General features: G+C 36.5%; 4 protein-coding genes across 4 annotated transcripts in view; 1 reads left to right on the top strand and 3 right to left on the bottom strand.

Moving 5' to 3' along the window:
- Positions 1-359, top strand: part of LOC137819637 (BAG family molecular chaperone regulator 6-like) — a 5,080-nt gene extending 4,721 nt beyond the window's left edge. The window contains exon 3 of the mRNA XM_068623539.1: positions 1-359. This exon is cut by the window's left edge and continues 1,249 nt beyond it. Coding sequence (XP_068479640.1) covers positions 1-218 — 218 coding nt within the window. The 3' untranslated portion in view covers positions 219-359.
- Positions 360-36,331: 35,972 nt separating this feature from the next.
- LOC137818023 (uncharacterized) lies at positions 36,332-39,490 on the bottom strand. The gene is made up of 9 exons (XM_068621245.1): positions 39,478-39,490; positions 38,893-39,390; positions 38,564-38,805; positions 38,257-38,469; positions 38,085-38,177; positions 37,883-37,984; positions 37,655-37,750; positions 36,504-36,863; positions 36,332-36,406 (listed from the first exon to the last, which is right to left on the bottom strand). The coding sequence occupies exons 1-9, from the start codon at positions 39,488-39,490 to the stop codon at positions 36,332-36,334; spliced, it is 1,692 nt and encodes a 563-aa protein (XP_068477346.1).
- Positions 39,491-39,521: 31 nt separating this feature from the next.
- Positions 39,522-41,288, bottom strand: LOC137818021 (uncharacterized). Its single transcript, XM_068621244.1, has 4 exons — positions 40,882-41,288; positions 40,491-40,799; positions 40,293-40,398; positions 39,522-40,214 (listed from the first exon to the last, which is right to left on the bottom strand). Exons 1-4 carry the CDS (start codon positions 41,286-41,288, stop codon positions 39,522-39,524), a joined length of 1,515 nt encoding a protein of 504 aa, XP_068477345.1.
- An 18-nt stretch (positions 41,289-41,306) lies between these two features.
- LOC137818020 (uncharacterized) lies at positions 41,307-43,574 on the bottom strand. The gene has a single exon (XM_068621243.1). The coding sequence runs from the start codon at positions 43,572-43,574 to the stop codon at positions 41,307-41,309; it is 2,268 nt and encodes a 755-aa protein (XP_068477344.1).
- Between the last annotated feature and the right edge of the window lie 28,515 nt (positions 43,575-72,089).

Raw genomic sequence — 72,089 nt, 5'->3', positions numbered from 1 at the left:
AGTCGAAGTTAGTGGAGGAAAATGAGAAGCTAAGGAAGAGGATGAAGAAGTTGGTTGAGGCTGGGAATGAACAGTTAAGTGTAATATCAGATTTAACTGGCAGAGTGAAGGAGTTGGAGAAGAGATTAGCCCGGAGCAGAAGCAAGAGAGTGAAGACAAAACGGTGTAAACCAGCAACTTCCAAAATGTCTAGCATGAAACCACTGAACACGATGTAATGTCCCCTTTGTAATTTGCAGGAGTATATGCATAGGTTGCCGTTGAGGGTGTTCATTTGTCATGTTTTATTGTAAAAACTCCAACAACTCTACTTGTGTGCTATAAAGATGAAGGGAATAATATAAAGATGTTGAGAATAATCACTTATAGTGGAAGTATATGTACAAGTAAGAACATGTTCGGCATATTAAGTAAAAAGTATTATTATTTAATATATAATTATTTTAGTAAAGATGGTAAGCCCTCTTAGATGTAGATTATTTTTGCAAAGATCAACCTGTAAATCCTTTTATCACGCATAATTATCAATTTCTTTATTATTATTATTATTATTATTATAGATTTATCGAGTTATAGAAAAAAATATTCAAATTAATTCTTGATACACTTAAAGCAACTCTTCATTTTGTAATAGTTTTGTATTTTTTTCTTCATATTACCCAATTTGAAATTATGAAATTGTGGCATGATGCATCGTAGTTGGTTCGTTGAATTTCGGAATGATAGTATCTAAATATACTGATTCTATATGCGATGTGGAAAGACGTTAAAGTAGTTACAATTCTATGTAATGTATTGATTTTCTTCTCTTTTATGCCGTTATCATACAATTTTTTTTATCAGACGCATTTTAATTTTCGCTTTTCAATTAACTGTCACCAGTTTTTTTAATATTTTCATTGCAATCTGATTGTTTCACATGACTTTTTTTTTTTCAGATGACTCGCTTTATTATTCATATTTAGTTATTCGTACAATTTTATATTTAATTTCTTTTATATCTCTTTACAAAGAGAATTCAGTTATTATAAAATCTCACCTTTTGTTTTTTATTTACCTTTTGTTTTTTATTTTTGTATGGGTCGGTATTGATGAACAATCACTCAATATTGGTGATCGATTGACCAAATTAATATACATTAAAGACGTCCAATAAATAACAACAATGATAAATATGAAAACTTCCTGTAATCATGTCTCACTAAATTTGGGGTTGAAAAATCAGTAAATACTGTTTTAGAGTAAGATATTGTTTATTAAAAATATTTTTCAGTACCAATATACCTTTCTATAAATCAGGGATCACGATAGAAATCAATTAATAGTGATATTTAATAGATTTGGTCCATTACAAGAAAGTTCCATGACTAAACACTATAAATAAGTCCTTTGCAAAGATATAAGGTACGTTTTTACCAGTTTTCACTGTAAACTTTTACCACAAAGTACTTACTTGACACAAAGTACTTACTTGATTGTTAGATTGATTGTTAGAGTATCTTTCTCAGGTCAACCCCGATCGAGAGGAGTAAGGAAGCGACCGACACATAACCAATTGTACAACCAGTTCCAGATATTATCTAGGTTCACTTGGTCTATACAAGTACATTGGTGCCCATCATGGGGTCGAGATAAATTTCAGCAAACAAAGGTTTCAACAAGGAATACAACAAACAAAGATCGAATCACTAAGGAGCAGATTGCCATGTTTCAAACACTCCAAAAGCAAATGGAGGAGATGCGTCAAAAAGACATCGAGAATCAGCGAAGAATAAAGAAGAAGTGCGCATTCTCAAGAAAATAAGGAGTTGAAACAAAAACTTGAGAAACCAATGAGGAGAGAAATCTCGTTTAGACAATCACACCCACAACCAGGAGTAGTCTGCAACTGTTCGGAGACACACTCAACAAGCTTTCTAACAAACCGAACAAACTACACAACCATTAGGATCATCAAGCAACTGTAGAGGAAAATATTTTATTCTATTACATTAATCAAATCTACTATAAATTTTTATATAACTTTTCTTACTCTTTCTTTTCATCCAAACAATTTTTTTATCTATTTTTTTAATTCAAACAATTTGACGATAATAAAATTAAATATATATATATATATACATATATATATATACATATATATATACATATATATATATATGATTTTATAAAAATGATATTAAAATAAAACATGTAATACTTATTTTAATAGGAAATTATTTAGTTATTTTAGATAATAGAGAAGCTGTTGAATACTTATTTTATTAAATCAAAAGTTATATTTTGTTGATTAAAGAATAAAAGTATATACTTAAAAAAACATCAAAAGAAATTAAAAAAAATATGGCGTGTATATGCGTATATAATGTGAATATTTTCTTACTTATAAACTTTATACAATTATATATAAAAATATTGGAGAAACTTTCATGATCATAAAAATCTTTGAAAAGTATGATTTTCTATTACCGAATTCGATAAATAAGTTATTGCTTTTGATGAAGTAAATTGATTATTTTTTCCTCTTTAACACGAGTAAATGGAAAATATTATAAAATTTTGTATAAAACAAATATTCTAATTTTTATCCCCATTTCCACTCTCCTCATGAATTACGTTACAAACACTCCTCAGATAACTTACCAATAATTTTAAATTTTTATTAATGATATTAAAAGACAAATATGCTCTTTTGCCACATTACTAATCCCTGCTACGTCAGGGTTGTATGGGGCGCATTCCTTTTACCGGTTATCCGCAAAAGATTCTTCGCAGAGAATTATTAGGGAAGAAGTCATGTATGTGAGTTTATCTGACCATGAAACTTAGTAATAATTATTATTATCTTGAAACTTAGGAATAATTTGAGAGCATGATTAATACTCTAAATATATATTTGCTCAAGAAAATTATGTTTTATAATTTTAGCTTTTACATGATAATTTCTCTTGACAATAACAATGTGATATTTATGAAGTTCGAACACTTCTCTTAAATGATGTGTATGTGCCAAACACATTTATCAGACACTGACACTCTAGAATATTTGTTAAATTTATGACAATTCTAGCACAAGTCTAACCTAATTAAAAAAAAAGAACAAATTATTTTGAAACAGCATAAAATCATCTTTCTACTAAAAAAAACTGAAACATAATTGGTGTATATAAATCTTAATTATTAATTTATATAATTAATAATTATATAATATATAGATTTTTGTCTCCGTGCTCTATTATTTTAAAAATTATACATATCTCGTATAAATATTCATATTAATGTTTTTGCTACATAGAATATTCGTATCAGTCTGTGCTACAGTGGTGATATATACTCGTTCACCACATGTTAAAATCATTGGAACAATAACATATTAACAGTTTTTGGTTTAATTCCTGAACAAAATTTAGAGAGAGCTAAAGTAAAAGAATATACAAACTACAAGGCAATTAAGTCAAATTATTACATCATTTATTATTTTAGGTAAGGGTGGTTTGAATTTTGAGAAATCCAAATTCAAATATTTGAAATGGATTTTTTTATAAAACTAATTTGGATTTTTACATAATCCAAATTTAAATATTTGGATTGGATTTTAAATTCAAATCCATATTTTTCTATAAATCAATTTGGATTTTTATAAATCTAAATCCAATTCAAATCAAATCTAAATCCATATTTTTATAAAAACAATTAACTGAATTTTAAATTTATATTTAAAAAAAAATTACAATATTAATATAAAATTATGCAAAAAAATTAATATTATATAAATATAAAAAAATATCATAAAATTATAATTTAATAATATAAAAAATTATAACTATTGTTTTAGTAATTCTTCCTTCTCCTCAAAACATGAATAAATGTTTGAATATAAAATTGTCAAACTTTAATAATATCTTTCCTTCTCCTCACTTCTCCTCAGAACATGAATAGATGTTTGAATATAAAATTCTCAAACTTTAAAAAGCTTACAAATACAAAAACTGCACTCATGGATTGGATTTTGTAAAATCTAATTCATATCCAATCCAAATCCAAATATTTGATTTTAAATCTAAATCCATATTTTTATAAAAAAATAAATTAAATTGGATTTTTAAATTAAATCTATATTTTGTAAAAACTTACTATAATATTAATATAATAATATGTAAATAAATTAATATCATATAAATATTAAGAAAATATAATAAAATTATAATTTAATAATACTAAAAATTAACATTACAGTTGCAGTAATACAGAAAAAGTAATTGTATACAATTACAAACTAGACATAAAATTGGTGATTTTTTTTTAATTTTATTGTTAAAGTAATGAGTATAAAAATCAACCATTGAATTTCTATTTTACTGTATAGAATATCCTTTAAATGTAAATATATTTTTTGATAAATTTTTTTGGTATATTACTGTTTGTATATAATCCCTCTCAAGTGTATATGCATGGAGACAACTGAAAATCAATGCAATATTTAAGTGAAGAAAATAAAATAAAATAAATTTCTGTGAAAAAAAAAGAGTAAAAAATCCAAACAATTTTTTTTTAAAATTTTAATATATGATTTTGTGATCTTTAAGTTTTTTTTATAGAAAGAACTTTAGTTTTAACAAAAGAAAATAACAATAATAGAAATAAATTATTCTAAAAATTAAAAAAAGAAGATAATAAAGTATAAATAAAAAAGGAAGAAGAATGAAGAAGTATATGCACATGAAAGAGTTACTGAAGGTCATACGGTGCAGAGGAATAAAATACAGATTGAAAATCTGGATTTTCTAAATTCTAAAATCCATTTAACTAAAATGGATATCTAATCCAGAAAATTGATAAAATGTGGATCAATATAAAAATTAAGTTTAAACAAATGGATATTAAATAGATTAAATCAATGTAAAAATAGAACAGTTTTATTATATTTAGATTTTTTGTCCATCCTAATTTTAGGACAATAATTAAAAAGTACTTTTTAAAGTTAAAAAATGTAGCTTTAAATTTAGGTCATAGTTGGTCTTGACTTGCAACAGTGGAGTATGCCTTCGTAACCATTACTTAAATGCAACAGTTTTTTTTTATTTTTTTATTATTACTATAAAAAAATATTAAATTTTAACTAAATTTAAAAATAAAAATAATTAATTATTATATTAATTAAATTATATATTATTTTAAAAGTAAAAAACTTTTCAATATCTAAAATAATTTTTATTATTAATAAAAATTTATAAAATAGTTTCTAAATTGGTATTTAGATTATCTATCAGACTTTATTATTAATATTTTTTAATTTATATTAGTTCAATTAGTCTTTTAGAAATTAATTAAAAAATTTAAAATATCAGTAACTATTGGTAATTAATGTTTAAATACTAATTTAAAAATTATTTTATAATTTTTTATAAATAAAAAAATATTTTAAATACCAATAATTTTTTTAGTTTATTTCTAATTTAATTCAATATAGTGTATATTCTTTTTCAATAAAAAATAATGTGTCACATTTTTCTTTTAATGTTTGGGTTATATTTTTTTAATAACTTTAAGCAACGTATTTTAGTTAATACTTCTTAATTTTAAAGTTATTAAAATTCTCGATAGACGGTCTAGAAGGACAATTTGCTTAATTTGTTTAATCATCTATATTGTTGTTTTTAGTTCATTAGTCTCTCAATAGTTATAGTAGACAGTTGGATGAATAGGCTATACTTTGTTGAACCTTAACCAATTCATTCTTTTAAGTTTATTTATTATTTCTTTGTTGTAAGATCCATACCTAAAGAAATGAAAGTGTTTCTATATTTTTACTATTCACAATCTTCTTGTCATTGCATCCCTTATGTTTGAATATAGAAGTATCGTCCAAAACATAAAACATTTTACCAGAGATAAAAACTTAAAATATTCCCTCTAGCAACAAAAACTTAATTACGCCTTATATAATTGATATATATTGACAGTGTAAATTTGGATGACAAACTTATAGAAGTGAGGGATAATTCTCCTTCTGTCTTGTGCTTTGATAGTAAAATTTGATGTAAATTAATATCCCTATGCCAGACACATAAAAAAGGAGTAACAGCACACTCTTCCAACACTCAAACAAAGCAAGACCCAGTGATGAAGCAGTTAATTAAAATCCATTGAAGTGATTGGTAACCGTGGACGCACCACCCTCCTCATATTTCGACGTTGCACCCTTGTTTCCATGAAGTGGGTTTTGATAAAGGAGAGCACATGAGTGATGAACCATAAAATGTAAATAAGGAAACCGAAGCGTTCCCAAGTTTCGGGTAGCAACAGCACCAGCATGCAAAGCAATGAGAGTGAAGCGAAGACACGCTTGAGGGTTTGAAAGTGATTAACTCTGATACCAAAGTTGAGGTTACCAGAGAAGGTGAAGAAGCAATAAAGAAGAAAGCTAAGAATGGAAAGCCAAATGGTGTTTGGATGAAGGTGAAATGGGGTGGAATTTTCTGGATATCTGAGTTGGAGGAAAGCGAGAAGTACAAAGAAGATGAAGGCAACAAGGCCATCAACAGGGTTAGTTTCTATTGCCATGTTACATATTTGGATATTGCCTATGTTAAAAATCAGTTCATTACCTCTCATTCCAAAAGCACCATCAGCCATGAAGAAGTTGAAACCTGATTTTGACGACAGCTAAAAGAAGGAGAGATTAAAGAGTGAGACAAGGGTATGCATGAGGATCAAGTTAGGACCTTTTTATAAACAGCCTTGGGTCATTTAATATCACTGCGTCAGGTGGGTCTTTGTGATTTTACTTTTTCTCGTGTTAAAGAAATCTTTTCCTATTCAAAGTTGAGCTATGCTGAGACATCCACGAAAGTTCCCTTACCTTAACATTTCTCACATAATGTGTTTTGATGGGAAAGGAAAAAGATGTGTTTCGGTAGAAAATGGAATGTATTTTTCTAACATTTGTGATAGTGAATGTTTGAGAATTTAAGAATATGAAGAAAGACTGTTTAGATTTTGCTGGTTAGAAGGGATTTAACGTGATAGAATGTTTTGAGAGAATTTTTTATTTTTTTAAAAGTGCGAAATATAAATACAAATTTATTTTTATTTCTAAAAATATTGAATAATAAAATATGAGGAATTTTTATGTATATTTAAGGTAATTAAAATTTTATAAATAATTATATTTATTTTCATTATATTATTTTTATTTATTTTATTAATAATATAATAAAATATTTGCCTTAGAACATGAGCCATGAAAAAACGTTTAGGTGGTGTTGAATACAGTTGAAAGAAGCCAAAAAGTTGAGACAGAGAAGAGATAGAGGAAAAGAACCTCAACACGACCCTACCCACGTGAAAAAGGTCGGCAGTCTGCTAAAGTAAAGGAAATGTTTGGGGTGGGGAAGGCAGACTCAAATGAAAGTGCACCACTGTTTGGATGTGGAAGATGCAGGCTTCTTCTATCAAGTGTAGAGAAATAAGTGAAACAAGAGGAAAAGCCACTATCTGCAATTACGTCATGTGCTTTCATAAAATATCTGCAATTACGTCATGTGCTTTCATAAAATCTGTTATGAATTAATCACATGTAATTTTGTATCTATTTTTTTAATTATCCCATACACATATAATAAAATAACTAAAATTATAAAAAAAAGTTTATATATTAATAAAAAAATTAACTATATTATAAATTTTAACTTTTTAATCTGTATAAGCGTTTTCAATTGATCCTGCCGGTTGACTTGAGTGCAAGAGTCTTGCCACGTCAAAGATCTTCCTCTGGATCAGCTTCGCACCACGTTAGCTTTTGCTCTTCACGTCTTAATTCCTCGCAAGAACCTGAAGAAAACAAAGTGGCGCCACTGCGGCCGATCGCGCTCCGACGCCCAAGTCAGTGGAAGAATCACCAAAAACTCAGAGAGAATATCTCAACTCAAGGAACCGGGCGTTGTGAATCTCAGTGTACTGAAAAGTGTTCTGAAAGCGTACCTCAAAAGTCTGTTAAGTTGTTAAGTGTTCCTTATATACCTAAGTTTTTTCTCTCTCCTGACGGTTACACCTCTAGACACGTGGCTCATATCCAGCTGTACACGTGTCACTATTTGGAGCTTCCACAACTTGAGCGTCACTTCTACTCTTTTCGCCATTTGACTAAGTTATCCATACAGGGAGTAACTTGGTGCACGGCTCTCCTTGGAGCGCGACCCCTTAAGTGGCGAGTACCGGGTGCCATCACATGCACCATCTTTGTGGTCTCGCCTGTTGTCATCACGATCTGCTTCACTTGCACACCGTGCATGCTCTAGGAAACTGTTCCCTCGACCCGACCTCTGCTAGGGTGTGATCATCTGATAACCTCATCCTCCGCTGCTACGTGACAAGCATATCACTCGTCTTCCATACTTGTACCTCTTGGAAACCTTAAATAAGCTTCCCTGATCGTTTGGTGATGTGCCCCTTCGGCGGTGTGTAAACCACCTGATCTCCTAGCATTCCCCGGCGATCTCTAACCACCTGATCTCCTAGTACTCACATACGGCGACTGTGATGCAACCCTGGTGACCGCCGGTTACGCACATTAGAGATCGGAGAACGCCACTTCAGCGATCGGCGACTATACTGACTTCCCGATTTACTTCCCTTCTGTCGGCCAGGTGTCCCGTTCAACACGCCTATATTGTCGCTTGCTGTCATGTCATCACACCCGATGACCTGATCGGTACATAAGCCCCCCAGTCTTAAGCTGAGACTTGACCAGCGAAAAGACTAAGAAGTCAAATCATCGTCGATCTACGTGGCCCTTGTACGGACTTCCGTACGTTCGTACTCTTTTGCCTTTCTGACGCTTCACCAACCCCTTTTTAATCAAACGACACGTGGCTTCATCAACGGTTGTTTTTAATTGTCGTTTGCGTTTCCTACAACGTTCAAAACCCTTAAACCCTTCGCGCTATTCACTGTTTCATTATCTTTCTTCATCTTCAAGCATTCTAAACGTTCTCTTTGCGAACTACGAAACCTTTCGTCTCCCACAATCTTCGACTTCCTTCAACATTTACCCGATCATCAAAAGGTAACTCCTTTACTCCTTCTACTGATATTTGTTGCATTTTAATCGGTTTGCATCATCCATTAACTGTCTGGAGCATACGTTGTGGGTTGTTTCTCTTTTTCTCGTAACTTAAGATTTCATTCCTGATAACGTCTACCCCAGTGAACTCTCACTCGTTCGTTCTATCTTCTTCGTCCTCAATCGAGTCATTCTCTCGCTATCCTCATTTCCTCCCTTTTCTTTCCTTTGCAGTTCCTACGATGGCTCAGACAAAGTCCACCACTAATCCTCCTTCCTCATCGCGAAACCCTCCTCCCAAAACTCGTAGGGTTATCACTGGGACAAACCCTCCACCAACACGCAACCCCCCACGAGCCTCTGGTGCTCCTTCCACACAGGCCGAGAGGCCTGCCTCTTCTTGTGCCAACCTTACCCAAGCAACTCCACCGCAAGCCGGGGGAGTCTCCCTTCCTCCGCGGGATTACAAAGAGCTCTACCCTTGGGCCACCCCAACTCTACTGAAGGAAACCTCGTCGATAAATACTGAGGTGGGGGTGCGTCGTCTGAAGAAAGGGGATCGACCCGACCTTTCATTTCACAAGGAGCACGACGACAATGTGACGGTGCTACCTTGCCTCCTCGGAGAACCAATTTGTGCGGACGATAAGGGGAGCAACGACGAGTTGTTTTGCTTCGTCTACGCCACGCTGTTCAAGAAAGTGAAACTTAGGTTTCCTTTCACTCGTTTCGAGAGGGAGCTATTGACCGAGCTCAACATCGCCCCTGCCCAGCTCCATCCCAACAGCTGGGCATTTGTGAGGGCGTTTCAAATCCTTTGCGCGCACTTGGGGCTGCCGGTTTCAGTTGATGTCTTCCTTTTTTTATTCGAGGCAAAGAATCCTGGAGATCGCCTCTGGGTCAGCTTGAATGGAATTGCTGGGAGGTTAATCCTCTCCATCTTCCAGCAATCCTATAAAGACTGGAAGGGGAAATTCGTCAAGGTGTGCCCGAACGATCAAGACCCTTCGTTGCTTGATGGCTTCCCTTTGTATTGGGTAAACAAGGGGACCAAGGATTCCAGGGACAACTTCAGGAGAACAAGAAGTCCTGACAACATGGGGGATTTGGACAAAGACCTTTGTCTCTTCTGGAAAAGTGTGGCTTCTGCCAACATCACCTTCCCCACTGCTCCAATAATCTCCTTCGAATTCCTCGAGGGCCAACTTGAAATGTACATAGGTTAGCCCTTACCCCAACACCAAGACTCTCATTTTGTGTTGAAACTGTCTTAGCATTTCTACCATTCTGTTTGTTCTGTACTGGTCTTGATCATTCATCCATGTGCTATTTACCTATGTTATTTCTGTATGTACATACTTGCATGTTCTGCTTCTGCTTTGGGGCATACTCATCTATTTTTTACCTTGTGCAGACGCAATGTTGGGAAAAGGAAAGCTGGCAGAATTGAGGGCGATCGCCCGATCCCACAAACTTGCGGCGGGCTCCCAAACTGTGCCCAACTCGGTTGTGGAGATCGCCATTTCCCAAGGAAAAACTCCTCCCCAAGGTCCAACTCCTTTTGGGGCCCTACCCGCCCCATAAAGGAAAAAACTGGTGTTGAAGAGACCAAAGAGGAAGACTCCTCAGGTGGTGTCGGAAGAAGAAGACGACGATGAAGACACCGAGGATGGTCTCATCACCAAGAGAAAAAGGGTAACCACCTCCACACCACCTGCACTTCCAACACCAACACCGCCATCACCTCCAGCTCCGTTAGAACCAATCCAAGCAACACCACTGGCCGTCGCGCCCATAGTGATCGAAAGTAGCAGCCCTAATTATGCAGAGAACCCTCCGAGCGCCTTTACACCATTTGTATCTGTTGGAGAGGGTCCTCCTTCCACCACATCCATTGCTGGGGCCACACTAGGAGAAGATGAAGGTGCTCAGGCTTCTCCAATGCCTATAACAGAAGTTCCAGCCTCACCACCACGCCTGGAAGCCCCAATTGCTGTACAAGCTCAAGAGGGTGGTGGTGAAAGTCAACATCAAACTCCACCAGCACCTCCAGCATCAGCCTCAAGTCTCCCAGATCCCTTTAAAGAGACCTTGGGACCCTTCGCAGTGCAACTGAAGACCATGGCGGAAGATCTCCCTTTGCTTGTAACAAGAGCTGTGAAGGATTCACTCAAGAAGCTCCAAGAGGAAAACCTCGCGCTCAAGGAGCAAATCTCATAATAAGGGCTGAAGCTGAAAAGCTCACCTGCAATCTGCTGATGACGGAGATGGAACATTCAAGGCTGGAGGATGTGCTGGAAGCGGAACTAAGGAACACACGCAAGGAAGCCTCTGATCTGCGCCAAAAGCTACACACTCAACTCCAAGAAAAGATTAACTTGGAGAGCAAACTGGTCCCATTTAGGGTCAAAGTGGCAGATTTGGAGGCTGCACAAAAAGCTGAAGCTTCCAGGGTGGAGAAGATTGAAAAAAGATCAGCAGAGAGGGAGGTCTTCTTGGGGAAGGTCGAAGCTGAGAGGGACAAGGCTGACACTGAGCTCACCGAAGCTCGTAAGGAAACTGAAAGAATTGCTGCAGAGCTAGTCCAAGCTCGGGACGAGAGTAAGAAAGTTACTGAAGAACTTGCTCGAGTTCATGAGGAGAAGGAAGAACTGAAGAACCAAATATATGAGCTCGAGTAGAGTGCTGCTCAAATCCTCACCTCTGGGTTCGAAGCTGCTCTGGAGCAAATGTCATGCCAATATCTTGAGCTCGATCTTTCCATGCTGTCGATTTGTAACGAGGTGGTGGATGGCAAGATCGTTCCTTCTGAAGATTAGCCGCCTCCATCCATCGCCTCCTTTTTTAGAACCTTCTGTTTGTAATGACTGATCTGTGTATAGACTTCAATTGGCACTGCTTATATAACTTCTATTGTTTGAACATTGTCTTTCTATTTCACGTTATACGCCTTTGCCTCTATTTGCTGTGTGGTTGACCAACACAACTGGTGAAACTTACTCAACTGAATTAACTCAGCATTACTTGAACTTTAAACCTTCACACACTGCTTTAACTCGAGCAAACTGTTAACCTCATAACAAACTTAACAAGCTGTTAATTCAAAGTAAACTCGAGCCACCATCAATTATCGGCGATGACTTATACTTATACTTAAGGTAACAAACCTTATCGCAAAATCACTTGCTAGGCAGCAGGTTTTAACTCAATCTAATATTCTAAACACAGCTTACCTGATCTGCCAAGTGAAGTTCACGTTTCTCCTGTCATCGCTGTAAATTCCTCTGATTTGGTACTCGCCATACAATACCCTCACTATCTCAACCTTCATGCCATAGGGTTCTGGCGATGCTACCCTCTTTTGCATAACTTGATCATTGTTCCCTCATCTGGGGTAGAGGCGCCTTTCGGATCCTTTTCTACCTCCCTGAGTTTTAGAACAATGATCTGGATAGTGAGGTGTTCTCTACGAACCTATCTCAGCTATCCTTTGACTTCTTCCACCCTTCACGCCATACCTGAACTCGCTCAAGACGAGAAGGATTTTATCTATCTTCACACCACCCGCAAGCGTGGAAGCTTTATCTGGTCTTACTGGGTCAACATTGATGTTTCACTTAAAGGGGAAAAGGCGTTTTCCATCAACCTTCCCTTCCCGCCGTTTAAGGTCACGAACACCCCTGACTTTTCAGTTTCATCTTGCCTGAACTCACTCTAAGGTGAGAAGGACTTTCTCTGATGCCTCAACTTGCCCAGGGTGTACATCTCCTCCCCCTTGGATGCACTGAGGACTTTTAATCTTGCCTCAATCTGCTTATGCAAAGAGGTCTTTCAATCTGTTCTTGTCTGCACTCGTTCAAAGGCGAGGAGGACTTCTCCTCTTTTTCGCCTGCACTCGCTCAAAGGCGAGGAAGACTTCTCCTCTCGCCTCAAGTCGCACGAGAGCGTTGAGGGCTTTAAACATTACTGGTGCCTCCGATCGCCGAAAGACGATGAGGTCTTTAAAACTTTTAACTATTGCCGCCGATCGCCGAAAAACGATGGGGACTTAAAACTTTACTAGAAAGCATGCAATATAACTTTACTATTGTCTTAGATCACGTACAAATGATAAGGTCTTTTTTCTAAAAACTTTCAAAACAATAAGCATGCAATCTTAGAAACTTTAAACTTGAAAACTCTTCTTTATTGGGTGGCCTCATTAAAAACCCTCCTTAGGGAAAAAAGAGTGCCCCCTTGAAACTGTTTTAACAGAAACTATTTAAATCTCTTCATGTTCGTCTTTACTTACAAGGCTTTAATTGTAATACAATTTGACATGTGTGACGTTCCAAGTGCAAGGAATCGCCCCTCCTTCTCACGTCTCTAAGCGGTAGGCGCCGTTCCCGAGCACTTCGGTTATTCTGAACGGTCCCGTCCACTTAGGCGACAACTTGTTCTCCATCTCGTACTGATGGGCCTTCCTCATCACCAGGTCGCCACTTCTAAACTGCCTTGGCATTACCTTAGAGTTATACCTTCGCTCAATCCTTCTCTTTATTGCTTCGGCCTTCACTCTCGCCTCCTCCCTGACCTCATCCAGCAAATCCAGATTCATTCTTCTTTCTTCGTTCGAGTCCTCCGCCACAAAGTTCTAGAATCTCGGAGAACTTTCCTGGATTTCGACTGGAATCATCGCATCACATCCATAAACCAGGCTAAACGGAGTCTCGTGGGTTCCTGACTGCTCAGTGGTATGGTACGCCCAAACTATGCGGGGTACCTCTTCAGCCCACGATCCCTTAGCTTTCTCTAGTCTTCTCTTTAAACCTCTCAGCAACACCCGATTGGCAGACTCCACTTGGCCATTCGTCTGTGGGTGCTCAACGGATGCAAACACCTGTTGTATTCCCACCTCTTCACACAGCTTTTTCAACAGGTGACTTGCAAACTGAGTCCCATTGTCTGACACCAGGCGTTTAGGCACACCAAACCGGCACACGATGTTCTTCCATACAAAGCTCTCGATCTTGTGTGCGGTGATCTGGGCCACTGGCTCCACTTCGATCCACTTGGTGAAGTATTCAATCGCCACTACCAAGTACTTCATCTGCCTGACCGCCAATGGGAAGGGCCCCAGAATGTCAATTCCCCAAGTATGAAACGGCCAGGGGCTATAAATTGACTTAAGCTCTTCTGGGGGTGCCTTGTGCCAATCGGTGTGCTGCTGGCATTGCTTGCAACATTGAGCATATTTCTTGCAATCTTCCCTCATCGTTGGCCAGTAATAACCTGCACGGAGAGCTCTTGCAGCCAGAGCTCGACCCCCGATGTGACTTCCACATATACTCTCAAGGAGCTCAACCATAATTCTTGTGCATTTCTCTCCGTGCACACATACTAGGAGTGGGTGTGTAAACCCAAACCTGAACAGCTCGCCATCGATCAGAGTGAACTTGCTAGAGTTCTTCTTTATTTTCCTAGGCTCCGTTGGCCACCAACACCTTAACTCCCATCTCCTTAGCCAACAAGATACCTGCAATCAACGCCTCATATTCTGCTTGATTGTTGCTGGCTTTGAAGGCAAATCTCAGGGACTGTTCTATCAGTACGCCGTTGGGCCCTTCCAGAATGACTCCAGCACCGCTGCCCTGCTGGTTAGACGATCCATCTACCGAAAGCACCCAACGAAAATCGTCCCCCTCAACTTGTGCTGCCTCTGAAGAAAGCTCGACCACAAAATCAGCGAAAATCTGCCCCTTGATCGGTCCTCGGGGTTCATACTTGATGTCGAACTCCGACAGCTCCACTGCCCACTTTACCATCCTCCCAGCTACATCAGGCTTCTTTAAAACTTTCTGGATAGGCAAGTCGGTCATCACCAGCACCGTAAAGCTTTGAAAATAGTGGCGCAACCTCCTCGCCGAGAATACAACTGCCAGCGCGGCTTTCTCCAAGGCCTGATACCTTACTTCTGGGCCTTGTAACACCTTGCTAACAAAATAAATAAGTTTCTAGATCTGATCTTGATCTTGGGCGAGCACCGCACTCACCGCCCTCTCAGTTACAACAAAATACAACCTGAGAGGCGTTCCCACCAAAGGCTTGCACAGAACCGGCGGACTCGCCAGATACTCCTTAAGCTTCACGAAAGCTTTTGCACACTCCTTCGTCCAGACAAACCTATTGTTTCGCTTTAAGCACTGGAAATACGGATGGCCTTTATCTCCACTAGCTGACACGAAACGAGATAGGGCGGCCATCCGACCTGTAAGCTGCTGCACCTCCTTCACGGTAGTCGGGCTTCTCATCGCCAAGATGACAGTACACTTATCAGGATTTGCTTCAATTCTCCTCTCAGTCAAGAGGAAACCCAGGAATTTCCCCGCCTCCACGCCAAAAATGCACTTCTCGGGATTTAACTTCAATTTATACTTGGCAATCGTGGTAAACAACTCCTCAAGATCTGAGATGTGCTTGCTCTTTTCTAGCGAAGTCACGACCATATCATCAACGTACGCTTGTACATTCCTCCCCAACATCGGCGCAAGTACCTTATCAATCAGCCTTTGGTACGTGGCCCCCGCATTCTTCAGCCCGAAGGACATCACCTTGTAGCAGTAGCACGATCTCTCAGTCATGAAGGCGGTCTTCTCTTCATCCATAGGATGCATCTTAATCTGGTTGTACCGCGAGAAGGCGTCCAGAAAGCTCAACAACTTACACCCGACTGCACTGTCGACCAGGGCATCTATACTCGGCAAGGGGTACGAGTCCTTCGGACAAGCCTTGTTTAGATCTGTGAAGTCGACGCACATGCGCCACTTCCCGTTGATCTTCTTTACCAGAACGACATTAGCTAACCACTCAGAGTACTGGACCTCCCTGATGTGGCCTGCGGCGAGGAGCTTCTGCGTTTCGTCCCTAATTGCCTGTCTTCTCTCCTCATTGAACTTCCTTCTTCTCTGTCCCACTGGTCTGACCTGAGGGTCCATCGCTAGGCGATGACACAAGAAATCAGGGTCGATTCCAGGCATGTCTGAAGCAAACCATGCAAAAGCGTCCAGATGCCTTTCTATCACCTTGGCGATCTGGTCTTGTGTCTCACCTTTCAATGATTTCCCTAACTTGAAGACCTTACCCCCGATCTCCCTCTCAAGCCACTCCTCGACTGGTTTGGGCCTTGTTTCACTGGCGATCACCACCTTGGCAATTCCCGATTCCCTGGCCTCCTCTGGACGATTTCTCGCTTCTTCCTCCCGACCGGCATTCTCTCCCCCTGCCTCGGCGTCCATCATGACCTCGTCACTTTCGGTGATCACCTCCATCGCCATGCCAACAACCCGCCCCTCTGCTGGCCTGGGCTCCACATCGGGAGGCGGCGTTGTGGTGATGTAGCTCACCGACCTCTTAGTCTTGAGGCTATTTTCGTAACACTTCTTTACCTCCTTCTGGTCAGACCTTATGGTGATTACCACTCCCTCCATTGACGACAACTTAACTTTCATGTGCCTTGTTGAGGGCACAGCTCCTATCTTGTTGAGGGTCGGCCTTCCCAACAGAATGTTATACGCCGAGGGGGCATTCACGACGAGGTACTTGATCTTCTCCGTTCTCGAGGCCGCCTCGTCCGTGAATGTAGTTCTCAACTCAATGTACCCCCTGACCTCCACCTGGTCGCCAGCAAACCCATACAAGCATCCCCCATAGGGCCTTAGCTGGTCAAGGGGTAGTTGCAGCTTGTTGAAAGTCGGTCAGAACATGACATCTGTCGAGCTTCCTTGATCCACCAGCACCCGGTGGACCTTCCTTCCCGCCTTGACTAGCGAGATAACTATGGGATCGTTGTCATGAGGCACAACGTCCCTGAGGTCCTCCTTGGTGAACGTAATGTCCACATCCGGCGATTGATCCACGAACGTTTCTACTGTCATCACAAACCTTGCATATTTCTTCCTCTGTGATGCAGTACATCCACCCCCCGAGAAACCTCCAGCTATGGTGTGGATCTCGCTGTGAATGGGCGCCTCATACTGTTGGCCCTCACTGCTCGCCGACTGGGAGCTCGACGCTTGCCTCGTCCTGTTGTCCAGCAGGTAATCCTTCAAAAAACCGCACTTGACCAATTTGTCGAGTTTGTAACCCAGGGCCAAGCACGAATCAAGGGAGTGACCAAAACTTTTGTGGAATTCGCACCATGTATCCGGTTTTGGTCCAAACACCTTGTCTGAAACTTTCTCAGGCACTTTAAGCCTGGCAGCTATGTTGGGGATGGCGATCAGGTCTGCCAATCCCATGACGAACTCGTACCTCGGGGGACAATTGAACTCTCTAGGGCGCCCTGACCCTCTCCCGTTGTTTTTCTTTGGATCGTAAGGATGGCGAGTCCTTTGATCCTTCTTGGCCCCCGCCGTCTCCAACACCCTCTGCGGCTGAATTCTCGTTTGGGCCTGTGGCTTAGTAGAAGCCACGTTCCCTCTCTTTTCTGCAACCTCGCTCTCAGCGGCGATGTGAGCCACAGCACGTCGCCGAATTTCAGCAAACGTGGCGGGGTGGCCCCTAATCAGCGACTCGCTGAAAGGTCCAGACAACACGCCCTTTTTGAAGGCGTGCACAAACATCTCCTCGTCCTTGCCAGGCAAGCAGACTATCTGTGCTCCAAACCTATTCAGATAGTCCCTGAGGGACTTTCCCTGATGCTGCCTTACGTCGAACAAGTCACCATAGGTGGCGCCTTGTTCACGATGTACTGGTCGACAAAAAGCTTAGAGAACTGTTGGAAACTGGTTATGTGACCTGTAGGCAGGCTGACGAACCATTCCAGCGCTGTTCCATGGAGTGTGCTCATAAACATCTTACAATAAACTACGTCTGAGCCCCCTGACAACATGATCTGCGTATGAAACGCGGTGAGATGTGCTTCAGGATCCTCCACGCCGGTGAAAGAGGCTTTCACAACCACTATGCTCGCAGGGATCACCGTATCCATGATCGCCTGAGCAAACGGCATTGGAAAAACGCGCAATGGTGACGACGGTGCAACTTCTTCAACGGTTGTGCGTCCTCTCTGCTAGTGAAGAGCTTGACGCAGCTCCTCATTAACCTTGCTGAGCTCTTCGTTTCTGGCCTGAGATGCGACCAGGTCTTCGTGCATCTTCACTTGCTCAGAGCGCGACGCCTCCACATTCTCTTGCAACGTGCGCATCATCTCCATCATTTGCGCCATGGTTACGACGCTCTCTTCAACAGGTGGCACAACGGGACTTGGACGCGTACTTCTCATCTCTCTCATGAAATATCAACAGATCAAACTCCAACGACAAAGACCTTCACCACCGGAACGACTTATGCAACAATCAATCGGTTAGAACTCCTCTAATCTCGAAAAACTTCCAAGAAAACCACCGCGACAGAAAACGATCGATTCGGATATTCAAACTTCCACAGAAACTCGCGATCTCAACACGAACTTCCTACTTCTCCACTAAAACCCCTGGTTCATCGATTGAAAACTCAAACGAACAGTGAAAACCTTGATTCACCGATTGAATGCGCAAACGAACGGTGAAAGACTTCAGAAAATGGTTGCACCAGCAAACAACCACACAAGAACTGCAGAAACTTCAAGAAACTCACGCTGTGGACGGGAAACACGTTTTACACGGTCCCACGGTGGACGCCTGATGATCCTGCCGGTTGACTTGAGTGCAAGAGTCTTGCCACGTCAAAGATCTTCCTCTGGATCAGCTTTGCACCACGTTAGCTTTTGCTCTTCACGTCTTAATTCCTCGCAAGAACCTGAAGAAAACAAAGTGGCGCCACTGCGGCCGATCGCGCTCCGACGCCCAAGTCAGTGGAAGAATCACCAAAAACTCAGAGAGAATATCTCAACTCAAGGAACCGTGCGTTGTGAATCTCAGTGTACTGAAAAGTGTTCTGAAAGCGTACCTCAAAAGTCTGTTAAGTGTTCCTTATATACCTGAGCTTTTTCTCTCTCCTGACGGTTACACCTCTAGACACGTGGCTCATATCCAGCTGTACACGTGTCACTATTTGGAGCTTCCACAACTTGAGCGTCACTTCTACTCTTTTCGCCATTTGACTAAGTTATCCATACAGGGAGTAACTTGGTGCACGGCTCTCCTTGGAGCGCGACCCCTTAAGTGGCGAGTACCGGGTGCCATCACATGCACCATCTCTGTGGTCTCGCCTGCCGCCATCACGATCTGCGTCACTTGCACACCGTGCATGCTCTGGGAAACTGTTCCCTCGACCCGACCTCTGGCTAGGGTGTGATCATCTGATAACCTCATCCTCCGCTGCTATGTGACAAGCATATCACTCGTCTTCCATACTTGTACCTCTTGGAAACCTTTTATAAGCTTCCCTGATCGTTTGGCGATGTGCCCCTTTCGGCGGTGTGTAAACCACCTGATCTCCTAGCATTCCCCGGCGATCTCTAACCACCTGATCTCCTAGTACTCACATACGACGACTGTGATGCAACCCTGGTGACCGTCGGTTACGCACATTAGAGATCGGAGAACGCCACTTCAACGATCGGCGACTATACTGACTTCCCGATTTACTTCCCTTCTGTCGGCCAGGTGTCCCGTTCAACACGCCTATATTGTCGCTTGCTGCCATGTCATCACACCCGATGACCTGATCGGTACACCAATAAATAATTATAATCAAAATATTGCTAGTTAGAATCATGATAATATTCTTCACTCAAATTAATTTTAAAAGATGAATTATGTTCTATCATTTACTATGTAGATGAAATTCAGTAAAGGTTAGAAGAATATCTATTTTTTTCAATGAAGAGATTTAAATATATATATATATTTTATTTTTTTTTCCACCCTAATTTAAGTATTTAGGTGATGAATAAATTTAATATATTTTAGGTTTTAAAGTTTAAAGTTGGCACGTGTTTGTTTCTTTATGAAGCTCAGTTCTAATTCATGAGTGCATATTAAATGATGTTTCAAGCTGCTGCTTTTTTTTTTTGGTACGTAATAGGATCTGGTGCAGTTTTTATCTTGCATTTTTTGCTGGTTACATGCATGATTCATAGTGAATTTAGAGACAGAAATTGATGTTACTGTTCACGTTTGGTTTATTATATATAAAGATTGATTTTTATATTGAATTCTGATTTTCATGGATTCTGGTTTTCATAATCCACACTACTGTGCAGCAACCTTCTTATGAGTGTGATTAGCCTTTTATGACAAATGGCAGTTCTATATATGAAAAGGGAGAAAGTAAGAAAAAAGAAGAGAGGAAAAAGAATTGTATTATCTTATTTCATATAAAAAAAGGAATACAGTATATATATAAAACTGTTAAATAGAAACAAAGTAACAGAAATAACAAGAAAATGAAAACTTGATATTTTATTCTAATTTAAATAATTTATAATCTCAAAGATATTTCAATAAGTAGTATTTTGGGACACTTTAAGTACCCCTTTTAATTTTATTTTATTCTTTAAAAAAATATTTTACATCTCTCTTCATCAATCATGTCTATGTAGTTACTTTTGACTTAAATATACTCGTTTTCTCTAAAATTCAAAAGTTAACTCTCCACTATTCTTCTCTTTTATTTCTCTTTCCACTTCCATCCTCATTGGACGCACCACCCTCCTCATATCTACTAAATTTTAGATGAAATTTAGTAAAGGTTAGAAGAATATATTTTTTTCTTCAATGAAGAACTTTTTGAAAAAATATTTTTTTCACCCTAATTTAAGTATTTAGATAATGAATAAATTTAATATATTTTAGGTTTTCAGCTACTGCTTTTCAGCTTAGTTGCAATTAGTTGCGAGAGTCTATAACAAGACGGTGCAAAGACACTGCTGCAGTCCCCGTTGTGGTTCCAGAGCGTGGGTTTCATATTTTCATTTTAACCACATTTTCAATCTTTCATCGGCGTTGTATTTGTTGCTTTTGAGTTGCAGTTGCCACCATAGATAACAAGCGGTGACAAAAAAATTAGCAACTTTTAAAGGAAATTGATATTTTATTGAAACATAACTACGGCCGTTATAAAGCCGTTATAAAGCCTTTACAAAACAGAAATCACAGAAATATCTCCTACAAAATAGCTACTTTAACAAATAGAAAACTAATCCCTATTAATCAGCTATAACGTTACTCCAACAAATTCTTCCCAGTAAACTGAAGTATGTTGAAACAGCATCAGTTTACTCAAGTCGTCGAACTCTAAGCATGCTTCTGAATTCACAAATTGATCCAGCTTAATTGGTTTAGTCATTATGTCTGCTACTTGATCTTCAGTTCCACAAAACACTAACCTCACAGTCCCATTAGTTGACAGATTACGCAAGTAATGGTACCTGACATCAATATGTAATGATTCTTGGACAATTTTATTGCTGAACTACTGTCACACATGATATCGATGCACTCGCTGCTTAGAACACCTAGCTCCTTCAGAATTCCCGTAAGCCAAACTCCATGACATGCACTTGCAGTGGCAGCCACATATTCAGCTTCTGTAGATGATAATGTTACAATTCCCTGCTTCCTTGAACTCCAACATATTGCTGCTCTATTTAGAAAGAAAACATAGCCTGAAGTGCTCTTCCTGTCTGTGTATCCCAGCAGATTTACATCCTTACTCCATTTGTAATAAACTCCAACATCTAATGTACCTTTTAAATATCTCAGTACCCTTTTAGCAATCAACATATGTTCTTCTCTGGGATCAGCCATATAACGTGAAATCAAACAAACAACAAACATTAAATCGGGACGAGTTACCGTGAGGTACATTAAACATCCTACTAGTTGTTTGTACAACGTTGCATCGACACTTTTACCGCCTGATTTTGACAAGAAGGTGTCAGGGACTATCGGATTCTTTACTGCATTACAATCCGACATATTGAACCTTTCCAAAACTTCCTTAGCATACTTCTTTTGGCACAAATGAATTCCTCCTTCGTTTTGATAAACCTCAACTCCAAGAAAGAACTTCATTTTTCCTAAGTCTGTCATCTCAAACTCCTGTTGCATTGATAACTTGAAACATTTGCACATATTCTCATCATCTCCTGTGTAAATCAAATCATCAACGTAGAGGCAGACCAACAATAATTTTCTTCCAATTCTCTTCAAGAACAAGGTGTGGTCATAATTACTTTTCTCAAATCCTTCCTTCTTGAAATAGCTCTCGATTTTGCTGAACCAAGCCCTCGGTGCTTGTTTCAGGCCGTAGAGAGCTTTCCTCAGTCGATAAACCTTGTTCTCTTCTCCTGTTTTGACAAAACCTTCAGGCTAATCAACATATACCTCCTCATTTAATTCGTCGTATAGAAAAGCACTTTTGACATCAAGTTGATAGATGCACCATCCACGTTGTGCTGCTACTGCCACCAGAATTCTGAGAATTCTGATTGTATCCCATCGAGCTATTGGTGCATAAACTTCATTGTAATCTACTCCAGCCTTCTGCGAGTATCCCTTAGCAACGAGTCTCGCTTTACATTTGTCTACTTTGCCTTCTTCATTTAGTTTCGTCTTAAAAACCCATTTGACACCGATTTTCTTTGCTTGATGCGGCAATGTCACAAGCTCCCATGTCTGATTTCTTTCAATAGCCTGTATTTCAAGCTCCATTACCTCCTGCCACTTTTTTTTCTTTTACTGCTTCTTCAAAGTTCACAGGATCATCATTGGAGATGTGAAAAGCAAACTCCTCATCGACTTCTTCTACAGATTCACCTGTTTCATAATCACGCATCCAAACTGATGAGAATCAAATAAAGGAGACTTTTATTATTGAAGGAAGAGGTCATTCACCTACACATTTGAAGTTCTTCCTTCTAGTCTTCTCAAAATTAAAAGAAGACATAAAATAAAGAGAGGATCAAGCCTAAAGGCAAAGAAGTCTACAAGCTTTCAAGAATAGGCTTCATTTAAATATCTCTCTTTATAGTTTCTTTTGTATAAAATTGTAAATAATATAGAATAGTGTTTAGGAAGGTGCTTAGAGGAAAACCATAGATACCTCTTTTGTAAAGCATCTTTAGGCTTTAGTTTAGAATTTTCTAGAAGGTGACTCTTCATAAGTCACTATAGGCGTTAGCTTAGGAGACTTTTGGGTAGCTTGTGGTACAAGCTTTGTAAGCTTCATGACCAGCCCTTGCTCCTATAAAAGGAGGGCTTAGGTCCTTCATAATGCAGATTTGGAATTCGTAGTATCAAAACTCTCCCAAATTGGTGATTGAGTGTAGTGAGAACTTGTCTTCTCCTCTTCCTAGTCTCATCTTGAATGTCTTGGTTCTCTCAAGTGGCGACATTGCACACTTATCTTGGAGCATTCACACTTCAAGTGGCGTGTTCATCAACCAAGAACTACAACCACATAAGTCCTCTTTCTTCTCCAACTTCTCATTCCATTTTCGTGCCTATTTGAATTCCTAAACATGTCTTAGGTTCCTTTCTTGCTTTCTATTCGGTGTTCTTGTTTATTTTCATGTTTCAATCGGTTCATCTTCTTTCTCCTTGGATTTGTTCGGTGCATTTCAATTTTGAAGCATTTTAATCGGTTCATTTCATTTGTTATGCAATTTAATCGATTCATTTGCATTTTTACATCTTTTAATCGGTTCAATTGGCAAGAAATGGGTCTTCCATGTGAGTTTGGTGTTTGGTGCAAGTTTTGGTGAGTTCTTGAAACATAGAACATTGATCCAATTCTATTAAAAGTGCCTAAGCTATCTCCAACTCAAGTTGATTCCATAGAATGTCAAAGAATCATCTCTTCTTTGCTAGTGGATTCATATCACAAACTGGCTTTCTCCTTTGTCTTGTTTGTTGTGGCAATGTTGGAGAAGATTCATTCATTTCTTGGATTTCTTCAAACCTGTCATATGCTTCTTCATGTGAATCTTCTTCTCCATCAGTCTCTCCTCCTTCCGACTCTTCTGCACCAATATTATCATCATCTCCCCAAGTCAACACATCCTGTTCTACATTGTTTGTACTTGAATTCCAGTCCCATTTTGCACCTTCTTCAAATATCACATCTCTGCTCACAATTACCTTGTTTGTTGCTGGATCATACAGGCGATAGGCCTTAGATTCATCACTAACTCCAAGTAAGACACTATTTAGACTTCGATCATCAAGTTTGGTTCTTTTTTGTTCAGGAATATGTGATAAGTGTCTAATTTCAGTAATATTTCATATTAAAATATAGGCACTTATGAGGATTTATTGCTAATTTACATATAAAATAATCCCTAATTTATGAATTTATACCTTTTTACATTTTTTATGATCTTTATTTGAATAAGAGTATTTTATTCCCAAATTTGGTGTTAATTGCAGATTTCTAAGGAAGATTGGAGATTTGGATTAAAGATGAATGATTTGAGCTAAAAAGATAAAGATAGAAGGTCCCAGAATGGAAAAAGATGCAAAGGAAGATTGGGCCTTTTTTTATGTTTTATCATTTAGCCCATTAGCGCGACACAATAAACAACCTAACCCTAGAAAACTAGGATAAATAGAGGGCTAGAGGCTCAACCTTAGTGTGCCAGATTGAGAGGAAAACACCATAGAGTGAGTTGTAACCCAATTGGGAGAATGGAAGGTGATAGAAGTATGCGTGGCTAATTCTACCCTTTGGGATTGAGAGTAATCTGCTCAAACTCTTATGTATTGAGGTGATATTTTATATATTAATATTCAGTTCTTGATTGATTATTGGTATTGTTGTTTTACTTTTAATTTTCCGTGACAAATTGAGAATCTTAAATCTGACCGGGAGGTATTTTTAGGGTTCGGACCTAAACAACAATACTTAACATATTTGAGTGCTAGGAATAGACTTGAAATGTTAATTGCTATTAAACGTCTGAGCTTCGTTCTAAGTTGTTCTTATAATTATGCGAGGGATCGATAGTTAGAGGACATTCTTAAGGATTTTATATGCGAGGAATCGATATAAATGATTTTTATACGGGCATCAATTTCAATCAAAGAATTTAATATTGACATGCTAATCAAAATACTTGAGAGTGAGAGAGATGAAACTAATCCTTATTTTTCCAATTGAAACAACTAATTCTTTGTTTTTTTTTCTTATTGATCATTGCCAACACAATTAATTCAAAACTCTTTTAATTGTTCTGTTTTTATATTTAGCGATTATTGTACTCGATAATTCACTGTTCCTTGTGGGATCAATATCCGTCCTTAGGGACAATTATTACTTTTGACAAACGCGGTGCACTTGCCGTAAAAAGTCATCAATATGAACATGTGCAATTGAGCCAAATTCTGGCCACAACTTCTTTGACATTTCTTTCTCAGATAAGAGACACCGTACCATGTTCATGACGGTTCGGTTCCTTCTTTCTGCAACTCCGTTTTGCTGGGGGGAGTGTAAGCAGCTGTTAGTTGTCGCTTGATCCCGTTATCTTTGCAGAAATTGTTGAATCGTTATCTTTGCAGAAATTGTTGAATTCATTTGACGTAAATTCTCCTCCTCGATCAGTTCTGAGTCCATGTATGGCTGTTTTTGCTTCATTTTCAACAAGATTTTTGAAGTTTTTGAATGTTTCAAAGGCTTCTGATTTATATGCAAGAAAATATATCCAAGTTTTGCGAGACAAATCATCTACAAGCACCAGCAAGTACCTCTTACCACTATGAGAAGTTGGAGTGATGGGTCCACAAAGATCTCCATGAATCAATTCCAGTTTGTTTGATGCTCTCCATTTTCTTTTCTTTTGGAAATTTGTGTCGTTGTTGCTTCCCAATATTGCATACTGTGCAAACTTTGACAACTTCCTTTAATTTGGGTAATCCTTCCACCATTTGTTTTTGCTGCCTGATTTGAATAGATTTACTATTCAAATGCCCATATCTCTTGTGCCACAAGGCCTCCAAGTCTTCATCTTCTATTTTCAAACATTTGTCAACCAGTGGCTTCATCTTTGCATGAATTAGGAACATGCGGTTTGCTGTCATTTGTGTGTTCATTATCAGACCCCTTTGTTGATGATAGATTTTGCAGGTTCCTTCTTTGATTAAGATCACCAAGCGCTTCTCCTGTAGAAGCCCTATGCTTAGCAAGTTGTTGGTGAGATTTGGGACATAGTAGACATTTGTCACTGTTTGCGTCATACCTTCAACTTCAAATCTGACATTGCCTCTTCCCTCAACTGCCAATTTTGAGCTATTTCCCAACCTAACAATGTGTTTGAAACTTTCGTCAAGCTCAACAAACCATGTTTTGTCTCCTGTCATATGATTTGAGCACCCGGAATCGAGAAACCAAATGCCTTCGCCTTCAACAATACCTTTCTTTGTATACGCCATCAAAAGCAGTTCTTCCTCCTTGCCAAATTCAGCATAGTTGACAGCTTCTTTTTCTAAGCCCGGACATTCAAATTGGTAATGTCCTTGCTTTCCACATCGAAAGCAGTTGATGGCTGACCGGTTCACAAAAGATCTACCTCTTCCCCGTCCTCTAAAATAACCTCTTCCTCTCTGAGATGACCATCTGCCTCTTCCTTGTCCATACTTTGGTACATTCTCCACCTGTAGGACCTGCTCTTCACTTCTCTTATCGATCACCTTTTGTTCATGTACAAGCAAAGATGCTTGTAATTCATCGACGGTTAATTTGTCAATGTCCTTGGATTCTTCAATTGAGCATACTACGAAGTTGAATTTTTCGGTGAGACTTCGAAGTATTTTCTCAACAATTTTAACATCCGACATATCCTCTCCGCAATTCCTCATGTCATTAGCAATAGACATGACTCTTGTAAAATACTCAGAGACTCCTTCTCCTGCTTTCATCTCTAAGGTTTCGAAAATTCTGCGAAGCCGTTGTAGCTGGGCTCGCTTTACTCTAGCATTTCCTTGATACTTGAGTTTCATTGAATCCCACAATTGCTTGGCAGTATCCTTTTGAATAATGGTTTTCAGAATACTCTTATCAATGGATTGAAAGAGATAATTCTTTGCTTTGAGATCTTTGAGCCTTGCTTCGTCGATTGTCTTTTGTTGGGTTGCGTTGAGTGCTTCGTTTCCCTTTGGTTCCTCGAAACCAGATTGAATAACACTCCAATATTCCTTGGAACGTAGTAGATTTTCCATGACCAAACTCTAATGGTCGTAGTCTCCATCGAATTTAGGAACACATGGTGCAGCAAAGCTTCCTGAATCACTTGCCATCTGCTCAGTGTTTTTCCTCTCAAACACTCAATGTGTTTCTTCTTTCAGCTCCTTTAATGCTCTGATACCAAATAAAGGAAACTGATATTTTATTGAAACATAACTACGACCGTTATAAAGACTTTACAAAACAGAAATCACATAAATATCTCCTACAAAATAGCTACTTTTAACAAACAGAAAACTAATCCCTATTAATCAGCTATAACGTTACTCCAACAACTTTTATTGTTGTCGCATGCTGCTGAACCTGTGCGGTTTGTTTCTTTATGAAGCTCAGTTCTAATTCATGAGTGCATATTAAAGATGTTTCAAGAGAGAGAGAAAGTGATGCTACTGTTCTCGTTTGGTTTATTATATGATAGCGGGGAGCACATGAATGATGAACCAGATCATGAACCATATCATGAATCATAAAATGTAAAGAAGGAAAGCGAAGCATGAGCCATCAGCCATGAAGAAATTGAAAGGTGACCGCTAAAAGAAAGAGAGATTAAAGATTGAGAAGGGTATGCATGAGGGTTTAAGTTATGACCATTTTTATAGGGTGATCAATAATAATAATTAAAGATTTAAAATATTATTATATTATTATAAAGAAGTGTAAACTCGAGGTCAAGAAATATTTTCCTTAGGAGCACTCTCTCGTCATTCCCATCAAACAGTGATAAAAAAAAGAACAATCAGAAAAAAATAAAATTAAAGGAAAAACAAAGTTTCAGAGTAAAGTGTAAGAGACTGAGAGTGACGGGACAGAAAAACAAATTTTTTAATGATAATAATTATTTATATTATATAATTTATTTATTTTATTTTATGAAATATGTAGCGCTTTCTACGGGTAGCATACCCGGATCAGCTCCGGGGATGGGATACCTGGTTCCAGTGCTACGGACATATATATAACAAAAATATAATATATTTAATAAAATTTTAAAATTATAAATTAAAGTTAAAATAAATTTTAAATTAAAACAAAAATTATTATAAAAACTTAATAAATAAAAAAATTAATATTTTAAAATAAAATTATATTAAAATAAATCACTAAAATTTAGTTAGTTTTATTTTATTTATTTAACATAAAACCTATATATTAATGAAATATTAAATTTATTTTATTTTATTAATTATTTAAATATTTTATTCTATTATAAATTGAATTATTATATATTTTAAAAGAAAAAATACTTATTACATTTTGTTTAATAATAATAAATTAACTTAAGTTATTAAAAATTAACTTTCTTTTCATGTGAAAACGAAAATTTGGAAGAAAGATTATTTCTCCTGTTTTTTATTTTTATCTAAAAAGAGTAAAACACATGTAATTGATAACCATTTATAACAATATTTTAAATTAAAAGTAAAAAATATAATTAAAATATTAATTTATTAGATTGTAAAGTCAGTTTTTATTACTGTCTATTGTATTTTTTTATTTTTTTTAGATTTTTATTTCATTACTTTAATATGTGTGTTTTCATTTTTTATTTTAATTCTATAATTTATTTTTAATAAAAAAAATTATGGAATTAAAATAACTCAGTAACAACTTTCTTTAATCAACTACGTGATACGATTTGAATCAATAAGTATCTACATAATAAAGATTAGAATCATGATATATTGACACCCTCTTACAGTAACACACATTTGACGCTGCAGACGTGTCAATGACGTGACAGAGTGATATTGCGCGTGAATGAGCAGCGCGAGCTTCAAAATAGGATAAAAAAGAATATATTACATCGGTTCTTAGAAACAACCGGTGTAATATATATTTTTTTACTCAGAATGACCCATATTACATCGGTTAAGTCATCTAACCGATGTAATATATGACCCATATTAAAAAGATTGATTTTTTTTTCATAAAGAGTGGGTGGGTCATAAACTCACATAGATAACCACTTACAGAGACACGGGTAACCAGTTTTGTGTGTGCCAGTATATGTGGAGAAACCTACATCGGTTAAGTCATCTAACCGATGTAATATATGGTTTTTATTAAAAAGAAATTGATTTTTTTTCATGAAGAGTGGGTGACCATAAACGTCACATAGGTAACCACTTTCAGACACACGGATAACCAATTTTGTGTGTGTCAGTATATGTGGAGGAACCTGTGGCTGGGTAGTTCTGGTAGGGTTATTACACCGGTTAAGTCATCTAACCGATGTAATATATGGTTCTTATTAAAAAAAATGATTTTTTTTCATCAAGAGTGGGTGACCATAAACGTCACATAAATAACCACTTACACACACGGGTAACTAGTTTTGCGTGCGTCACATAAGTAACCACTTACAGACACACGGTGATGGCAAATTCATGAAGCTCTTCTTGGAATCATGTGAAAAATGGTGCGGAAGCCATGGATGTAAATGTGCAAGATCCTCCTAGGAGCTATGGTGATCTTGAAGGTGCATGATGTGTATGGAAGTAGGGAGGTTCGGCCAGCCCTATGGAAAGTGAGCAAGATGAAGATTAGGTCCTAGAAACTAGGTAGAAGCAAAGTATGGCACAATGTTGGCAGCATAACTTTACTCTCATTAATCTTGCAAATACATGAGCCAAGCATCTCCTTTTATAGCCAAGGAGGTCGTAATTCCTAAGCTAAGAGAAGATGAAATGCTTCTCAAATGAAATGCAAATGAATCCACATGGTAGCACATGGGCACATGGCCGGCCAAGTGAGCAAGCTTCTAGAATGTGCACAAAATCTAGGGTAAATCATGTGTAAGACAAGTTTATGCTTTATACACTACTCTAATTACTAAGGCACCCTTAATGGGCCTCCATGTAACAATTACAAGGTCTTCTCTTCCCAAAACCGTAGCTTGACCCATGTGTATGTGAAGGTGTTTGATCCTAGACAGTCTAGGATTCCTCCTAGACGCTCCTTATGTAGCCGCTCCTAATCATGGCCTAGACGCTTCTCATCATGGGCTAGACGCTCCTTTTGAGTCTAGACGCTCCTCATCATGGGCTAGACGGTCTAGCCTTGGAAGCTTGGCTTTCATAGTGTGGTGAGCTTGGGCCCTCCTCCATCATCCCCTCCCTCTTGTAAAGGATTTGTCCTCAAATCCAATGCTTTTGCTTCTTAGGGGGATGGTTGTGGTTGGATGGTGTCCATCATCTCCTCCTTTTGGAGAAGATCTATCCTCAGATTTGCTGACTTGATCTTGGATAGCAGCCTCTTGCTTCGTCAAGGTGTGTCCTCCCGGATCAAATATCAATCTATGAGAATCTTGAAACAAAGCAAAGGAGTTAGGGTGAGCATTTGGAGAAAAATTAATTGTGTGAAGTTGCCATTTTTGTTTTTCTCTTGTTTTGGCCAACTTCTCACAATGCTTCCCTTTTGATGGTTGTAGGTGCCCTCTAATCCTCTTATGTTTTCTAAAATTTCCAAAAGTAGTTACTTTTCCCTTAGGCATAATCCCTTTAGGAAATGGTAACAACTTTAAAAAGGCAAGAGGACTATGTTCACATACAACTTCAAATGGAGAAATATGAGTAATCTTGTGGACTACTCCATTGTATGCATGCTTAAAAGGAAAAGGATTCTTATCCCAAGAATTGTGGGTGTCCCTCATGATTTCGTGAAACATGGAAGAAAGAGCTATGTTTTCAAATTTTGGAGCTCTATCCATCATTTTTGAAAATAAATCATGGAGGCTTGTCACGTTTCTTAGGAAGAGTTTATCCACATCCATGAAGAAGGAATCAAAATCTTTTGTTGTTCTAGGAAGCTCTAATATGAAATGTGTGTCTTCCCAAGGATCTTTTACAAAAGGTGAAGGAGTATAGAGTTCTTGAGACTTTGCTTTAGGTGTAGTTTGAAAACATGAGTGGTACCTAAAGTAATGTCTTTGAATCTCTTTTCTCATGGGTGACAAAAGTTTTCCTCTCAAAAGCTCTAGAGTTTCATCAACTCTCATTTGTCCCATGAGTTCTCCTTCTTGTAGACTCTTTCTCTCATGTGTAAAGATAGTCTCGTTGGTACAACCTTTGTTTATGAAAATTTGTACACTTTGTAATGGTTGTCTCAATAAGACATGACAAGTTGTTCTAGGCACTACTTCACACAAAAATTGGTTTTTGTAGATGCTTATAGTCAACTTGACATTCCCTTGGGGATATCCTAACACATTTGAGAAATAGTTTTTATCTATGTAAGCTTCTTTTAAAGACTCTTCCTTTGTGCTCATGCTTGCAAGTGTTCCTTTACAATAGGGAAGGCTAGGTTGTTCAACAAGAAGCATGTTTGCAAAGGTATTTTCAATGTGCTTGACTTGTTGAATGACCTTGTGGGAAGGAACACTCTTCTCCCACGCCTTTTGTTTCCCAAAAGTTTTCTCTTTTTCTATTTTCTCTTCATCCCTTTTATGTTTCATTTGTATTTGGTCTTTTACCACTTGGGAATGTGGTAAAGGGCTAAGTACAAACTTTTTGTGCTTGTGGATGAAAGAAATCTCGTTAGTTAGACCATTATGCAAGGTTTTCTTATCAAATTGCCATGGTCTACCTAATAAGATGTGGCAAGCTTCCATAGGTACTACATCACATAAAATATTGTCTTTGTAGTTACCTATAGAAAACTTGATTTCCACTTGTTTGTCTACACGTAGTTCTCCATCCTCATTGATCCATTGTAAATTGTAAGGTTTTGGATGAGGAAGTACTTGTAGATTTAGTTTCTCAATCAATCTAGTGCTACAACAATTGCAGCATGATCCACCATCCACAATAAGAGAGCATATATTTTCTAAAACATTGCATCTAGTATGAAAAATGTTCTCTCGTTGTGTCTCGATGGATGCACTAGGTTGATTGTGGAGGATTCTTTGAATCATCAATAAGTCCCCCTCCAAAGGATTTATCCTCTCTCCTTCTCCCTTTTCTTGTGTACTAGGTTCATCCTCACCACTTGTGTACTCATCTTTTCCCTTTAAGAACAAAACCCTTTGGTTTGGACATTGCGCTTGCACATGCCCTCTTCCAAAACATTTAAAACACTTGGTGTCCCTAGCACGGATGTGTTGAAGCTGGAGGAAGCTTCTTCCCTACCAAGGCTTGATGTGTGTTTGATGAAGAAAATAGCTTGAGTGCTTTGAAGATTGTAATAAGTTTTTAGATTTGCTTGTAATTAGGCGTGTAATTGTATAAGTGTGCCTTTTGCTGTATGATCTATCCTAGATGCCTAACCAAGTCTAGATCAAGCACATGATGTGGTTAAATGGTCTTTGAAAAGGTTTTTGAAAAGTGTTCTTCCTCAAACCGACCGGCGATCATGCACCGCCTTTTCAAGTAGCTATGCTGACCATCGACCAGCGATCATGCAACTTCTTTTCAAGTAGCTGTGCTGACCACCGACTGGCGATCATGCACTGTCTTTTTCAAGTATCTATGGCGACTACCAACTACTCACTTATGGGGAACGGCTTTTCCTCAATCGGTGATCATACTATTCATCGCCGTTTTTTTCCGGCGATCATGCTATGGGTTGCCATCTACGATCGTCGTCTGCTTAGAGAAGCTTTTGAAAGAGCTCTTAAAAGTTTTAAAACAGTACAAAAATAAATCTGTTCTAAGGGTACCTTACGTTCTTCACTCACCCTATGGCAAGCAAAGAGTTGTTCTACTTTCATCTCCCAATCTAGGTAGGCCTCTACATCTTCCTTACCATAGAAATGGGGTAGGTCTACCCTTACTTCCCTTGGGCTCTCTTCCTCTCTTCTTCTATCTCTCATAGGGGGTGGTTGGTAGTAATCATGTATTCTAAGGCTTCCCTCCCCTAGAGACTCATCTTTTTTTGAATGAGAGGCATGAGTATGAGTTTTTATTTTTATTTTTGTGATTTCTCTTCTTGGGCTCTAGCCAACTCATTAATTTTAGTCTCATTCTCCAATTGTCTAAAAGAAATCATTTGCACAGCTTGTGAAACTTCTTTCAAAAGAGTTTTCAAAGATTTTACTTCACTTTCAATAGACTTTGGAGAGTGAGAAGAAGAAGACATGGCTAAAGCTTTGTGTATACAAGTATTTTACCTTGAGAAAATTTAGGAAAGTCAAAGAAGGTAGTTTTCCAGGTAAGGGAGGTGAGTCACAAAGGACTACTTAAATACCAAGCCTTTGCCTTGCCAAAAACTATCCCTCAATGTCTTCACACAAAGCTTTCTCTTAGTAAATCACTTAGAACACAATTAAGTTGAGAAAACAGATTTTAATGCAAGAAAACAATGCAAGCTAACTAATTAACCAAGCTAGACGAAATAACAAAGCTTAAACAAGACAACATACATCAAAAGCGTAGCTAATTATGCTAGGAAGTGCGGTTTAAACAATGAACAATTGCTAATTATAAAACTCTACACCAGTCGGCCCTAAGTGAGACTTCTTGGACACTTGGAGCCCTTGAAGACACACTCACTGTCTAATCACGTAATTAAAGAAGTAATTAACACAAGTTAAGTAGCAAAGACAAGAATTAAGAAAACTCCCTTTGTTGATCTTTTTTTTTTTTGCTAATGACACTTCCTTGGTTGTCTTTCCTTGTTGGGCCCTCCAAGTGTTTGTGGTGTTTTTAGAAGTGTTTGATTCTGCCTTTGCCTTTGTTCCCCTTAGAATTAAGGACTTAATTCTCCAATTCCAGCACCTATCAAGAAGACTAGACCTTACCCAAGTCAAATTTCCACTCAAATAAACACCAAAAGAGAATAAATTCCAGCACCAAATTTAGAGGCCAAAGAATGAGAGCAAGAAACAAATTAATTGGAAAAACAGTACCACATAAATGGAGTTAGATTATGACAACTAGAAAGAGTTCCAAGAAATATTAGACAAGCAAATAAAGGTACTCAAATAAAGGTAGGCACACAAAATGAATCCTAAGAATAGCACTAGAATAGATTTCAAAAATAAAAAACAGCACCACTGGAAAATATTGTGGGCCAAAGAAAGTGTTTTTCCCCAATTTATGCTGAGCTGTGCTTTTTAGATTTGATTATGAAAATTGATATGCAAAATATTCAAGATCTTAGCTAAAATCTGGCGTTGGAATCACTCCAAACGCATGAACCATTTTTTTTAATAAATTTTTCAATTTCAGTGTTCAGTTACGCCAACTGTAGCGCCCAGATTTGCACACTAATTTTAAAATATTTATCATTTTTTGTCTATTGATTCTTTTGAGCTGATTCTTTTTTTGTCTTTTCTGTAACACCCTAATCTTGCATATTCCAGAGAATAAAAAATTTCCTATGAGTGAAAATATTTTTCTGGAACAAAACAGCCAGCACAGAGAATGTAAAACAGGGGATTCTGGAAAAACTGGAAACAAAAACAGCAAGATACCAAAATTTAAACACAATGGAATTGATGAAAACGAATTTGTGTAAGATCTAAACACAAATATGAACTCAAGCTAAAAAATAAAAGGCACCAAAAGATCAAAATCACAGCAGATTCAAAGCAAATATTTAGACCAAAATCAAGAAACAATCAAGCCAAATAAAAGTGCAATAAAGACTCAAATACCTAAAATAAAAAAACAGCAACTCAAGGTATATGGAATCCTATCACAAATTGCACAAGGATTGTTCAAGATCAATTGAACAAAGTGCATCGGTTGGATCTTCCAAATAGCACACCAAAACAAATTAAAATTTAAAAAACAGCAAGACAATTATGGAAACAAGATGAACAACATGAAATAAAGAAGAACTCAAAATGAAAAGACCAAGAACTACTCATCTTTGAAGAACCTATGCTCATGATACCAAATGATGGCAAATTCATGAAGCTCTTCTCGAAATCATGTGAAAAATGGTGCGGAAGCCATGGATGTAAATGTGCAAGATCCTCCTAGGAGCTATGGTGATCTTGAAGGTGCATGATGTGTATGGAAGTAGGGAGGTTCGGCCAACCCTATGGAAAGTGAGGAAGATGAAGATTAGGTCCAAGAAACTAGGTAGAAGCAAAGTATGACACAATGTTGGCAGCATAACTTTACTCTCATTAATCTTGCAAATACATGAGCCAAGCATCTCCTTTTATAGCCAAGGAGGTCGTAATTCCTAAGCTAAGAGAAGATGAAATGCTTCTCAAATGAAATGCAAATGAATCCACATGGTAGCACATGGGCACATGGCCGGCCAAGTGAGCAAGCTTCTAGAATGTGCACAAAATCTAGGGTAAATCATGTGTAAGACAAGTTTATGCTTTATACACTACTCTAATTACTAAGGCACCCTTAATGGGCCTCCATGTAACAATTACAAGGTCTTCTCTTCCCAAAACCGTAGCTTGACCCATGTGTATGTGAAGGTGCTTGATCCTAGACGGTCTAGGCACTACAAAAAAACGTGTATAATGCGGCGGTTATTTTCGTAAAAACTGGCGTTTTTAACCGCCGCATTATACGTCTGTGGCGGTATTGCGTACCGCCAGAATTCTTGCCGCCACAAAGTTTAATGTGGCGGTCAAATGAGAACCGTTGTAGCAGACGCCATAGTATGCATTGTATAATGTGGCGGTTTTAAGCGTGCAATTGACGTCAGTTATAAATGTCGTAATTTTAAAATTGGGTAAACCAATTCTTACGTAAATAGTGGCAGTTTTAACCGCCACTTTATAACTGTAATAATTCGAATATTAAATATTTAATTTTATTTTTAATATTTATAATAATTTATTTAATTCTATTTTATAATTTGATTTCATAATATTATTTAATTTGATATTATAATTAAACTTTAATTTTATTTTTAATATTTATAATAATTTATTTAATTCTATTTTATAATTTGATTTTATAATATTAATTAATTTGATATTATGTTTCATAATATATATATAATTAAGTTATAACATAAACTAATTTCATAATATATTTAAAATTGAGAAATATAATAATCAAAAGATGAGTTCATTCATTCATTGAAATAACAAAGTTGATAATGTCAAACTAATCCAAACAACAAGTAAATTAAATTGTCAAAATGTAAATTGTTTCATTTTCTAAACATATTACAAGTAAATTCTCAATCCTAATTTGTCTTACTCCCTCCACTTGATCTTATATTCTGGTTTGGTGATGGAGCACCACTAGCAACATCCGGTGTCTGGAATAAGTTAAAATATGTTTAAAATTAATTGACAATTTTTAAAAAATAAATGAAAACAATATTATAATAAAATTTTAAGTATAGTAATTTATACCTCATTAATAGATGCTTGTACCAAATTTGCTGCCATTGCAGCAAAATGTTCCGGCACGTCTGGTCTAGAAGCAATGTAGGCTAGCATAGTATGCATTTGGCTCCTTACAACTGCAAGTTCTGTTGCCATCTTTTCTACCTTTTCTTCAACATTTGTTGAAGACCCACCACTAGAGGAACCATTATTCATATTGCTTACCCTTGTTGTGGATTTCTTGAAAGCAAGGGTAGGACAAGCTCCATATGAAAGTCCTCTGACCCTCCCTGGATGCTCCTTTCCAAAAATGACACCAACAGGATCATTTGGAGATATATGTGATGCAGTTTCTGGATTTTCCAGCATTAACTCATCAATTTTATCCTACATAAAAATGGAAGCAACCAACTTTAATGTTCGTCTTCCCAAAACAGTCCAAGACAGTATCCAAAATAGCCCAAAACAATCCAAAACAGTCCAAAACAATATATACCCATGGTAGAGACAATATGTTCCCAAAACAGTCTAAAACAGTCCAAGACAATATCCAAAATAGCCTAAAACAATCCAAAACAGTCCAAAACAATATATACCCATGGTAGAGACAATATGTTCCCAAAACAGTGTCCAAAACAGTCCAAGGAAGTATCCAAAATAGGCCAAAACAATCCAAAATAGTCCAAAACAATATATATCCATGATAGAGACAATATGTTCCCAAAACAATCCAAAACAGTTCAAGACAGTATCCAAAATAGCCCAAAACAATTCAAAACAGTCCAAAACAATATATACTCATGGTAGAGACAAAGTGTTCCCAAAACAATCGAAAACAATTCAAGACAGTATCCAAAATAGCTCAAAACAGTCCAAAATAGTCCAAAACAATATATAGCCATGATAGAGACAATATGTTCCCAAAACAATCCAAAATAGTTCAAGACAGTATCCAAAATAGCCTAAAACAATTCAAAACAGTCCAAAACAATATATACTCATGGTAGAGACAAAGTGTTCCCAAAACAATCGAAAACAATTCAAGACAGTATCCAAAATAGCTCAAAACAGTCCAAAATAGTATATACTCATGGCAGACAAAATATGTTCCCAAAACAGTCCAAGACAGTATCCAAAATAGCCCAAAACAATCCAAAACAGTCCAAAACAATATATACCCATGGTAGAGACAATATGTTCCTAAAACAGTCCAAGACAGTGTCCAAAATAACCCAAAACAGTCTAAGACAGTATCTAAAATAGTCCAAAATAGTCTAAAACAATATCCAAATCAGTATCCAAATCCAAAATAGTATGTCTCAAAAATAGTATATACAGAAAACAATTACTCTGTTCAACATAAAGAAGAAAATGAGAGGTTCAAAACTGATATAATTAGAAGTTACCCCAATCTCCATAGCTTCATCATTAACATACGTGTCATTCTTCCTCTTGTGTGTGATCTTCCACATCTCAGCTCGGCCAATGTTCCTACCAGTCTCAATTTTCTATACATTCCAAAAAGGATAATATAATTACAAAAATACATAATATATTATAAATCAAAATATATGCCAAATTCACAAAGCTACATATATGTAAATATACCAGATTATCCCTCCTTCTTGACAATGCCATAGCTCCACCAGTGTGAGGAATAGTTTGTTTCTTTCTTATCTCTCTATTCCTGTTACACAGTTTCTACACAATAAAATGAAATCAGTTTTTGCAAATTTAAAATCAAGTTGAGTGAGAAATATATGAAATGAAAAGTATGTACCACTGTGGAAGGCTTGAGACGATAATCCACAAATATAGCCCACTGCTCCATGTTAAGACCATCTGGAACATTCTTTATCAAGTCATTTCTGCTTAACACTGGGTCATAGAATTCATTCCAGAGCTTGCATCTATACTCCCTCCACAATTTGCCAATTTTGAACATAACATCTCTCTTAGCGAGATCTTCATTTACCATGAAGCAAAAACGACTCTTCAAATAATACAATTGTTAGTCCACATATATATTCAAAAACTGAAATAAGAATGTACATATTTAATGTTTTATTGAATGTAGGGTCAATTACCTTCAGTGCACTCTCCCATATAGTATCCTTGTAAGTATCAGGCACAGATGACCAACTTTCAAAACTTATAGGCAACAATATATGATTTGCTGCTAGCTGTCCACAAACTCCAGCAAGCAAACCACATGCTTCTCCAATGGGTTGAAAGTTATCATCATAGTTGACAACCACACGTGTTCCAATGGGCAAATTATGAGCATCCCTAACCTTGAGCTTCGTTTTCTGAGTAACTCCATGCTCATCTAAAAAGTATAATACATTAAGGTATCTGCAATGAAAGTAATTAAATGAAAAAGAAAAACACAACAACAAAATTAACATATGTTTACCTATAGTATCAACAAACCAATACTGGTTTGAATGTCTGCCTTTTTTTGGTGCCACCCTTTCTGCTTCAGATTCTAATGTATGCGGTTGTGCAGATTGAGGGGTATGTGGTTGTGTAGACTCGGATGTATGTGGCAGTGTAGACTCAGATGTATGTGGTAGTGCAGAGTCAGATGTGTGTGGTTGTGCATACTCAGATGTGCCTTCAGGTTGTGCAGATTGTGAGATTGGTGGTTGAGTAGACTCAGTTTGTGGTAGCGCTGCTGATTCAAAAGTAGGTTGTAAATCTCGTGGTTGTGCAGATTTTGAGATTTGTGGTGGTGTATGTCCAGATGCTTGTGGTAATGGAGATCCAATATGTGGTTGACCAGATTTAGTTATTTGTTGACGTGTAGTTTGAGGCGTGTCATTAGGTTGAACATAGTTCCTCACAGATGTGTCTGAACTATGTCCACCAATTGCCTTAAGCAAGTTCTTAATCCTCTTAGGCTTAGGCATATCTGCACATAAAAAGGAAAGAATAAAATACAAAAACAAGATATAACAATGCATATCAAAGTACATAATCAAATAGATGTGCAACTAACAATAACCATACATGTGCAGTTTTATTAACAGACCAAGCTTATTATTACTCTGACATTGAGTCATTTTCATGAAGTTCATGATCATTGTTATCCTCGTTTAATAATTCATCATCTTCATCATCCCTAAACAATGGCAAATGTTCAGACTCGCTGAAAAAATGGTTTAAATCTTGTTGTGGACATGGTTCCAGTTCACAAACTTCATTATCTCCTTCTCCCATATCATACAAGTCTCGTGGTTTCAAGTGGACGACAATTTTCCAATCCTTGTTAACTTCATCATTAACATAATATACCATTTCAGCTTGTGAAGCTTCAATATATGGATCATGCTCCTCACGATCTCCCATGTGAATTAATCTTGAAAAATTAATAGAAGTAAAACCCCACGGATCCTTTCTAAGCCCCCTATCTCTTGTGGTGTCAGCCCATTTACATTTGAACAATGTCACTTTAAAACGACCATAGTAATTAAGCTCAATTATATCTTCTAATTTTCCATAGTATGCCAAATCCGCTTCCCTAATGTTTTGATCAGCCATACTTGCAACACATGATGTTGATGAAGTTAAGTAAACTCCACTGTTTTGGGTTTTTAACCCATGTTCTCGACTTTCGGTCCTAAACTTGAATCCATTTACATTGAAGGCAGAAAATCTTCTAGCATGTGGAGTCGGACCTTGAGATAGATACTTAAGATCATTTGACACTGTACTTGAAATGTCTGGGTTATTAATCTACAAAAATAAGGATTGAATATGTGAACATATGTTACAAACTTTAATAAAACAATTATAAAAACAGTTTCTACGTACCCTTTGAGGAAACCAATTCATGAAATCCTTATTAACAATCATTTCTATCTCTATATTTGAAATTCTTCTCCCTCTAAACCTCCTTCGCAAATGACTTTTAAATTCCCTAAGAAAATAATCATAACCAATGTGTTACTAATGATTCCATTAAGGACACATTTTGAATATAATTAAATTTATAGTTGTGTTAACACTCACTGAATGAAAGGGGTAACTTCAGGGCAATTAAATAACACATATCGATGTGCTTGAGTTCTTTGCATGGTTGACAACTCAAAAGTTGAAGAGGCACTTACTACTCTACCAATTGGTGGGAAAATGGTACTCAATTGTGGCATATTTGTATTACAAGAATCATCCACACGTGAAGGCCTGTTACTTCTTGTCTCAACCCCTTCCATATATTCAGAGGTAAAGGACAGAACCTCTTCAGCTAGGTATCCTTCGGCAATGGAACCTTTAGGTTGTGCCTTGTTTCGAACATATGATTTTAAATGTCCCAAATACCTATAAAATAATTTTTCAATTAGGATAATCAAATATGAAGCTTAAAAAAACTTCAAAATCTATGTGTGCCAAAAACATTTACCTTTCTATGGGATACATCCAACGATAATGAACCGGGCCTCCAAGTTTGGCCTCACCAACTAAGTGACAAGTTAAGTGCACCATAACTGTAAAAAAGGTAGGAGGGAACAACATTTCCATGTGGCAAAGAGTTTCAATGATGCGGGACTGAAGTTTATCAAGTTCGGTTTGGCTTAAACTTTTGCCACATAATTGTCGAAAAAATGAACATAGTTCTACTATCACTGCAGTCACATTGTTTGGTAAAACATTACGTATGGCAATGGGTAGCAAATGTTCCATAAGAATATGACAATCATGACTCTTAAGGCCAAAAATCTTTCCAGCTTTCAAATCAATACACCTTGAAATATTACTCGAGTATCCATCTGGCATTTTCACATCTTTCAGTGTTTTCAGAGTATCCATCTGGCAATGGGTAGAATATTACCTTTCTATGGGATACATCCAACGATAATGAACCGGGCCTCCAAGTTTGGCCTCACCAACTAAGTGACAAGTTAAGTGCACCATAACTGTAAAAAAGGTAGGAGGGAACAACATTTCCATGTGGCAAAGAGTTTCAATGATGCGGGACTGAAGTTTATCAAGTTCGGTTTGGCTTAAACTTTTGCCACATAATTGTCGAAAAAATGAACATAGTTCTACTATCACTGCAGTCACATTGTTTGGTAAAACATTACGTATGGCAATGGGTAGCAAATGTTCCATAAGAATATGACAATCATGACTCTTAAGGCCAAAAATCTTTCCAGCTTTCAAATCAATACACCTTGAAATATTACTCGAGTATCCATCTGGCATTTTCACATCTTTCAGTGTTTGTAAAAACGTTTTTTTCTTTGGTTTTGACAATGAAAACACACTTGGCCGAAATCTTCCTCTTTCATCTGGCCAAAGTTCATTCCTTATACCCATTTCTTTAAGTACCTTTTGGGCTTTTAAATTATCTTTTGATTTCTTAGGGTCATTGAGTAATGTATACAAAACATTGTCACAAACATTTTTTTCAATATGCATGACATCTAGACAATGGTGTAACAAGTTCGTCTCCCAATAAGGAAGATCAAAAAATATACTTCTCTTTTTCCATTGTTCTGCTCCAACAACTTCAAGAACATTCTTTCCCCGACCCCTTTTACTTGTATCCGTAGGTTCTAATGGTTTTCCAAATGTAACATTGATACCCTCAACTTGTTTAAATATGTCTGACCCTGACAAATGTTCTGGTGCTTCCCTTAGTTCAGTTCTTCCGTCAAAAAGAGAACGACTCAATCTGAATCTATGTTCTTTATGTAAAAATCGACGGTGTCCCATAAAGCTGTATTTGCCCCTATACAACAAAGAAGACTCAGTGTCAAAGTTACAAGTTGGGCAAGCAAGACCAGTGTGCGTGTTCCATCCAGATAAATTGCCTAGGCCAGGGAAGTCACTAATTGTCCACAACAAAGCCGCTCGCAATGTAAACATTTCTTTTTTCGAATAATCAAAAGTTTGCACTCCATCGAACCAGAGCTCCTTTAATTCTTTTATGAGTGGTTGTAAGTATACATCAATGTCGTTTCCTGTCATTTGTTTTCCAGGAATTATCATGGATAGGATAAAAGAGGTTTGCTTCATACACTCCCAAGGAGGACGATTGTATGGGATGAGGACTACTGGCCATATACTATAGCTTGTACTCATGGTTCCGAAAGGGTTGAAGCCATCACTAGCTAAGCCCAGTCGTACATTTCGAGGATCATTTGCAAATTCTGGATGTAATACATCAAATGCTTTCCAAGCCTCAGAATCTCTAGGATGCCTCATCAACCCATCCTGGATATCCTCTGATGCATGCCATGTCATAGATTCAGTTGTCTTAGAACTCATAAACAATCGTTGCAATCTTGACTTCAATGGAAAGTAACGCAAGATCTTTGCATATTGTTTCTTATCTTTATCTTTCCACTTAGACATTTTGCACCGTTTACATTCTTCTAAGCTTTCATTATCTTCACCCCAATATAGCATGCAATCTTTTGGACAAGCTGGTATTTTGACATAATTAAGACCAAGTTTGTTAATCACATTCTTGGCCTCATAAAATGAGTTAGGAAACTTAGCATGTTCAAATGCATCCTTTAGCAAGTTTAGAATCATGGTCATTGCTTTATCACTCATTCTACACATGCATTTTATATGATACAACTTCAACATGAATGATAACTTTGAATACTTGGTACAACCTTCATATAGTGGTTCATTATTGTCCTTCAACAACGCATCAAAGTTTGTATTTCCTTCACCATGCAACATATCATCTTGTACACCATCATCTTGAGTACCCTCATCAATGTGATCATCGTGGTGCCCCACAAACCCAAATGCATCGTTCAACATGTCTTCCATTGGATTATGAGATTCTATGACATCTTCAATGACATGCGCACTTGGAACAACCACAAACTCATTTCCACTTAGTCCTTCACCGTGCATATACCAAGTTTGGTAGTTTTGAGGAAAAGTGCTACATGTTAAGTGTTCTTGAACTACATCCCTTGTTTGCCACTTATTGAAACCACACTTTGAACACGGACACTTTATGACAAGACCATTAGCATGTCCAAATGCAAATTCCAAAAATTCATTCAAACCATTTGCATATTCAATGGTGTTTCGTGGTTTAGAAATCCAACTTTTATCAATTGGCATGACTACAAAACAAAACACCATAACAAAAAATTACTTACATAAATGTGTTAACTACATAAAATAGTTAATCATAACCTACATTTACCAAACTAGCTTTTGGTAAATTTTATGGGTCACACAAACAAAATTTTAATTATACAACCAATCTATACGCTTCAAAACAGATCTGGATGGTTGAATATAAAGTTAGATCCAAACCAATTTGCAAGTTGGTTTGGATCAATTGTTGTCTCTATGAATTTCTTAATCATTCTATAAATAATCATTATCAAATAACCATTATAAATAACCATTATCATTCTATAAGCTAACACAATGCAATCAAAATTTAAGTACGTGCAGGTCATCTTCAAATTAATGAAACTAAGTCTGTAAAGACTAATATATAATAAAAGTTGAAGTAAGACATGAACCCTTGCTTTTTGTAGTTAACCCTCTTCTTAACTTCATCTTTTTTATTTTATTACTTGATTATTTCCGTTTCAGGGAATTTCAAGCACTACTCCATTACTGGCAAATTCATCTGAGGAAACACCTGTTTTGTCACCTTTAGTCCCAGTTTCATCTTTGGGTAGTTCAAAAGGTGAAGATCAGAAGCAGAAAGCTGTTACTAAGCCAGAAAAAGTTCAAGCAATATTAAAGGGAATAAAGCAGGTTTGAGATGCATATCAGTGTTCATGATTGTTTGCTTTTGGTTTTCTTGTATGCAGTAGTTGGTATTCCTTCATTAAGAGCATGTTTGGTAGACCTGAACAAGTATATATTGAACGAATTTTGAATGAAATGATTCCAATTTTAAGTGCCGAAAAGTACAAATGAAAACTTTTAACATTTAATATACCAGACATGGCAACATCGAAGGAAAAGTATTTTAATTACTTAAATAGTGAAACAGATCCTACTTTATTCATTCAGTATAATGCATGTGATGAATGTATTTAGAAATTTTCAATTTGTAGCATTCTCTAGCCGCTCCACAATGCTGTTCTGTGATTGCACTACTCCACGGGGTGCTATTGACAAGCCAAAAAATATTTTTAAAAAGGAAATAAATTTTATTTTATGAATTAAACTAATTCAACTGCATGCTATTATGGAAACTGTTTTTTTTTCCTTTAAAATCATTTCGAGAGTGGAGAAAGTAAAAGAATTTGCTGTACTCTGTTGGACTGGACTAGTTTCATCTTTCCAAGTGCAACTGCCACTGCCAAACTCAAGAATTGCACCATCTTTGATATCATTTCAGAACTGCTATATATATATATATAAATATGGCATAATACTGATGAAAAAGAGGTGAATATGTAAACCCAAATGACATACTTTTAAACAATGCTTGTACTTCTACAACCAAGCTAATACAATACACATAATGTTGATCGAACAATCCACAGTTGAGTGTTTTTGACAAAATCAAGTGCATGTGTAACTCCTAAACTTTGGGTATAACTCTAACCTAATCTTATAAAACTGGCTTGTAAATCAAGGTTTGGATTCACCCCACTTGTGTACTGTACTTTAGTCATATCACTAAACAATGTGAGACTAAGCCATCATCATTTAGGTAGCAAAACAAAGCCAATAAAGTGTAGTTATAACTGTTGATTGAACCATCAACAGTTGAGTGTTGTGACAAAATCAAGTACATGTCTAATTTCTAATCTTTGGGTATAAGTTTAACTCAAACTCATAAAAATGACTTATAAATCAAGGTTTGCACCCGAGTATATACTCTACTTTAGTCATATCTCCTTTGAGAACAATTTAGGCAATCCCCAATGAGGTTGTAACTTAGGTAAGTTAGGAGTGATTCCAACAGTAACAAATTCTGAAGTTAATTACAATCTCAACTTTCAATATTTTAATCAGCAATTACTTAATTGCATTCCTCTCACTTTAGAGAAGCTAAATCTATGGACATTTGCCCCCATGGGTGTTCAAATGATCCTAATCTGTTAGATAAATAAAAATATTAAAATGTGTCTCTATATAACATTCAAATAATTATATTCCATCTTGCCCCCCAGTTTCATAGTTCCCCATCCTACTTCTACTTACCACTCTTTCTTTGACTGTATCTACTATATTTTTTTATCTCTCCATTTCTAACCTTCAATGTTCCCACACATCTGTGCGTTTGGTTTTCAAGTAAGCACTAATGCAAGCTAAAGAAAACCATTGATTTGATTTGGCAATATAAACAAGTATCAGAGTATCATCACAAGTATATTCAGCATAGCTATAATAGGAGTATTAAAAAGTTGTAATGCTTTATTTCATAATGCTATATTCAGTATCTGTTATCAACTTTTGCAGACAAGTTAGAACATATTTTTTAAGCTATTGGAATACCTTCCTTGGTTTGATGTGTAAACTAATTGATTGTTTAAGGGTCTGGTTCATATCTGACTGATTACACTTTTTATATACCCTGTCTTCTGTGGCATTTTAGAGTCCAAAGAAGGTCAACTTAGTTGCTGCTCTGGTTCGTGGCATGCTTGTTAAAGATGCATTGATGCAGTTGGAATTGACAATAAAACGAGCAGCAAAAATTGTCTATCAGGTAGCAACACTAGTTGTCTTTTAACTTTCCCAATTATAAGACCAATATAAAATTCTAAAGTATGCTCACTCGTACTTCAATTTTGTCTGCATTTAACACAACAATTTATGATTATTTAGATTCAAGTTATATTCATTTTCAGTGGAGAGAAAGGTTATATTCTATTACCTTCTATATGGTAAAGCAAAATTGGTAGCATTTGTTTTAAAATCCTACACATTGTAGGTCATTCATTCAGCCCGAGCAAATGCCTCTCACAATCACGGGTTAGATCCAGAACGTCTCCTAGTAGGTAATATTTTGAAGTTCATAATTATTAGAAGTGAAGTTGTTTTGTTACATGAATTAGAATAGAACATGGCAACATTGTTTAATCTATATAGAATCCCAAATCTGCTAACGATTTTAACCTATAACAATTTCAAAAAATACACTCCCAAGACAGAGGTTTAGGGTTTCGTGAGCACAGACCTGAAAAACCTGGCGCGAAGGCGACAATGGCGGACTCAGGGTTTCTTGAAGGTCAGAGGAACAACCTTGAGCGGAGCAGCAATGACGGACAGAGGGTTTCGTGAAGCTCGCCTGAGGGTTTCGTGGGTCGTGAAGGTTGCGTTAGCGGAGAAGGAGAACAGAAGGTGCTGGTTTCATGAAGACACTACAAGACGGTTTCCAAAGTGGGAGACAATGTTGGTTTCCAAAGAAGAGGAAGACAAAATGCTGCTGGTTTCATGAAGACACGAGGGAGAAGAAGTTGGTTTCCAAAGTGGGAGACAAGGTTGGTCCAAAGAGTGGGAGACAAGGCTGGTCCAAAGGCTGGTCAAAAACAAAATTAATTTTTAACAAATTTTTAATTTTTTTTTAAATGAAAATAAAGAGGAATGGTATAGGAGGGAAAGCAAAAGCGGGAATTTTATTTTGGAGGATAATTATGGCGGTTAAAAATGCCATATTCTAAAGGATCATTGTGGCGGTTACTAAAATGTCGTATTATACGGCAGATTGTGGCGGTTATTAATAACCGCCATATTAAAACCGCCGCATTATACAAGTTTTTTTGTAGTGAGGAGTCCTCCTAGACGCTCCTTATGTAGCCGCTCCTCATCATGGCCTAGACGCTTCTCAGCATGGGCTAGACACTCCTTTTGAGTCTAGACGCTCCTCATCATGGGCTAGACGGTCTAGCCTTGGAAGCTTGGCTTTCATAGTGTGGTGAGCTTGGGCCCTCCCCCATCACACGGGTAACCAATTTTGCGTGCGTCACATAAGTAACCACTTACAGACACACGGGTAACCAATTTTACGTGTACTACGGGTCATATATTATAATATAGAATCAGTGTCACATTTTCACCAAATATCACGTCTGCAACGTCAATTAATGTCACGCAAACGGTGTCAAGTCTGTGTTAGTGACAAATGGTGTTAATAAAAGATTTTTGTAATAAAATATTTTTGTAAAGATTAATCTGCTTGTAATATTGCCCACTTACATATTTGGATATTGGCTGTGTTAAAAATGATTGCATTACCTCCCATTCCAAATGCACGATCAGCCATGAAGAAATTGAAAGGTGATTTTAACGACAGCTAAAAGAAATAGATGCATGAGGATGTAAGTGATGACCTTTTTTTATAGCATTGTCTTAACATCAATAATGAAAGCATACCCCTTACATAGTAATAAATTAATATTTTAATACTTTTTATATTATTTTTTAATTAAAATATTATTATATTATTATAGTAATAGTGAGGTGTGAACTCAATAAGCACTTCATCCAGTCCCCAGTCCCCGTTGCATCCATCATCGGTCACTTATATTCTCTTTGGATAAGAAAAAAGTAAATTCAAAGAAAATGATACTTGTTGGGATTAAAATAAAGTGGATTCAGAGGGTGGATTCAGAGGATAGTGTGACAGAAAATTATATTTTTTATTATTTATAATTATTTTAACTGTATTATTATTATTATTTTATAAATTTATTATTAATATTTTTATTTATTTTATATATTATTATTGTTTATTTTAATAATAATAATTTAATTATAAAATCATTTATTTTATTTTATTAAATATAAATATAAATATTAATAAAATAATGATAACATAAAAATATAATATATTTAATATAATAATTATAAGCATATATTATAAAAAAAAAAAATTTAATAGATTTTAAAAAATATAAATTAAAGTTAAAATAAATTTTAAATTAAAACAAAAAATTATTATAAAAACTTAATAAATAAAAAAGTAATAACAGGATTGACTCTTGACTGAACGAAGGATACTGTTACGTATTGACACCCTAGAAAATGACCCTTTGTAATAACGGTGTCAATGGAAATAGCATTAAGAAAGGAAAGTAGGAAGAAAGAGTGTATTTGGATTTTTTTTATTTTTTAAATGATATAAAATATAAATTAATAAATTTATTTTTATTTTAAAAAATATTTGAATAATAAAATATGAAAAACTTGTGTGTATATTTAAATTAATTCAAATTTTGTAAATGACTATATTTTTTTATTATTATAAATTTTTATTTATTCATTTTATTAATAATATAATAAAATATTTGATACAAATTATTATATAATAAATTTATTTAATTATTTTAATTTATATTTATTACCATTATTTTAAAATTATTAGTTTTCTAACTAGTAATTCTGGTAATCTTATGTGTAATGAAATCAAATTTCTATTATAAAATGAGACAATGATATTTAACACTAATACCAAAACGTAGTAACTTGGTCAAAAAAAAGGCAAAACTTGATTCCAATTTAAGAATTAAACATATATAAAAGGTGAAAACAGTTATTTAATAGGAATCTTGTGTTTGCTTATTGTGTGTGTGTAAAAACTGAATTATAATTATTTTTATTTAATATACAAAAATAAATTTTATTAAATTTTCTCTCACATTGTACCAAACCAAATAACGACTCTTTTTTACTTAATCAATTTCCTCTCGCGTGACTAATGTGTCTCACCTATGGGGAAAAATACATTTTTCTTAAATTTGAAGTTCAAAATGTTTTTTATTTGGTTTATTTTAAAAAAAATATATATTTTCAAGAGAAATGCTTTTTTGAAAATGTACTTTTTGTATGTTTTACAGAAAACTATTTTTATAGAGAGACGTGTATGTCTAACATTCTTTTTTGTTTTTAAAAAATGAAAATATGTGTTATTGTATAAGTAATAAAGTGAGAAAATAAGTAAATAGTTTTCACCAATATTGTGGTTTCATGACTAGGCATATGATAGATTACTCTTATGATTAAAAATAAAGAATTGATTTGAGGACTTAATTGTAAGAATGAAGAGCAGATTAGATAGTTTAAGAAAATTTATGAATTCTAAGGGTAACTTCCTACATGAGTTATTTAGTAAACTCCATTTTTGTTATGCCATGTTAGAATTCATAGGCCATTGCCTCTGCAAAAGAAGATCTCATTCCGCAACAATTGAGTTATTTCCAGACATCTAAAGAGCCTTTTCCCTGCTTCTGCTCTGGGCACAATCAACACACTCTTAGTTCTCGAAAACGATGATAAAGTAAAATTTGTTACTTTTCTCCTCTAAGCTTGTAGTTGAGCTAGACTACTAATTTCTTAGACATCCACCTTCATTTCTTTAAAAATCATTTCATTCTTTGGTTCTAAATGCTCCATATGACAGTTATCCTTACCCATTTCCAAACTCGATTCCGTTTAACATTGAAATGAAACAACACAAACTAGTGTAAATGAAACAACATTGTGATATAATAGCTATATTCTAAGCAATCTTACATTCTACAAAAAGATGATGAACTGTCTCCTTCTGTCTTGTGCTTTGATACTAAAATTTTATGTAAATTATTATCCCTATGCCATACACATAAGAAAAGGAGTAACAGGACGCACTTCCAACACTCTAACAAAGCAAGACCTAGTGATGAAGCAGTAAATTAAAATCCATTGAAGTGATTGGTAACAGTGGACGCACCACCCTCCTCATATTTCGAAGTTGCACCCTTGTTTCCATGAAGTAGGTTTTGATAGCGAGGAGCACATGAATGATGAACCATAAAATGTAAATAACGAAGTGGAAGCATTCCCAAGTGTCGGGTAGCAACAGCACCAGCAAGCAAAGCAATGAGAGTGAAGCGAAGACACGCTTGAGGGTTTGAAAGTGATTAACTCTGATACCAAAGTTGAGGTTACCCGAGAAGATGAAGAAGCAATAAAGAAGAAAACTAAGAATGGAAAGCCAAATGGTGTTTGGATGAAGGTGAAATGGGGTGGAATTATCTGGATATCTGAGTTGGAGGAAAGCGAGAAGTACAAAGAAGATGAAGGGAACAAGGGCATCAACAGGATTGGTTTCTATTGCCATGTTACATATTTGGATATTGCCTGTGTTAAAAATTACTGCACTACCTCTCATTCCAAAAACACCATCAGCCATGAAGAAGTTGAAACGTGATTTTGACGACTGCTAAAAGAAGAAGAGATTAAAGATTGAGACAAAGGTATGCATGAGGATCAATCAAGGACCCTTTTTATAATCCAGTTGTCATGTGGACATTTAACATCAGTGTCGCTGTGTGTCGTGGTTTACCTTTCAAGGTCGTCTAGTGGTATATTGATGTTTAGGGTTTAGGGTGTGTTAATTATAGTCTTTAAGTGCCGGTTAGTGGTTGCGGGGGATTGTCTAGAAGAAGTGCAGAGACTAATGTGTAGCAAATGTCAGGTAATATGTGTATCAAATGTCATGATCAGCGTTACATTTATAAAAATCTAACATTATTTTGCTGATAAAAACATGTGAAAACAAACAATTTAATTTAAATTATCAGGCTAAGAATTAGGATTACAAAATTGTATAAGCCAAGTTGAAATGAAATATGTTTATTATAAATAATTAATTTCTCTCCAAAATATTCAGCACAATAATATATATTTGAAGTTTATTGTCCACAGCATTAGGTGAATAAATATTTTTCCTTTATCAACAACTTATCTAGGTGTCTAAAATCTTGTATTCAAATCATGCATACACATTGAAGGAGAAGAAAAATAAAAAAACAAATACTTAATGAAGGAGAAGAAAAATAATTTTGATTTAACACATTGAAACCTATTCTCTTTGACTTTTTTTTAATAAGAAAATAATAAGTGTATAGAATAACACATGTAAAAAAAAGAAGAAAGAAAGTTGAAGCTGGATCCTCAGTGAATAGTGTTTCTCTTCCCAACCACTTTGATGACTTTTAATTAGTTTCATGATGTGATTGCGTAGCTGCAATGGGAAATAGGTAGAAAAGTTATATATGGAGAATTGCTATGTGATGCAACAACACTGGATTGCAAAATTATTTTTTTATTCTAATATAGGATCCACATGTTCAGTTGGACAAATTTGTAAATATGGATTGAATTTTAGATAGGTTTTCACACTGGTTTTTAAATTGGAACTTTCTTGCATTACAACAAATAAACATAACACTATTACATTTTGTAAATAAATATTACAATAAATAAAATTAAAGTAATGTATAATATTTTATTTTTAAAGGTCACTAAAAGAACTCTTCTAAATTAAATAAAATAAAATAAAAGAATAAAACTGGTTTGTATTTTCAAGACTTACTTATTTCACTAAAAACATTAATAAATATAGATTAATTTAAAAACAAAAAAATAATTAATTAGTACATCTATTAAACACAGATTCAAATTTATGGATAATGTTTTGAAAAAATCGACATCTTTGATAGAAAAACGTGGGAGTATTCGTTGTTTAAGAAAAGAATTTTGATCATTTTATAGAGATGCAATAGAGTTGACTTCTTGACTGGGTGGGCAGGCAACACAATTGACATATAATTTCCAGCTTTAAAAAAATATTAGAAGTGATCGTGTTGGATTTTTTAAAATCAATATAAATCCAATCTAAATCCAAATAAATAATTCATATCCACTTTAATTAGATGAAAATTATTTGATTTTTTTAATTTTTTTTAAAGTTTTTAAATGAATTAAAATTAGATTAAATTTATTTTGTCAATTAGATTAAATTCATTTTAATTTGAACATGGACCCAAACCAAATCGGGTTGACCTGGATCTGGGTCGACTTGCATCGACTTGGTACCAGCAAGGTCTAACACGACATGGACCCGAATTAACTCGACTCGATATGGGCCCGGACCTTGACTTAACATGGGCTCGAATTGACTCAACTCAACATGGGTCTGGATTGACACAACTTTACTTGGGCCCAAGTCAATATGGGTTTGGGCCCACTCGGTCTTACTTGAGCTTGAGCCGACTTGACTTGACCTTGGCTTGAGACCATTCGGCTCAACATGGACCCGGACCGACTCGATTCGACTTGGGCCTAGACAAACCCGACTCGACATGGGAACAGGTTGACTCGGCTCTTTATGGGCCCAAACAGACTTGGCTTGACATCGACTGGGTCGACTCATCTCCACATTGATCGGGTTGACTCAGCTCGACATTGGCATAGACCAACTCGGCTCGAGATGAGCTTGGGATGACTCAGCTCGAGATGGGTTTGAGCCAACTCGGCTCGACTTCGGCCTGGACCGACTTGGCTTAACATCGTCCAGGACTGACTTGGCTCAACATCAGCCTGGGCCAACTCGGATTGACATCGGCCTAGGCCGACCTAGCTTGAAATGGGCCTGGGCTGACTCGACTCGATAGAGACGCGGGTCGACTTGGTTTGACATGGATTTGGCTCAAGATGGGCCTTGGCTGACTCTGCTCGACATTGGCCCAAGCCGACTCGGCTCGACATGGGCCCAAGTTGACTTGGCGTTACATGGGTCTGTTGCCGACTTGACTTGCGCTCTGGCCCACTCAACTCAATTTGGGCTAGGATTTACTCGGCTCGACTTTGGTTTGGGCATACTTTGCTCGACATTCTCCTAGGCCGACTCGAATTGAGTTTGGCATGGACTCACTCGACTCGACTTTGGCCCAAACTAACTTGACTCGACTTTGACCCGAGCGGATTCGGCTCGACATGGACTCAAGCTGACTTTGCTTAACCTGAGCCCAGACTGAATTGGCTCAACCTAGGCCAGAGTCAAGTCAAAATCCAACCCAAAATTCATTTTGGATAATCAAAAAATGTATCCTATCTATATCTAATCCATATCCAATTAAATGGATTGAACTTAAAATTCAAAATTATGAATTTAGATGTGAGATAAATCCATATAAATTGATTAAAAGTAATATGGATTTAAATAATTATGGATTAAATTTTACAATTTAAATTTTTTGTCTACCCTTAGTGAACATTATTAGAAAAATATATATTTTACTAATTTGTTTTAAAAAAAATCCTAATGAAATATTTATAAATTTTGCTATCAATAATAATTTACAAAAAAATATTACCAAATTTACTTTATTTAAATTTGTATATTAAAAGAATTTAGGAAGTTACAGGATTTTTAAAGCTTATCATATATAGTTTTTTGAAAAAAAAAGTAAAAGATAAATTTTCTAATATTCTAAGTGAATTGGTTGGGATTGAAGATTATGATTTTGTTGAAACAACTTATTGAAACCAAGATCATTTTAGTTATTCTCTGGTAGATTTTTTTATTGAATTTTTTTGTCTCTCACAGGTTTATGTCTATGATCTCTTTTTCCAGGTTTAAATAACATTTTGTTTGATTTAGTAAAAACTTTTTTTAGTTACTAATTCTCATGTATTTTATTTTGTTGTTGTTTTGAATGTGTTTTTGGTGTGTGCTGTTGAATGAGAATGAATGAAGTCCTTCCCATCTTCTGTCATCACCTTCTGAAAAAGACACTGTACGTTGGCGAAGCTGGCACCAACATCGTGACGATAAATGTGAATGAAGGCAGTGTTTCTGAATTTGTTGGATTTTTGCACAAACAAAATTTAAAGTATTTTGTTATAGTGTTTGACGGACTGAATGAGTTGTTAGGTAGGACTGTGTTGAAAAATATCTTAGATTTGTGTGATATGTTGTTGGTGTGAGAATATTTGATTGACTTTACCTTAGTCATGTGTGAGTTTTTTTTATAGTACATGAGAGTTGTCAAAGTTCAATGCATGAAACTTAAACTTAAAAGCTAATAATATTAGGATCATCAAGAAACTGTAGAGGAAAATATTTTATTAACACTAAAAAGTAAAATATATTTACTTCAAAAACCATTATAATAATATAATAATATTTTTAATTAAAAAATAAATTAAATATAATTAAAATATTAATTTATTTGTTTCTCAAGTACAGTGTGTATAATGTTTATTAGTGTGTAATAAAATAATTTTTTTTTATTTTAAAATATGATATAATAAAAAACTAAATTTTAAAATTTTATAAAATAACATATTTTTATATTTAATAATTAGTTAAATTTTAAATTAGTTTTTAATATATATTTTAATATTAATATGTAAGATATAATAATTAAATATTTATAAATATATTTATTACTATATTAAAATCAATAATTAAAATAAAAATATTAAAATAATTATTCAATTAAATTTTGATAATTTTTTTATTATATTTTTAGTATAAAATATCATTTTTTATTTATCAAAAAATTTATAATAATTTTAACTTTAATTTAAAATTTTATCTTTTACTCTAAATTATTTTTAAAATTTAATTTTATAAATTATTCTCAAAATATATTAATATGCAACCAATTTTTTTCTATTACATTAATAAAATCTACTATAAATTTTTATATAACTTTTCTTACTCTTTCTTTTCATCCAAACAATTTTTTTTATCTATTTTTTTAATTCAAACAATTTGACGGTAATAAAATTAAATATATATATATATAATTTTATAAAAATGATATTAAAATAAAACATGTAATACTTATTTTAATAGGAAATTATTTAGTTATTTTAGATAATAGAGAAGCTGTTGAATACTTATTTTATTAAATCAAAAGTTATATTTTGTAGATTAAAGAATAAAAAGTATATACTTAAAAAACATCAAAAGAAATTACAAAAAAAATATGGCGTGTATATGCGTATAAAATGTGAATATTTTCTTACTTATAAACTTTATACAATTATATATAAAAATATTGGAGAAACTTTTATGATCATAAAAATCTTTGAAAAGTATGATTTTTTATTACCGAATTCGATAAATAAGTTATTGTCTTATAAAGTAAATTGATTATTTTTTCTTCTTTCACATGAGTAAATGGAAAATATTATAAAATTTTGTATAAAACAAATATTCTATCCCCATTTCCACTCTCGTGATGAATTACGTTACAAACACTCCTCAGATAACTTACCAATAATTTTAAATTTTTATTAATGAAATTAAAAGATAAATATGCCCTTTTGCCACATTACCAATCCCTGCTACGTCAGGGTTGTATGGGCCGCATTTGTTTTACCGGTTGTCCACAAAAGACTTTTCGTAGAGAATTATTAGGAAAGCAGTCATGTATGTGAGTTTATTATTAGGAAAGCAGTCATGTATGTGAGTTTATCTGACCATGAAACTTGGTAATAATTGTTATTATTATTATCTTGAAACTTAGGAATAATTTGAGACCATGAAACTTATTAACAATTAATACTCTAAATATATATTTGCTCAAGAAAATTATGTTTTATATTTTTAGCTTTTACATGATAATTTTTTTTTAAATAAAAGCTTTCATGTTAGGTATCACTATGCCACTTAAGATCTCAGCTAGGCTGACACCTCAAGTAACAACAATCATTTACCATCACATGAAAAAAAAAAATTATTAAACAAAAGAAAAAAGAAAAGAAAAAAAAATACAATAATACGGGGGGACTAGACCAAAACCCATATGTTAACAAAAACGATACATAGGTAGACTATACCTATTCATAAAGAATTCTAAGAACAGACAAGGTGGAAGCCTATTATACCAAAGAAAAGGTTCTCTATGAAAAAAATCCTAAATTAGCCAACTTATCAGCACACGCATTTCCTTCACGAAAAATATGAGTAACTGTAAACCTAATTTTCCCACAGTAATTAAGACAAGCATTCCATCGATTACGAAGCATCCAAGGAACATTTGTCCTAGCAGTAAACGCAGCACAAACCAAAGCAGAATCACATTCCAGCCAGACATTAGTAAGCCCCATCTTTTGAGCTTCCTCCATAGCATGTATAACCCCATAAAACTCAGCAACCAGAGCAGTCTGAACTTCAAGAAACGCAGAAAAAGCTCCAATAAATTCCCCCATACTCCCACGAAAAATACCTCCACAAGTAGCAAGACCAGGATATCCCCTAACAGCCCCATCAGTGTTAATTTTTACCCAGCCTGGTGAAGAAAACTCCCATCTAACAGGAAGAGGACGTAGAACTTTACCAGTACGAGTGTTAATACCAAAAAACTTTAGCACATTGAAATCAAACATATCATTCTTCATTGAAGCTTTAGACGAATTACCCACTAGACAAGTTAAGTCTTTAATAACCAAAATAGCCCTAGAAACCTCAATCTTATCCTGAAAACGAGCATAATTCCTCATACGCCATATCATCCAAATAGAAAAAGTTATCACAGCTAGCTTAATTAATTTAACCAACGGACTACCATCACTCTTAATAAAAGAAAGAAGATCATCCTTATTAGAGAAATGATAAGTAGGAAAAATGTGTTGAACCCAACTCCAAATACGCAAAGCATTAGCACATTCAAAAAATAAATGTTGAATAGATTCCTCGTGCTTTTCACAAAGCGTACACATAGAACAAATATGCAAACCTTTATTTTGAATATGCTGATCTGTAGGAAGCCGCCCATGAAAAACTTTCCAAAGGACAAGAGTTTTGGAAGGCGGAATATATGAAGACCAAATAAATTTACCCCAACCACAAGAAACCCCTGGATCCAAGAAAAAAGTCCTAGCTGATTTAAGAGTGAGACGACCAGACTCATCTAGAATCCAATTAGGAATATCCTGTACCGCCCTAACCATGATATGACTAAAAAGATGAGGCATCTGCTGTAAAGACAATGGAATACTCCAATCACTACCTGTCCAAAACTGAGAGACTGTATCCGGAATACTAGCACCATCAGATAATCCTGCAATATTTGCTAAAGAAGAAGTAGCACACCATTTATCATTCCAAAAATTAATAAGAGAACCTGTATCAACAGTCCAAGAAGTATAATCAAGTATAGTAGAATAAAACTGCTTAATTCCAGGCCAAAGAGATGACGATCTATAAACCATTCGAAACTCATATTTTGATTTAAGGACCTTAGCTTTCAAGAGCAGAGACCAAGGCTTGTTGCTATAAGCAAAGTTCCAAGCAAGCTTAAGAAGATAAGCATTATTTTCATGGTGAAGGTTAATAATTTTCAAACCTCCATTCTCAAGGGGAGAACAAATCGTATCCCATTTAACAGTAGCTATACCTTTTTTCAGAATATCACCAGTCCAGATAAAATTTCGACACCACTGTTCAACTTGCTTAAGAAGAGAAACAGGCCATTTATACAAATTAAAACTATAAGCTAGAAGACCCGTAATCACCGTATTGACCAACTGAACTCGACCCATCATGCTAAGAGATTTACCTTTCCAAGAAGCTAGCTTCAATTTGACTTTATCAGCCAAAGGTTGAAGAAAACGACCCCTTGGAGCACCAACAAAGATAGGCACTCCTAAATAAGTGAAAGGCAAACAACCATGACTACAAGAAAGAATACGCTGAATTTCGGTGACAAATCTTGTAGAATTATCCATGGTGAAAAAACTACTCTTAGAATTATTAACATATTGACCAGAGAAATCACCATATGTTTTAAGAAAATTTCTCAAATTTCTAAGAGACTTAGTATCCGCCTTACAGAAAATAAAAATGTCATCCGCATATAAAATATGAGAGGGAGTGAGAAAACCTTGTGGACTAGCCATATGTAGAATCTTCTTATCATTCACAAGCTTTGAGAGACCTCTACTAAGAACTTCCTCTGCAAGACAAAAAAGTATAGGAGACAAAGGATCACCTTGTCTAACACCTCTACTACAAGGAAAAAAACCCACCAAACTACCATTTATTCTGATAGAAAGCATAGCTGAACGGAGAATAGTATTAATCCAACCGACAAACGAGGGGTGAAAACCAAAGCGTGACAAAACTGATAGTAAAAATTTCCAACTTAGAGTGTCAAAAGCTTTGTGAATATCAACTTTGTAAGCCACATTGCCTCCGTGAACCTTTTTAGAAAGCAAGTTAATAGCTTCAGAAGCAATACTAATACAATCTTGAATCTGTCTGCCCTGCACAAACCCATACTGATTAGGAGAAATAATTCTGGCAGCCACAAGAGCAAGCCGATATGCCAAAATCTTGGAAATAATCTTAAATTTAAAATTAGCAATAGCAATCGGCCTGTAATCTTTAATAGATTCAGCACCCTGAATCTTAGGAATAAGAGATACCAAATAACTGTTCATTCCAGGGAGAACCCAGTTTTGTTTAAAAAACTGTTGGACTGCATTACAAACATCTGTCCCAATAATATCCCAACAAGAATGATAAAAAACACCACCAAAGCCATCAGGACCTGGAGCACTATTACCATTAAGGTTAAAAACAGCATTCTTGATCTCCAAAAAATCAGGACATTTAAGCAACATCATATTCTCCTCAGAGGAAACCAGCTCAGGAATATAAGTACCAATAAAATCTTCCATATTGTTTGCATCCTGATCATGAGAAATAGACTCGGCATAAAGAGTTTTATAAAAGTTCAAAATATGTTCCTCAATGAGTGTAGGATCCTCAGTAACAACATTATCAATTCGTAGACGATGAATCCCACTAAAATTATTCCTCCTCTTGACCACAGCATGGAAAAAAGCAGTATTTCTATCCCCATCTTTAAACCAAAGCATTTTAGCCCTTTCTTTCCAAAACAAATATTGACAGTGAAGAGCCTGATCAAGCTCCTCTTTAGCGATCCTTTCTTGACAGAGAAGTCCATCAATATCAGACATACTAGCAGTCTCTAAATTTTGTTGAATACCAAGCAGAAGACCCTGTTTAAGAAGAACTGCATTGTGAACATTACCAAAAGAATTTTTATTCCAGTCACGTAGCTCAACTTTCAACCTTTTTAACTTATGATGTAAAATAAACATAGGACAACCAACAACCTTATTAGCCCAAGAATCATGAATAAGCTTCATACATGAAGCGTCTTGAAGCCACATAGAAAAGAAACGAAAATTGCTAACCTTCTTCAAAGAATTACTAGCAAGACTAGTAAGAATAGGGGAATGATCAGAACAATTTTTAACAAGAACCTGATAAGTACAAGAATCCCATTCATCCAAACACACTTCGTTACATAACGCCCTATCCAATTTTCTATGAATTCTATGGAGCCCTCTCCTTCCATTACACCAAGTATAGCAAGTACCGGTAAAAGGCATACAAGAAAGATCATTAGTATTAATCCAATCAAGGAATTCATTGCAAGAAACTTGATTAGGAGCCACCCATCCTTTACAGTCATCGGCTGAGAGCACAACATTAAAATCACCCATAATACACCAAGACCCTATGAAGGAACTAAGATCCCTCCACAAAACCCGTCTAGCCATGTATGTGGTAGCACCATAAACACCTGCAAAACTAAAACATTTATCATGCAAATGACAAGTTACAGAAATAAATTGTTCATTTACCAAGAAATTTCGAACCAAATTAGGAACCGACAAACACCAAAGCTTAGCAGCTTTATTAACAATAGGAGACGTAGCCACCAAATGCATATTAACAGATTTGAAAATGACTTCAAAAACATCAGTGTACGGCACCATAGGTTCAGCAAGAAAAACCAGAAGAGGTTTGTGTAGTTTGAGTAAACTAATCAACATCTCCACATTTTTGTGGTTTCCCAATCCTCTAACATTCCAGAAAAATGAAGAGACTTCCATTGCGACGGTGTGGAGAGAACTGCCTTAGCAGTTTTTTTGGACTTACCACTCTTCTTAGGTGGTCTCCCTGGGTTTCTTTTAGTGCAAACTATTTCCTCCCCAGTATCACTGTCATCCTCCTTCATCTCGTTGGGATCAGCCCAAAATTTTGAAAGAACATTTGTATTTTCCAAACCATCAAGAGAGGAAAAGTGATTTTGTAGGACCAACGATAGTGCTTTAACATCCGCAGAAGATTTAGCCTTATGAGGTTCAACAATGGCACTAGACGTACCAATATAAGGATCACCTCCCACATCAGTAGTGTCTAAACCATCAAGAGAGGAGAAGTGATTTTTTAGCACCAACGACGGGGATGGTACAGTCACAATAGCAGAGACCTCCGCATGATGACCATCAATTGGAGTATTGGATAGGGTTGTAGTATGAACAGGCGATTTAACCCGCTGAGGAGAGATGGGACGTAATTGAGGTGATACCACCACAGGAGTCAAGACCTCCACATGATCGGAGCCCTTGGCTTGCATAAGGGCAGGTGAATTCCTTAGCGTCCTCGTTTCTGGGAAATTCGAAGTGTGAGTGGGCAATCCCTGCCTGGATTCATGATCCGAGGCATCTTCAAGAGAAGGCATATCAGCAAAATCGTCCTCCACTCCACCTGGTTTATCAAGAGCAGTATAATCCAAGAGTGACCCTGCTTTAGCTCCGGCAGAAGCATTAATGTTCAATTTATCAGTGTAACCTTCCACGTGCTTCGGCTGCGGATCTTTTTTACGATACTCTTTACGTTGTTTGGGGACCTCAGTCCTCCCCTGATCTCGTTCAATTATCTTATGAGAAGATTTATGTTGAGACCCAGGAGCACGACCCTGATCATGAATCACTCGGCACTGAGCAAGCTCATGGCCTATCACCTTACAGTGAGAACAAAACGGAGGGAGCCATTCATATTCCACACCAGCTACAAAGGTAAAGTCTGAGCGTTCAACCCAGAGATGATCAGGAAGAGGGGACAACATATCAATATCCACCAGTACTCTAGCAAACATACCCCTTTTCTTTCTCATAGTATTCTCATCCAAAACCAAAGGAGTACCAACATTAATTTTTCTTTCTCATAGTTATTGATACATCATATTTAAGAGGAATGTCTAAGCTTTATAGGTAACACAACATTATAGTTTAATGTTTAAAATATCAATAACTATTGGTAACTAATGTTTAAATAGTAATTTAAAAATTATTTTATAATTTTTTATAAATAAAAAAATCCTTTAAATACTAATAATGTTTTTAGTATCTAAAATGATCTCTATTTTAATTCAATAGTAACTAATTATTTGGTCTTTAAAATTAGTTGATTTAATAATTTTTTTTAGTGTATATTCTTTGTCAATAAAAAATAATGTGCCACATTTTTCTTTTAATGTTTGGGTAATATTTTTTTAATAACTTTAAGCAACGTATTTTAGTTAATACTTCTTAATTTTAAAGTTATTAAAATTCTCGTTAGACGGTCTAGAAGGACAATTTGCTTAATTTGTTTAATCATCTATATTGTTGTTTTTAGTTCATTAGTCTCTCAATAGTTATAGTAGACAGTTGGATGAATAGGCTATACTTTGTTGAACCTTAACCAATTCCTTCTTTTAAGTTTATTTATTATTTCTTTGTTGTAAGATCCATACCTAAAGAAATGAAAGTGTTTCTATATTTTTACTGTTCATAATCTTCTTGTCATTGTATCCTGTTAGACTGGGTCCATACACAAGCACAAGACCAAAAAGATAGCCCAATTGGATGAAGGACTTTGTAATAGGATAAACTCATGTGTCTTTAGTAAATGTCTGTCATTTTATTATTATTATGTTGTTATTATTGAAAGGGTTTTTTTGTAAGGCCCATGGCCCCTTTTTTACCCTTATAGGGTTCTAAGCAATATCAAAGAAGGCTGAGAAGTTTTTGGTAACCCTAGTTTTAGAATAACAGTAGCAAAAGCCTAACAATTTGGTGCTTTCATTGTTCCTACCATGGCTCCCCAACCTCCATCAAAAGATCTGAACGAGGCCTTAGCCAACATCCAAACAAATCTCACCAACATCCAAAGCCAACTGGCCGAAAACACTAGCAGACAATCTACCTTAGAGGCTCAGAATGACCACTTTCACTCTACCTTCACGTCCATCCTGGATCAGGTTGCTCTCTTGACTCAAACGGAGACTAAAATTCCATACATGAACCAACAAAGTAGCCCTCATTCCAATCACTCAAACCAGCAACCTCCCACCACCCCTTCCATACGACCACCCACACTCAACCTATCTTTCTTTGATGGTACAAATCCACTAGATTGGCTTTTTCAAGCGGACCAATATTTCTCCTTCTATCAAATACCGTTGGACCAACACATTCCTATGGTGGGATTTCATATGCAGGGAGACGCTCTCTCATGGTTTAAATGGCTGCACAATAACCACCTACTCACAGATTGGCACTCCTTCACAAGGGCTTTAGAGCTTCGTTTTGGCCCCTCCACATATATCAATCATCAAGTGGAGTTGTTCAAACTCCAGCAAACCACATCGGTCATTGAATACCAAGGCAGGTTTGAACGCTTATGCAATTGTGTGGTGGGTCTCACTCTTGAAACTATACTTAATTGTTTCATTTCTGGTCTGAATGTTGAAATCTGCAGAGAACTTACCATATTGAACCCATATTCTATAGCCCAAGGCATAGATCTAGCTAAGCTTATTGAGGACAAACTCAGGGATTCTAAACCTAAACAAATCCGATTTCCAGCACCTACCTATCACCACCCTAACCCCACTCCCTCATTCACTAACAGAACCAGCACACCCACTCCACCCCCAGCCCATATGCCCATCAAATGTTTATCCTCCTCACAAATGCAAGAGAGACGAGCCCTAGGGTTATGCTACAACTATGACGAAAAATTCTTCCCTGGCCATAAATGCACTTCCTCTCGATTTTTGCTCCTTTTAGATGACCCATAACTCCTAGCTGAAGCCAACGAGGAGATTTCCCCCACACATGACCACACCAACACTATTCACTTCCACCTTTCACCTCAAGCCCTATCTGGTACTATTTCCCCAAAAACCCTCAAATTCACAGGTCTAATTCATCACCTCCCTGTTACCGTCCTCATTAACTCGGGAAGCTCCCACAACATTCTTCAACCACGTATTGCCCACCATTTAAACCTAGCCATATCCCCTAGCCCACCCCTCTCGGTAATGGTTGGAAATGGGGCGTTCATTAAGTGCTAGGGTGTTTGTCCATTGGTGGACATATCTCTCCATAACTCTACCTTTACTATTCCCTTTTACCTTCTTCCGATTGAAGGTGCGGATGTTGTTTTGGGCGTGGAATGGTTGAGCACGCTAGGGTCCATCCAAGCAGATTTCTCAATTCCCAGCATAGAATTTACCCACAACAACCAACATATTACGTTGCAAGCCGCCCACTCACCCAACCCATCAGCTACCACTTATCACCAATTTTGCCAGTATCTATCCAATAACTCTATTGCCTCTTTACACCTTCTATCGGTGGACACCCAACCCCGCTCCCATACAACCTTAACCACTACCATTGATAATCCTGCATCCCCATTATCTCACCTACCCTAACCCATCAAATCCCTTCTTCAGGAATACCAAGGTATTTTTCAAAAACCAAGAGGGTTACCTCCACAGAGACCACATGACCACCATATTCCCCTGTTACCTCATACCCCACCAATCAAAGTGAAACCATACCGCTACCCACATCACCACAAGGAAGTTATTACAACACTGATCGCAGAAATGCTGCAAGAGGGCATTATTCAACCTAGTACAAGCCCATTCTCTTCACCGGTGCTCTTAATAAAAAAAAGATGGAACATGGCGTTTCTGTGTGGATTACAAAGCCTTAAATGCAGCCACCATTCGTGACCACTTCCCCATTCCAACAATTGATGAACTGCTCGATGAGTTAGGCTCAGCTACTATTTTTACTAAAATAGACCTACACTTAGGATACCACCAAATACTGCTTCTCCCAGAAGACACTCACAAAACAGCGTTTCGCACTATAGATGGCCACTATGAATTCTTGGTCATGCCATTTGGTTTAACTAACGCTCTTTCTACTTTTCAGGCAGCCATGAATGATCTTCTCAGACCATACCTCCGCCGGTTTGTCTTAGTCTTTTTTATGATATTTTGATTTATAGTCCAAGTTTGTAGGACTATATTGGAAGTGCTACACACTCAGCAATTTTTTGCCAAGCTTTCCAAGTGCAGTTTCGCAACCGCGAAAGTTAGTTACTTGGGTCACATTATTTCTGCACAGGGAGTCCAACCAGACCCAGAGAAAGTCAAAGCCATACACGACTGGCCTCAGCCACGATCACTCACGGAATTACGGGGTTTCCTCGGCCTCACCGGATTTTACAGGAAATTCATAAAGCACTACGCCACTCTCGTCGCTCCTCTCATCGACTTATTACAACACCACAAATTTACATGGACTGAGCTTGCGCAGCAAGCATTCGAAAAATTAAAATTACACATGAAGACAATGCCTACACTACACCTTCCAGATTTTAAGCTGCCCTTTGTGGTCGAAACAGATGCCTCAGCAGTGGCCATAGGAGTCGTCCTCAGCCAATCAGGGCAACCACTAGCTTTTTTCAACAAAAAGATGACTGCCAAGCTTCAAGCTTCCTCCATATACGTTCGAGAGATGTATGCCATAACAGAGTCAGTAAAAAAATGGCGTCAATACCTCATAGGACAACATTTCATAATCATAACAGATCAAAAGAGCCTAAACACCCTCCTCTCCCAAACCATTCAGACCCCAGAACAACAGAAATGGATTGTTAAATTGCAAGGATATGATTTTTAAATTATTTACCGACCTGGGAAGGAAAATGCCGTGGCTGATGCTCTTTCAAGGCAAGGTCATGATTCCACTATCATACTGTTTGCAGTGTCGTCCCCAATCCCACAGCTTATTCAAGAACTCCAAACTTTTTTTGCCACCACAGAAGGCCAGGAAGTGGTCCATGCTTGCACAAGCAGTCAACAACAACCAAGCTTGTTCTCCACTAGCCACGATTTACTCTTTTTTCGCCATCAGATATTCGTGCCAGCATCAACTGATTTCCGCCAGCGCATTATGACAGAGTTCCATGCTTCCCCTTATGGCGGCCATTCCAGCATCAAACCAACTCTCAAGCGCATAGCCGCTTCATTCTATTGGCCGAAATGGACCAGAGACGTCCATCGTTTTGTCCAACAATGCTCCACATGCCAAAAAAATAAGTATATGCCAACCAAAACTCAGGGTTTACTGCAACCATTACCAATTCCAAAACAAGTATAGGAGGACATATCAATGGATTTTATTACTCACCTTCCAGTCTCATCCGGACACTCAGTCATTTGGGTCATGTGCGACATACTCACAAAATATGCGCACTTCATCGCTCTGCCCACACACTTCATGACCCAACAACTAGCCAAGCGTTTCTCAATAGAAATCTGTCGCCTCCATGGACTACCAAAAACCATCGTCTCAGATCGCGACCCTTTGTTTGTTAGCACTTTCTGGCTGCACCTATTCAAAGCACAAGGAACAACGTTAAAATTTAGTTCGTCATACCATCCCCAAACGGACAGTCAAACAAAGGTACTGAACCGCAGCTTAGAGGCCTACCTGAGATGTTTTGTGGGAAACCAACCAAACAAGTGGTACAAATATCTTCACTTGGCAGAACTTTGGCATAATACAACGTACAATTCGGCTATTGGAACCTCCCCGTTCCATGCGTTGTACGGTCGACAACCACCCACAGTAGTTGACTTCTTAAGCGTCCCAAACGCTGGAACCTCCATCCACGAGACACTGTCGGAGCACATCGTCATCCTCCACGACCTCAGGGAGCACTTGCGTCGCACACGCTAGCGCATGTGTGACCAAGCTAATCGCCACCGCACAGACCGTAGTTTTGAACCAGGAGAATGGGTGTGTGTACGACTCCAACCCTACCGGCTACACTCATTGGAACGAAGAACACACCAAAAGCTTGGCCCACGTTTTTCAGGCCCATACCAGGTCCTACGCCGCATCGGCACCGTCGCATATGAGCTTCAACTGCCACCGTCGGCGCGAGTCCACCCAGTTTTTCACGTTTCGCTGCTCAGACCTTTCAAAGGACCTGCGGGAGAACACCAGGGTCTTTCTACCAAATCCAAGAACTTGGCACTTCCAACACCACTTAACTCATCTCCCAACCCAAATCAGAACGCTCTGAACTCACCGTACCAGGAAACCAATGACAACACGCCATGTGTTACACTCACAAATCACACGGACTTAGCTGGCATCGAGCCTCACGCTCACGTGCCCCACCAGCAAGCCATCTCCACGCCTCATAATCACATCAACACACGTTCTGATAGAATCAACAGCAGAGCGCCACGTGTCCCACTCACGGATGGCGCAGTTTCCCCACGCCTCGAGCCCCACGCGCACCAGCAAACCCTTCCCACGCCCATTAATTGCCTGAACGCGCTTCCTGACGGAGCCAACAATAGTGTGCCGCGTGTCCCACTCACTGATGGTGCAGCTTCCCCCGCCTCGAGCCGCGTGTCCCACTCACTGATGGTGCAGCTTCCCCACGCCTCGAGCCCAACGCTAGCACTCCATGCAATACAAACCGTAATTCTGAAGCACCTCAAACGGCGCCCCTTCCTCAAAACCCTAACGCCCCAACACCACTCCCTACAAACCCTAATGACCCAACAACCAATACCCAACCCAACTCATCCTTAATGGCCCATCCAATTCCTGCACCCCCGCGCCAGCTTGCATACACCCCACCCCATATCCAAACTCACGAGAACCAACACCAGCCCAATAACCGTCCAATGACCCAACTAATTCCAAAATCCCACTTTGAGGACAAAGTGTCTAGTGGGGCGGATAGTAATGTTAGACTGGGCCCATACACAAGCACAAGACCAAAAAGACAACCCAATTGGATGAAGGACTTTGTAATAGGATAGACTCATGTGTCTTTAGTAAATGTCTGCCATTTTATTATTATTATGTTGTTATTATTGAAAGGGTTTTTTTTAAGACCATGATCCCTTTTTTACCCTTATAGGGGACTAAGCAATATCAAAGAAGACAGTTTTTGGTAACCCTAATTTTAGAATAACAATAGCAAAAGCCTAACACATCCTTTATGTTTCAATATAGAAGTATCGTCCAAAACATAAAACATTTTACCAGAGATAAAAACTTAAAATATTCCCTCTAGCAACAAAAACTTAATTACGCCTTATATAATTGATATATATTAACTTTACGTAAAACTATTGACAGTGTAAATTTGGATGACAAACTTATAGAAGTGAGGGATAATTCTCCTTGTTGTGCTTTGATAGTAAAGTTTGATGTAAATTAATATCCCTATGCCAGACACATAAAAAAGGAGTAACAGCACACTCTTCCAAAACTCAAACAAAGCAAGACCCAGTGATGAAGCAGTTAATTAAAATCCATTGAAGTGATTGGTAACAGTGGACGCACCACCCTCCTCGAGTATCGACGTTGCACCCTTGTTTTCATGAAGTGGGTTTTGATAAAGGAGAGCACATGAGTGATGAACCATAAAATGTAAATAAGGAAACCGAAGCGTTCCCAAGTTTCGGGTAGCAACAGCACCAGCATGCAAAGCAATGAGAGTGAAGCGAAGACACGCTTGAGGGTTTGAAAGTGATTAACTCTGATACCAAAGTTGAGGTTACCAGAGAAGGTGAAGAAGCAATAAAGAAGAAAGCTAAGAATGGAAAGCCAAATGGTGTTTGGATGAAGGTGAAATGGGGTGGAATTTTCTGGATATCTGAGTTGGAGGAAAGCGAGAAGTACAAAGAAGATGAAGGCAACAAGGCCATCAACAGGGTGAGTTTCTATTGCCATGTTACATATTTGGATATTGCCTATGTTAAAAATCAGTTCATTACCTCTCATTCCAACTGCACGATCAGCCATGAAGAAGTTGAAACCTGATTTTGACGACAGCTAAAAGAAGGAGTGATTAAAGAGTGAGACAAGGGTACGCATGAGGATCAAGTCCATGGGTCATTTAATATCACTGGGTCGTCTTTGTGATTTTACTTTTTCTCGGGTTAAAGAAATCTTTTCCTATTCAAAGTTGAGTTATGCTGAGACATCCACGAAAGTTCCCTTACCTTATCATTTCTCACATAATGTGATTTGATGGGAAAGGAAAAGATGTGTTTCGGTAGAAAATGGAATGTATTTTTCTAACATTTGTGATAGTGAATGTTTGAGAATTTAAGAATTAATAATCAAGAAAGACTGTTTAGATTTTGCTGGTTAGAAGGGATTTAACGTGATAGAATTTTTTATTTTTTTTAAAAAGTGTGAAATATAAATACAAATTTATTTTTATTTCTAAAAATATTGAATAATAAAATATGAGGAACTTTTATGTATATTAAGTTAATTAAAATTTTATAAATAATTATATTTATTTTCATTATATTATTTTTATTTATTTTATTAATAATATAATAAAATATTTGCCTTAGAACATGAGCCATGAAAAACATTTAGGTGGTGTTGAAGACAGTTGAAAGAAGCCGAAAAGTTGAGATAGAGAAGAGATAGAGGAATAGATCCGGAACCTGAGGAAAGACAGAATATATAGAGGGAACTGTTGTCATTGTGCCGACAGGACCCACCCACGTGAGACAAAGGTCGGCAGTCTGGTAAAGTAAAGGAAATGTTGGGGGTGGGAAGGCACTGAAGTATTTTAACTAATGAATTTGGTCTTATGCAAACTAATAATGCCACAGGTTAGTATACATAATTTATAAAAAAGTTTATCATATTGCAATATTAATTTTTGAAATTAAGAAAAATAATAATTAATTATTATAATTTTTCAATATTTTAAATACAGATAATTATTTAATTTATGTTTTGCTTGTCTTGAAAAATTTAACTTTAATATCTTTATTTAAAATTATATTTTTGTAAACCTTAATAATTTTTGTCAAGAATTTTGAAGTGATTGACTATTATGCGTTCAAAGAATAAGAAGAACTAGTATGATTATGGCTACCATATATAACATAATAAAATATTAATACAAGTCTAAAATAATAAAATAAAAATTAATTAATAATAATAATAATAACAAATATTTATAATTATAAACATATTTTGATTATTTTATAAATATGTTATTTTATAAACTTTTATATCAATTAAATCACTTACGATTTTTCATAATTTATTTATTTTTCTTTTATTTTATATATTTTTTCTTTTAATTCAAATTATTTTAGTTTTTATTTTTATTTTTTACTCTTTCGAATTCATTCTTCAATTTAAACAAGTCAAATAGTATAGCGTTGACATAACAAATTAAAATGTCATGTGATGAAATTACTTAAATAATATAACATTAATATATGATCTTATTATTTACTGGAGGCCTTCTGACCAATGATTAATAAAGATTTATTAAAATTTATAATAAGATCGAAAAAATATATAAATAATTAATTCCAGCATATTTTTAAAATATTAATTTTCTAACTAGTAATGAGATAATCTTATATGCGTAAATAGAATCAAATTTCTATTATAAAATGAAGCAATGATATTTTAACACCAATAAATTTTTATAATCACTTTGTATCTACTATTTTACTTTTTATTTTATTTAATTATACAAAAAAAAAATTTAAACACATATATTATGCAGTTGTGTTATGTTTCCATAGTCAAATGTAAAGTCTGGCTACAACCAAAACCTGGGAAAGTGCAGCGAAAAAAAGAAAACAGGTGTTTGTATTGCAAAATACCCATCAATCAAGTTACACAACTCTTTAGACATGTGTTATAGTGAGGGATGTTTCCTTACTAGTCCTATATTGTTGTGTTGAATTAGTCTATTATTTTTTAATTCGAAAAGCTTTTCGTAAGTTAATGAAACTTAAAAACTTCTTAAAACAACAATCTTCATTTTGTATGGGATCGACCCATGACTCATCTCGATCGGTCCATGATTATATAACCTCTCAGCTTCAGACATAAGTCAATGAGGCTTAAAATCTTGAAACAACCATCATTTATCTTGTATGGGATCGACCCATAACCATACAGTCCCTTAGTCTCTGGCATAAGCCAATGAGGCTTAAAAGTTTGAACACTTGCCATGCAAACGTGTTTCAGTGCCTGGCCTCTGTTTTTGTTGAATAAATTCTTATTGGGCTCGGGAAACCTAGCAGATTGCTTCCTATCTCTTCATGGGTTCTCCATTCAACGTTTTAGCACACTATTCCCTTCCATTCCTCTTTTTTCACCCTTTTCTCTTCCCACCCTTCACTCTTCTTCATTCTTCATCTCCTTCGTTATTCACTCTGCTCCCTTCGAACTCAACTTGCTCTCAGGTACGACTTGCCCTTTTTATTCTACTATTCTATTCCTTATATGTGTGTCTTTTCTTCCACTTGATTGCCCTTCTATTGTGAATAAACCAAACATTACTTTGTTTCGCGTCCTCCATTTTAACTTCATGGATTATAATTTTGTATATACTTGAGTCAGACGTGATGTCCTTCATGAGACCTCCTTTTTTACTTTTGCCAAGTGCATAGAGCAATTATGTCATGCTCAAACATTAAGCCTTTTTGGTATTGAATTAAATGTATGTGTTGTGCCTTGTGTTTTTTTTTATCAGCAAAGAATTAATAAAATTAAAGGGGACACTTCAGAGGTGGCTCAACCCTTACACAAAAAACCACCAACCCACCCACCATGCTTGCTAATCATACTGTTGGAAAACATCTGCATAAAAATTAAAACATTGGTGCATGGCTTAGCTAATTACAATAGAAAGAAGCCTACTTCTAGCTTTGCAATTTGCACTTCGACATTCCATTCCAGCATACCTACTTTTCCAACTTTGTTTTCCTTTTTCCTTGCATACCTTTCTATATTCAGAATGCACAAATTTTCTTCCCTGCATCAAAACTCCTTGAGACCAAACCTGTGATGGTCTGATTGGTTCAACCATCATTGTTACCACCATCATGATTAATAATTAATGGTCCAATATTAGCTAACTAACAAAGATGTCCTTGTAGCCACCCTTTCCAATCCCCCAGCCACGCTCTTCCATGGTGAGAGAATAAAAGTTGTTTTTTACAGCATGATCACAACAAAATCAAAAACTTGCCCTGCTTAATCACCCAAATCAAGCTGAAACAGAGGTAAAAAAAAACCCTTGTATCTCTACATTACTAGGCCTTAAACCTGCCACTACAAACATCAATTCTGCTCTCACACAAAGCCATTTCCTTAGATAGTTATATACGAATGAATTAGATACTGGATTGTGTATAGAAGCCAATAGGACCCCCACCTTGCCAACATTTGGGAATATAAGGAAAGGTGTTGCTGTCATGATGAGGAATAGGGACAAATGATGGACTAACTCGCAGCAACCTATATAGGTTCTCTATAACAATTTTAGACCCCATATATTGTGCTGATAAGTTAGTGTTACACATGCCTTACTACTCCATCTCACTACCACACGCCAACAATTCTAATGAACAACTGGTTTTAATAGTAGCACCTCTACCTCTAATCACACTTTTCACCCTTACCAGCTCTTTAGAGTTATCACTGGACATAGTATATCTTCCAGTACATCCATTCTGCATCCACAACTCACCTCAAAACCTCTCCCAACAATCCTTTTTGGAGCCCCTGGAATTGCTCACTTCTCCTTTTCTGGCTTCCAGTACAGCAACAAACCTTACCAATTTGCAGGTTCCCTTGTAAGTGTTAATCAATATTCAATTACTTAAAGCTTCTAATACA

Source organism: Phaseolus vulgaris, chromosome 10 (genome assembly GCF_000499845.2).
Source record: "Phaseolus vulgaris cultivar G19833 chromosome 10, P. vulgaris v2.0, whole genome shotgun sequence".
Classification (NCBI taxonomy): Eukaryota; Viridiplantae; Streptophyta; class Magnoliopsida; order Fabales; family Fabaceae; genus Phaseolus; species Phaseolus vulgaris.
The sequence above is the reverse complement of the archived record's forward strand: the minus strand, read 5'-3'. Positions and strand labels throughout refer to the sequence as shown.

What these genes read in the sequence shown, in the direction of transcription:
- LOC137818023 (XM_068621245.1), bottom strand. An exon ending in GTCTCAAGCCTTCCACAGTG is followed by an intron (nt 38,178 to 38,256) that starts GTACATACTTTT and finishes TTTATTGTGTAG; the next exon opens with AAACTGTGTAACAGGAATAG. An exon ending in ATGAAGCTATGGAGATTGGG is followed by an intron (nt 37,751 to 37,882) that starts GTAACTTCTAAT and finishes ATATTGTTTTAG; the next exon opens with ACTATTTTGGACTATTTTAG.
- LOC137818020 (XM_068621243.1), bottom strand. Translation starts at nt 43,574, where the DNA reads ATGCCAATTGATAAAAGTTGGATTTCTAAACCACGAAACACCATTGAA.
- LOC137818021 (XM_068621244.1), bottom strand. Translation starts at nt 41,288, where the DNA reads ATGGATACTCTGAAAACACTGAAAGATGTGAAAATGCCAGATGGATAC. An exon ending in GAAGTTACCCCTTTCATTCA is followed by an intron (nt 40,399 to 40,490) that starts GTGAGTGTTAAC and finishes TTATTTTCTTAG; the next exon opens with GGAATTTAAAAGTCATTTGC. An exon ending in TGAATTGGTTTCCTCAAAGG is followed by an intron (nt 40,215 to 40,292) that starts GTACGTAGAAAC and finishes TTATTTTTGTAG; the next exon opens with ATTAATAACCCAGACATTTC.